At 39.2% G+C, this 64,422-nt stretch overlaps 1 protein-coding gene and 2 long non-coding RNA genes across 3 annotated transcripts; 1 reads left to right on the top strand and 2 right to left on the bottom strand.

Annotated features, from left to right (window-relative positions):
- The first annotated feature begins 14,871 nt into the window (after positions 1-14,871).
- LOC311077247 (stonustoxin subunit alpha-like) lies at positions 14,872-35,976 on the top strand. Its single transcript, XM_084139079.1, has 3 exons — positions 14,872-15,059; positions 26,565-26,611; positions 35,049-35,976. Exons 1-3 carry the CDS (start codon positions 14,899-14,901, stop codon positions 35,627-35,629), a joined length of 789 nt encoding a protein of 262 aa, XP_083995205.1. The 5' UTR covers positions 14,872-14,898; the 3' UTR covers positions 35,630-35,976.
- Positions 35,193-44,030, bottom strand: LOC311077248. The gene is made up of 3 exons (XR_014604832.1): positions 43,652-44,030; positions 37,873-37,932; positions 35,193-36,796 (listed from the first exon to the last, which is right to left on the bottom strand). It is a non-coding gene; the product is annotated as an uncharacterized lncRNA (long non-coding RNA).
- Positions 44,031-62,022: 17,992 nt separating this feature from the next.
- LOC311077249 lies at positions 62,023-63,398 on the bottom strand. The gene is made up of 3 exons (XR_014604833.1): positions 63,351-63,398; positions 62,271-62,292; positions 62,023-62,141 (listed from the first exon to the last, which is right to left on the bottom strand). It is a non-coding gene; the product is annotated as an uncharacterized lncRNA (long non-coding RNA).
- Between the last annotated feature and the right edge of the window lie 1,024 nt (positions 63,399-64,422).

The following is a 64,422-nucleotide window of genomic DNA, read 5'->3' as shown; positions in this document are numbered from 1 at the left end:
CGTGGTGGCGTGTTGGAGCCGGAGTGAACGAGACCATGGCTGATCGCGACCTCGGCGCTCGGGACCGATGCTGAGTAACGCACGGAGTAGACGAGGTCGGAGTCAGCGGGTTAGTAACGTTAATCACTGATTTGTGTGCATCGGCGCGTGATGTTTCAAGAGCTAACCGCCGGTCTATCAGCTCGGCCTGTCTCACTAAAAGGTTGTGGATATGTTTCTCAACAGCTTCCAGCTCAGACTGCAATGCGTGCAGCTCAAATGTGTCCTCACCTGCACCAAGAGGTAGACTACTTACATCTGATATATTCGCCATGTTTGTTTGTAAGTGAGTGTGGAGAAGACGCGTTCAGCCGTGATCCACGGACGTAACCTATAAGAGTATCCGGCGTTGGATCACTAATAGGCTAGAGACGCGTCTGCTCAACAGTCCGCGTTGTAACTATGAGGTTTGAGCAGTAGTGCTTCTCAGTGAGGAAAAGTAGAAAATGTTCGTTGTAAGTGAGTTTAAAGGGAAAAATCAAGAATTATAAATCAAATCGATAGAGCTCCAAAGACAACAACGCGTTCAGACGCGACGCATGCGCATTCGAACAGGTATCTGCGGTATCTGCCGATGCCGATACAATAACATATTTTTCTCCCTCTTAATTAAGCTGTTAATAACACATTTGACAGGAGTATGCACTGTGCTTAACCTAGCCATCTAAAAAGCATCATGCTCAAACAGTGCAATTAATGTTCTACTTTCCTAAAGGAAGAAATACGTAGCCCACAACATCACTTAAATAGAACTTGTAGCAGCATTTTTAATTATTCAGCACCATTCAATGGATGAAATTTAAAGTGGTTAAACTTTAAGGAGGTTCAGGTGATAAATTTGACATGCCCCGTTCCTATCCATTCGAAGTACTTCATCAGGGTTTCCGCGGGGCATTAAAAAGCATTAAAAGTCCTTAAATGGATTTTGCGATATTTAAGCATTAAATTGTAATCCTACAGGCATTAAATGTTGTTATGGTTTTGAAGAAAATGTTATATTATCAATTTATTTGAATATAGTCTTCATAATTAATAATTTGTATTTGCTGTCGCAAAATATGTTAGTGTGATTAAAAACACGTGGAAACAGTTTGGTGATTGCCTCCAGCCGGAGCAAAGTTGCGGAGGTGGAGCGAGTAATTTTGGACAGCAGGATCAACAGGAATAAAACTAGACCAGAAAACTGGGAAAGTGCATGGAAGACAAACAATTTAGAACATGGTTGGTGGTCAAATTAAAGAATGATTTTGCAGCGTTTGTAAAAAGGTATTAAATTGGGTAGCTACAATGGGAATCAACGCCGTAAAATCTCATGCAGTCTGACAGCCACAGATCGACGGTAAAAGGCAGACAGCAGTTATCTATGTGTAGTAACTTTCTCTCATCAGCTTGACATCCGCTGTTGAAGCTCACTTTGCGTTTTTTAACGCGTTAACGCATGAGATTATTTTTGTCCAGTTTAACGCTGTTTTTAAACGCGCTGTCTGTGAATGTCCTGTCTATGTGACACACACATACACACACACACACAGAGAGAAAGACGCGCGCCAGATCGTGCGCACCAGAAAACGGTCCTCTTTCGCGGTTGAACGAACAATAAAACACAATTTTGCCAAAATGTCTGTTTTGTGAGTATCCTCATAAAATAAGAGCAGTCTTAAATTAGTGAAATTAAGTCTTTAATGAACGCAAAGAGTTGTGAGAAAATTAGGCGCGTGTTAGATCCGTGTTTCTGTCAGCAGCTGCTCTTAAAGGGACAGCAGCCAATAAAGCTTACTGTCAGTAAAGTTAATCACAGAACAAAGGCACCAGAGAAAATTACTCACTGCTATTGACTAAAGAACTCTTGTAGCTTTAATAAGCATTAGTCTATATTTAATCTATAATTTATGCTGTGCAGACTGTCAATCAATTTTTGTATGTTAGACAGGAAGGCCAAAGGTAAATATGACATTTATTATAGGTTTATGTGAGGATTGTTTGTTAAGTTCACTTAAATTAAAAGTTGTCATCTTTTTTTTTTAAGCCTAATGTTAAAAAATTGATATAGCTTTCAATTACACTGTAATGTTGGATGGCTATAATTAATGTTTAAAATTAGGGGGGAGAAATCATTTTTTATCCAGATATCAATAGCTGTATTAGTATCAGTAAAACTGGTCTTTATGTTGTCTCTACATTCATTTGTAGATTAACTGTGAAATGATTACATTATAAAATATATAAACTAATATAAACCTAAACAAATGTAAGTGTTTTTAATTGTGGAAAAAATGTGTGATTAATCAAGTTAATATATATATATATATATATATATATATATATATATATATATATATATATATATATATATATAGTCATGGGTTGTGTATGGCATTAAAAATGAAAAAAATGGCATTAAAAAGGCATTGAAAAGGCATTAAATTTAAATTGAAGATCCCTGCAGAAACCCTGTTCATAATTGAGATCCCCGACTCGCTGTGTGACCTCAAAAGGCCCTTGCCACTAATTTGGAACTCGACGTAGGAAGCAATACAAGGACTTTATCTCCTGGTGAAAATTCTCTGTTTTGTTCCCCTAATTCTCCATCGAGAGAAGGTCCTCGGAGGTCAGGACATACTGAATTTTGTTACGACTCTCCGAAGGTCCTTCCTCCCAAGTTTCCTTTAGAACGTCCAACACCCCGCGGGGTTGACGTCCGTAAAGAAGCTCGAAGGGGGAAAATCCCGTGGAGGCTTACGGGACCTCGCGCACAGCAAACAACAGGGGTTCCAACCACTTATCCCAATTTTTGGCGTCTTCAAGAACGAATTTACGAATCATAGTCTTTAATGTCCGATTAAATCGTTCCACCAGACCGTCCATTTGTGGGTGATAGACGCTGGTGCGAATCGATTTAATGCCCTACAACTCGTAAAGTTCGCGTAATGTACGTGACATAAACGCCGTCCCCTGATCAGTGAGAATCTCTTTCAGGATCCCCACTTGGGAGATTAAACGAAACAGGGCGTCCTCTACACTCTTAGTGGAGATGCTGCGGAGCGCCACTGCCTCGGGATATCATGTTGCATAGTCCACTATCACTAATGCAAAGCGATGTCCATGTTCCGACCGTTTTACGAGTCAATCATGAGTCAATCAAACAACTGTGGTGAATAGGATCAGTCAACAAACACGGTGAGTAATATCTTCTCCTGTTATTGTCACTTGCACTTCATGTTAAATGTATAGTATAGCCTTCTCTGTCAGCACTGAGGGCCTCACATGTGATAAATGCAGGGAGATAGTCAGGCTGACGGAAAAGATTTCAGAACTAGAGACACGCATCCAAACTTTAATCGAGGATAGTAAGAGTGCTAGAGCTTTAGATACTGCTTTGGATGCGACTAGCTTAGTGAACTCTTTACATTGTTCGGTTCCGGCCACAGAACCTGTGCAGCAGGGCAACTGGGTGACAGTGAGACGCTGTAGTCGCGGGACAAAACACCGCTCCTCCATTCCAATTACATCATTAACCCTCTGAGGTCTGAGCTGTTTTCTGGGCCCTGGAGGTGTTCTGACATGCTCTGACATTTCTGGTTATTTCTGTTACTTGTGACATTTTCATGGCTAAAGTCTAATTACACTGTATTCAGCACAAACTCTGCTACAATAATATATCAACAGCATGTATGTAAAAGTTTGTAGTTTTGAGATAATGACATTTATGCGTGGTTTTTGAAAATACAAAAAAAAATTCTCACTGAAATAAGGCCATGAAACCCATACTGATTATTTCTTCACAAGACTTTTGAAAATTGTATGACGTAGCCTAGAATATTTGCTGCAAAACTATGTGAAAATCACCCTGACTGCTCATTCATAAGACAATATATTGATTTAAAATTTTTACGACGTGTTTTGTGTGAAAAAGCCTTATGCGAGAGCTCATTAATATGTAAGCTTTTCTCACCTGAGAAAGACAAAGAACCTCCCCTAACGGCCCTATTAGGAGCTATCAGGCCCCTATCATTCTGAGCAACCTTGCACAATACTGTAAATGAGGAGATTTAAAAAAGAATGGCTTTTAAATTGTTTGGATTTATTTACAACACAACATAATCCAAAGATACACAACAAATGCCAAAAAAGCACTTCAAAGACAGAGACCTTTGTGCCATTCCTAAAAACACTGTACATACCTTTCATTTCCAAGATTTTCACTTTACCATTTTCACGTACTGAGACTCATGTGAATGTTGAAGTCCTCAGTGGCATCTGCGACCTGAAAAAAAAAAGTGAACATACTGATATCAAGAGAAAGGCCTGCACGATTTTGTTGGTTAAAATTGCTTTTTAAAATTCCTTTTTAAAATTCACAGAATACACACACACACACACACACGTTTCCAACGATATATAATATAATGAACACCAGGTTTGTTGTGCCTTGTAGGCATAAGGTATATGCGCAGTGCGGATAAAATAATAATAACAATAAATAACCTATAGCAGCCTATAAATCTTCCAAAAGATTTCAGTAACAACTAAGCTAGAGAAAAATATATTGATTATCATGTTACTTCAAATGTTTCCATCCGTTATGATGATATGAAATGAGATAATAATAAAAACATGAAGCCGTTTGGTGCGTTTTGCTTTCATCCAAAATATGATACATTCAAACGCGATCGCTTGCAAAATATGATACATTCAAACGCGATCACGCTCAAATATAAAACATTATGGTTACCATAAACATATCTATGTTTGAGCAGATATCCACAAACACAGTAAACACGGGTCTAAATATTATAATATTCCCCATATATCTAGCAACAGTTCAACTGCAACGTGACATTTATGCAACAATAACAAACTAGGCTATGTAAGAATTTCTTACCTTATCTTTCTTGTCTTCAAATCGCGTTCTTCTTCTTCTGAGGTAGCCTAAATCCAATGTAAGCTCAGGCACGTCTTTCAAACTCGACGAAAAGTGAAGTGAAGTGTTTTGTTGTTGAGGTAACGAGCGCGTTCGCGTTCCATGTGGAGATTTGCATGTGAATGTCTTTTGCACGAGTAGGCGTGGCCAAATTAACTGTAATGAGCAAGCGTTTGAGAAGCTGAACATCTTGTTGGTTTTATACAAATTACGTAAACAGAGAATATTTGTTTTCGTTTTGAATCCGATTATTTAAAAGTACACACTTAAATGTTTATAAAGGTATATGGCTCATAAATGTGTGACAAGTATTCGCTGAGTTTTGTTTCAGTTTATAGACGTGCTCAAGAAAAAAAAGTTCACCGCGACAGAGAGGCAGAACGCACACCCTGTTTATTTTCTTTATTTTACAAAAGCACATTGTTTTGATTTGATTGTAAGTGGACACATACAAAAGGAGAAATATCACAGATTCTTTTTTTATATTTCTTTTTTCTGTATGACCATAAATGATGGAGTAATTTAAGTTTATAGTGCTACAATGTGGAGAAAATCCGGCAAAACGCGCCTGCGCGTTTTGTCGACCTCAGAGGGTTAAACAGGTTCTCCCCACTCAGTGAAACACCCACTGAGAATCCTGTTGAAGGTGCCCTAGTTATTGGCGATTCTATTACACAGAATGTGAAAATAGAGACACCAGCCACCATAGTCACATGTTTGCCAGCCACGCAAATTTAAAAGTGCTGGCTAATGCTAATCGTAAGATTATAATTCACGACGGCACTAATGGTGTTCGACTTCGCCAGTCGGAGATCCCTAAAATGAATATTTAAAGAGGTGTGTGAACTCGCAAGTACGATGTTAGACACTATAATTTGCTCTGGCCCCCTTCCTGTTCGCAGAAGTGATGAGATACTTAGTAGACTGTCCTCACTCAATGGCTGGTTGTCTAAGTGGTGTCCGCAGAATAATATAGAATATATAGACAATTGGAAAAGTTTTTGGGGCAGCCTGACCTGTTGAAAAGAGATGGTATTCATCCCTCCTGGGATGGTGTTGCTCTTCTCTCTAGTAATATGGCACATAGTCTTAGAGTTGATCCTTGACTATCTGATTCTAGGGCCCAGGTCAGAAAGCAGACAGACTGGCTAAACCGACCGTCTTCTAGCTGTTTCACGTCACAGAAGTCAGGTAAATCCCATCACATAGAGCCTCTTTCACCTAGATATCATCATAGAGACTGTGTCTGTTCCCCGAACTAGGAAATACAAAAAACTCCCAAACCCATTTAAGGGTCAAAATTTGATTGATTTTCAACAAATAAAAAACAGCTATAATACAGATGAACAAATGATAAAGCTTGGGTTGCTGAATATTCGATCCCTTACTTCAAAAGCACTTATTGTTAATGATATGATTACTGACTATAATCTAGATGTGCTGTGTTTGACAGAAACCTGGCTAAAACCAGACGATTACATTACTTTACTTTAAATGAGTCCACCCCGCAAGATTACTGTTATAAACATGAACCTCGTCTGAAAGGCAAAGGGTTGCTGTAATCTATAGTAATATCTTCAGATTACTGAGAAGTCTAGTTTAAAATATAATTATTTTGAAGTGTTGATGCTTAATGTAATACTATCTAGTGTAAATGATAAATCCCGCTTGACATTTGTGCTGGCTACTGTATACAGGCCACCAGGGCACCATACAGATTTTATTTTTTTTTCATACATTTTTTCGGAGTTAGTATTGGCTGCAGATAACATCCTAATTGTTGGTGATTTTAATATACATGTTAGATAATGAAAAAGACGCATTGGGATTGGCATTTAAAGATATTCCGAACTCTATAGGAGTTAGACTACACGTGTCAGGACCTACTCATTGTCGTAATCATACTCTAGATCTAATATTATCACATGGAATCAATGTTGATTCCAAATGTCAGAGCATGTCAGAACACCTCCAGGGCACAGAAAACACCTCAGACCCAAGAGGGTTAATACAGTGGCTAAATTAACAAGAAAAAAAGCTTCTACTTCAGACACACTCTGTCAGTTTAAATCTAGACTAAACACACATCTCTTTAACCTGGCATACACATAGAACATTATACATTAATGTTATTCAAATCAGTTAAATGGTTATTAGGCTGCATAGTTTAGGTCAGCCGGAACCGGGAACACTTCCTATAACACCCCATGTACTCGTTACATCATAAGAAGAATGCACCTACGCTAATGTTAGTTTATTCTGAGGTTTACTGTAATCAGCTGGATCCAGGCCATATCCAGATCAGATGGAGGACCTGTGCCTGGACACGACGGCAACGTAGTCCTGAAGTGCTAGCCATCAGCACTGATCCTCAACAAACTCGTCTCCATACCCAATCTGACTTCTGACCTGTAATGCTGCCTGAATCATAATCATACACTGTTTGTTCGTTGGCCAGAGGAGAACTGGCCCCCGACTGAGCCTGGGTTCTCCCAAGGATTTTTTCCTCTATTCTGTCACCTGGATGGAGTTTTGGTTCGTTTAGGTTCCTTGGTACCTTCGCCTTTGTCGCCATTTGCTTTTGGCTTGCTTAGTTGGGGACATTAAATTTAATATTTAACAATATTATTGATCTGCCTCCATTATCCCATTATATGTGAACTGAGCTGGATGATGACATCACAGTTTTCTCCGGAGCGACTATATATACAGGGCTCTCAAGTTTTAAAGACAGACAAGAGTGACATCCCCCCCGCCCCCGTCAGGGGGTCAAAGGGGGGGCGGGTTGGACGGGTCGTGGGAATGGGGGTGTTTCATTAATAATATTATTATTAGTGTTTTTGTTGTTATCAACCCCCTGGGGTAGGCTATCGCACCGGCGCGATAGGCTCGTTTTTTTCCGTATGAGTGCAAAAAATAAATAAATAAAAAATATTAATTTTTATCTTATGCTTGTGTTATACATCAATCGATCCTGTTTAGTGTGTATTTTTTTTGTGTATGCTCATAATAAAAACAAAGTGTTGTGCTTTTCGCCAAATAAAGAAAAATAAACATGATGCGAGTTCTGCCTACTCTCCGTCAGTGAAGTCAATTCTGAAACGCATCCGTACTGTAACTCTGCGAATACTCAGTCAAACAGGCATACAGACACACAGGCATGAAGCTTGAATTCTCTTCTTTTAAATGAAGTAATTTTTATAAAAAACAAATATTCACAGTTTATATAATATGTATGTAAAGAGAGAGATGTCAGTCGTTCTCATCTCAGCTAATTAAGTTTTAATGTGACTCCGCCTACGGAGACCGCGCTATTCAAACGCAAATGTGAGGCGATCCATACAAACCTGTGAAACGCCCACACGCTGGATAAGGCCGGTGAAACACTGGATGCGTGGCGTAAGCGTCTCAGCTGCGTGGCGTGTCCGTTTTTATTTCGGCTCCCATGTTAACAGTTTAGAGTTTGTACACTGCCTGTGTGAGACGCGCGTCTCAGGCGCGGCACGAGCCGCGTGGAAAACGCGTGCATTCTAGAAATAGAACCGACGCCTATTTTTCACGCGACACGCAAGCGTCTTGGAAGCGTTTCCATGCAAAATTTAATAGGAAAATCTGTTTATTTGTCATTTTGACACGAATACATATTAATAAATGTCCTTTTGATGTTTAAAAGTGTCTAGGTTTTGACATAAATGCAAATATAAATGTAATTTACAAAATATGATCGATTTTCAAATACTGCTGTATTGAATGAACAGCTTTTAGCAAACTCTATTGCTATACTGAGATGAGGAATATATACTGTATGTGTTTTGTCAAAAATAAAGTCATCAACTAACTAATGAATGCTTTACTTTGAAATACGTATGATAAAATGTATACTTTAGTTTTGAAAGACGTTGACTAGTTTTGAAAAGATTATAAAGTATGTATGTGCATGCATATATATATATGTGTGTGTATATATGAAGAGTTCAGATGCAAAAGCCTCTAAATGCCATCTGAAATTTTCTTCTAGAATGATCATTTTTATGAAGCTTGTATATTTAAGTTAGCTATAGGTGACACACCTGAATGAATGGCTCATTAAGTATGCAGGGACATTGTCTCACCAGGTGTGAACTACTAAATATGCATGATGCTGTTGGAGCGTTTACGCCCCATCCGCATATTGGCTTTCCAAACTAAAAGTGTTTCACAAAACTAAAATCAATGTATCGTTTTATGTGAATGATTAGGCAGGATGATTTTCACATCATTTTGAAGAAACTCTAGGCGATGACATCCATTAGTCAAAAGTCTTATTGCCACATATTTAGTATGTGTTTTGTGGCCTTATTTCAGAAACTTTAATTTTTAGTTTTTTCGATAACCTTGCATAAACATTATTCTCTCAAAAATGAAAACATGTACATACATGTGGCTCACATATTATGGAAGTCCTGTTTGTGCTATATAGAGTGAATTTACACCTTTGCCATTAATATGTTTATAAGCAACTGAAAAAAGCACAAATGTCAGGGCATGTCAGAACATCTCAAGGACCCCAAAAACACCCCAGACCCCAGAGGGTTAATAATTGCTCATATACCAAATACAAAGTATTTATTCAATTTCCGCATGTGTGTGTGTATGTCAGAGAGAGAGAGAGAGAGAGAGAGAGAGAAATTATGACTGGTGTTGTTTATTGTAATTGTTTGTTGCCTTTTTGGAATTGTTGCCTTCCACCTGCACCGTCTCCTCCTCTAATGGGCCTACCCCTTTTCGCCACCTCCTCTGGGCCAGCATCCTCTAGCCTGGCCTTTTTAGGGGACTCTCCTCTCAGGGCGAATGAGAGGATGCTTAATTGCTTTTTACCTGACATCTTTGAAAGAGAAAGACAGATGCAATGATTAATGCATCCATGGCCAGGATATAATTATAAAATAAGACATGATTTTAAAAGTGACCTATAACATCGACTATGCAATACACTTTAATTTATTTAGTGCTAATAAAATTATTAAGCCTATTTGGAGAGAGAGATGTTTATAATGTGACAATATGTTTGTCATATTGTGATAACGAAAATATGACTAGGCCTAGACTACTTGTTCTGAGCAGGTGTTGTCAGTGAACAGGCTGTAAAACTGTAGGCTAAGTTACAGACACTCATGAAAAACTGATGCTAATTATCTGGGAAACATTCTCTAATAGCAGTCAAGTTGTCACTGTTTGTGTCAAACAAGTTGTGAATTTGTTGTAACATTAAAACAGGATATCATGATTTACTCTGTGCTCAAAGTGATACTCAGAGCTCGGAGTGATTTCCTCTGTGGGTGAACGAAACTTTCTGGCAGAATCACGTGAACAATTCCAGGATATATTTTTTTTCATTGGTTGTTGCGTTAAATCTTACCCAGATACAATAGTGCTATTTTCTGATTGGCTATTGTATAGCCCCTTTCTTTTTTTTGATTGGCTGATAAGTTGCAGACTCAACTAAGAACTCCAGGGGAGACGTGCTTGATTCCTGCCGGTTCCACAGTGAGAGCGGCGCGGCCAGAGACATGTTGGGCGCTGCGGCATATTAAATATATTATAAATAGTTTTTCCGCGTGAGAAATACAATATGTGGCGGGAGTGCGTGACAAAAGACCGAAATGAGTGACTGTCATACTCAATGTGTGACACTTGAGAGCCCTGTATATAAATTAGCTAAATTAAAAATTAAAAATTACAACAAAAATGAACCATCACTGAACTTACTTAAGCTGGACTGTGACACTATTTTCTCCTGGAAACAAACTTTGTTGCATTATTTTCCTGTTATCTCTGTAAAGCTGCTTTGAAACAATCTGTATCGCAAAAAGCGCTATATAAATAAAGGTGACATGAGTTGACTTCTCTATAATCACCATTGATTACACTGGAAACATTATCCAGATGCCTATTCAGTTTCTGACATACTTCACACGTTTGAGTCTTCTGACAACAGGACAAATGGAAGAGTAAAGGAGTGTTCACTTTGTTTGCGTCTTTGTACAGATTTCACAAGGATCCCAGCGTTTTTAATCGCTTCTTGGATTGCCTTGGAGGATTATGTTTGTTCAGTGTGTTTGACTGTAGAAAAAAAAACAATGGGACAAAGAGCATTTTCTTTTACTGTCCCAAGGTTAGGGAATGAAGGGCCTATTACAATTAGTAAGCCCCTACTCATCCTTCCCTTCATTTTATTTATTTTTTTAAATTGAGTGTTCTTGACTTTTGTTGCAGTTCAACCACTAACACACACAAAAAAAATTATTTAATGGATTCGAGTAGTTTTGTGGTTGAAATTGAAAAAAGTAAGAATCCTTCCCTCACGGGTCAAATTGACCCCCATAGGAATGAATGGAATGTGATGAATGCTTCAGTACACATAGAAAAACCTAAAAATGCTCACAATTCAAACTAAAAATGCTAAAACTTTACTAAAAAAATATATTTTATAATGTTTATATGTGTTTTTGAATGCATGCTGAATAAAAACTGACTTTAGGACCCAGGGGAAACAGCTCATTTGCTCATAAAATGTTATAAATATAATAATAATAATAAATATAAATATCATGTTATATTATTATTTTTCCACAAGAGGTCGGCAAAGACATTAAATGTAAGATATTTTGAGCTGAATTAATAGGGTTATGCATGAAATTGTGAGTTATTTTAAATTTAAGTTGAAAGAATGTGAGTTATGTTCTTAAATAACTGTTTATTTATTATTTATCAAATCTAGTAATTTACAGGTAAATAAGTTAAAAAAATAGCAAAAAATCTCCAAAAAAATTGCATAAAAAAAGTATAATTTTAGGGCTTCAGGTCATTTTGACCCGTGAGGGAAGGATTTTATTTACAAAGCGCGAGGGAAGGATGAGGGTTAAGAAATTAGTTTATTTTATGTAGTGCTTTAAATTATACTTCTTATAAGATTTTCTGTATTTATTGTATTGTATGTACTTTGGGTGCTAGACAAATAACATTTATTATTGTTATTATTATTTTTATTACTGTTCTGTGTCCTTGCTTGTGTAACCGGGTAGCACTATTTAGTGTGCCGTAGCTACTCCTTTTCTGTGTGTATCATCTGTATGTCAGGATACACACTATGGACCAGAACTCTAGGTTCGCTACAGAGGCCAAAAATGAGCTAAAACACATTAACACAAAAAAACAGACAGAACAGGAAAATTACTTTTACCAATATGGTTTCCTTTTACTTTGCAGGAAAATTGAAAATGAATGTAAAATGAAATGAAATACCAATATACAATAAAATTGTATAAAACCATGGAATTGTCTCTTTCTCTTTAAGAAATTTAGGTTTTGAGCTCCTTTGTGGTTACTTGATCTAATTATATCTATTTGTATTACATTTATTTATTTTGGTATTTAAATTGTGTTTTTGTATATCAATTTGTTTTTAATAGACTTAAATTCAATTTTAGTTTTATGTCATTTCTTGTGTTATAATTTATTATAGGTTTTGGAGCTTTGTTTCTTATTCATTTGGTTGAATTAGAACCTTTAACCCAGAAAAGAAAATACAATTCAAATAACAGATTACTTACAGAAAAATAACAATTTAATTGAAAATAATAGAAAAACTTAACAGTAATTCACTGTAGATAAACAGTTCTCAGTCCATGGAACAATTGTGTGTTTGTGTGAATGGGGAAAGAGGATCTAAGGGAGTGGGAGGAAGTGGGACCCTGGAGGAGATCAGACAAATATGGGGGGGCAAGGTTGTGGATGGCCTTGAATGTTAACAGAAGGACTTTAAATTGGATATGGAACTGGACCTGGAGCCAGTGAAGCTGTTGGAGAACAGGAGTGATGTGGTGAATGGAGGGGGTTCGAGTTATGATGCAGGCAGCTGAATTCTGGACAAGTTGAAGTTTATGAAGGGATTCGTGAGGGAGGCCGAAAAGGAGAGAGTTGCAGTAGTCCAAACGGGAAGTGACGAGACTGTGGACAAGGACAGCTGCAGTGTGGGGGGTAAGGGAAGGGCGGAGGCGATTAATGTTTTGTAGGTGGAAGTAGGCAGACCGGATAATGTTATTGATGTGGGATTGAAAAGATAATGTGCTGTCAAGGATGACACCAGACTCTTAACCTGGGGAGGGTGAAATGGAGGAGTTATCAATAGTGAGAGAAAATCTGTCGGTTTTGGATAAAGTGGATTTAGTTCCAGTGAGGATAACCTCAGTTTTATTACTGTTTAATTTGAGGAAATTTTGGGTGAACCAGGTTTTTATTTCTGAGTTGCAATCAGTAAGGGAGGTGGGCGGGAGAGTGGACGAGGGTTTGGTCGAGAGGCAGAGCTGGGTGTCATCAGCATAACAGTGGAAGTGAATGTTATATTTGCGAAAGTTATTGCCAAGGGGAAGGAGATAAATGATGAAAAGTCCAGGACAGAGCCCTGGGGCACACCTGAAGTGATGGTGGAGGGACTGGATTTAAAAGACTTAAATTGAATGAACTGAGTGTGGCCAGAGAGATAAGATGTGAACCAGTCTAACAGAGTGTGGGTGATGCTGATGGAAGATAACTTGTTGAGGAGGACGGTGTTATTCCAGAATCTCAAAAAAATAACTGACCAAATTCCGGGGGATTTTAATGCACAATTAATCAGTCACATCGGATTCTACAGGGCTCACAATTGGCTATCATCCGCTTCAAAATCAATCAATCATCACACTTTTGATCCACTTTGATTTCACTCGCGATCTGTGAAACTCGTGCTCTCTTTGCAATTATGTGTTCCGTGACATCATACACAGCGCCCATCTTATGACAAACGTCATGCTTTAATTATTATAGTTAATTTAATTATTTTAATGTTCATGGCACTGCAGAACGACTTTGGCAACACATCATGTTACTCATTTTTTAGCATTTTGAGTGAGAATATAAATATTACAAATTATATTTATTTTTCTGATCAGCTCAATTTTGACCTGGGTTACACTTACATCTTTGCTGACAATCTCTCTGTGCCTTGCATTGAGCTCTCTTCTGTTTTTCATTTTCGTCCTCTTTTTTTTTTGTCTCAATATGTCTGGCACAGTCCTGTTTCCTTTTCTGCAAACACTCTGCTCTGTGTTCAGGTTCTGCATCCCTACACTGTCTGTAAAGTCACTGCTTATCAGCTGCTCTCAGTTTGGCCACACTTGACTAATATGGAATTAGATTTGTGCCAAATGTTTTGAATGTAACATTTCAATAAACTAATAAAAAATTTAACTAAACATTAATGAAAAAACTCTTTGAAACTGGAAAAAGTAAATCACTGTGCCATTCTGGTACAAATCCCTTGTGTGGACAGGGCAAGCAGCAAATTATTCTCAGATTGACAGCTTCTTGACCTGGAAGTGAAGATTTCACTGTTGTTTACAAGTGCAAGTGTGAGAATCTGCAAGCTATTTTATTTTAGTAACAAAGTTAGAAATTTTGCTTTTAAATGTTATTTTTATATTCTTTCTTTCACTACTTTGTAAAAAAAGATTTCAGGAGCAGTATTTGTGCCACTATTGTCTGTGTGAGATCAAATGCCTTATTTACTTTTCATTTAAAAGCAAGATAAAATGTCCCATGTTTTGGGGAAATATTTGTTTCTTCCTGATAATGCTAATTGAGCACAAAATTGTCTTTTATGAAATGATGATCTTTTATGAATAAGATCAATTAAAAATTGCACTTCAAGTGTCAACCCCTGGGGTCTATTGACAATGTAGAAATACTTTGTTCCTGTTCTTAAATATATTTCTACTTTAGTGGAGCATAAATGTGCCTGTTGACTTCACTTTTGTGACTGAACTACAGAAAATAACAGCTACCCCCCAAATGATTGTGTGTTAGTGACATTTGACTGTCAAACTAGTGTGATGTTGTGTGTTTGTAGGTTGTCTGGCTGTATGGTGACAGAGGAAGGCTGTGGTTATGTGTCTTCAGCCCTGAGTTCAAACCCATCACACCTGAGAGAGCTGGATCTGAGCTACAATCACCCAGGGGATTCAGGAGTGAAGCTGCTCTATGATACACTCAACCATCCAAACATCAGACTGGACAAACTCAAGTATGTTAAACAGGAAAACTGTGAATAAGCTCTACTATGTTGTAGCACACTTCCACAACTTACTGAAATCTTATTAGTAGTTATGAAATATAATAATAATAATAATAATAATAATAAATAGACTGTCAGTCCAAATCTGATTATTTTTTATTTTTTTTACATATACGATTGAAATCCAATCAGACTTGAAATGCTATTTTGGAAATTCGTTTTGAACTTCATTCATATGTGTTTTTGAAATACAATTCAAATCACATTTCTGGAAATCTGCTTCAGTCTGACTGCTCTGTTTGGATATCGCGTGGTTTATGTGACTTTCTCACGCCATGTAAACGTCAGAAGTTGTTTTAAAAAACAATCTGAAAGTCACTGCAGAACACAAGGTTGTGTTGTTGCAAAGTGCCGGACAAGCAGAAAATTACAATAATAACGGAGACATGTTTTATAACCGGTGGGGACGACGGCTTGGAATAAAGCCACGCATACCAGCCTACGTTTCTGCCGCTGCCTCAGAAGATGCAGTACTCCAGCGTGGCGGCTACATATTGTCATGTTGTAAATAAGACAACATCTGTATTGCAAACCCCTCCATGTTGCGGTTGTTGTTGTTTTTGGTGTATACCTACCAACGCAACGTCATTGCCATAGAAACCAATGCAGATATTCCGGAAAATGAAAGAGTGCCACGGGACACTCAAATCAGATCTGAACAGTTGCGATACGCAATATGGGCTGTCAATAATTTTAGATCAGATTCCAATCGGATACACACATATTCAGATTTGGACTGACAGTGTGAACGTAGCAATAGTCATGCTGAATCAACGTCAGACTCACCATTCTAATCTAACTGGAAATCTATCCAGTTGGTTTTCTTACCTTATGCTGAAACAATGTTGATGTCTCTCTAGTAAACAACTTCTCAAAATCAATACGGTTTCAGTGGAGAATGCATATAATTGTTTTGCTTACCTTACATTGAAATGATATTGATTTCAGTTGGGTTAAATGACAATACACAATCAACACATTTTCAACTTGTTTAATTATTACATGTATAGGCTGATTTATTTTGGTATTTGAGATTTTAAAAACATCACATTCAGTTGTCATTATTTTATTTATACAATTAAACAGTTATAAAAACACATATACACCTTTAAAGAAACTTTCTGAAGTATATACATCTTAAGAGTAAACATCCAAATACAGAAAAGACATTCACACTCATGCATTCACAAATAGATGTACAAAAATAAATTATAGGTTAATGTAACTAGTGTCCAAGTTACAATCAGTGCTTGAAGTGGAAGTTTTCTTCCTCGGTTGCAAGGGTGTAGTTTTGGTTTGAACATTGTGTGGTTGAAGTGTGTTCTGTTTAACAGGGTCCCAAGGCATGCTACCTTGTGAGTTTGATTTATTAGTTTGTTTTTGTAAAATGGTCAAATGCAAAGTTGATTGCAGTGTTAATTTTGGCAGCCATTTTTGATTTAGTCTTAGTTTTCATCTTAAGACGAAAATGCTTATTGGTCTTAGTCACATTTTAGTCATTTTGTCTTTCATAGTTTTAGTCTAGTTTTAGTTAACAAAAAGTCATTGCATTTTTTGTCAACTTTTAGTCATTACTTTTATTCAAACTGCAGTTACCGACATTCATTTTGGTAGCTATTTATATGTAGTCTTTACACAAAAAATGTAAAGACTGTAATGGCCAATTCAATTAAGCTTATGAGAAATTAAAATTAAGGTAACAGGCTGTACTGACATTGCACTCTTTAACAGTAGCTCTTATGCAATTCTAGATATCCATTTTCCTTAGTTCAGTGGTTCTCCAATTTCCACTTCCACTTAGACTGCAGTCACACCTTTTCCATTAAGGGACAATATTTGCCTCCTTTTAATTGATTTTTCCAGTAATTTTTTTGCCTTTATAAATACCTTTTTATAAAATAAATAATGCTTTAAATAAAACAATGTTCAATAAATATGCAATGATGGTAAAAACGAAGTGATACTTTTAATATTAAATTAAAATTGCCAGTAGGTGGTGGTAAGTCACTGTCTTTATGAGTGAGTCATCGAGTCATTCATTCATTCTTTAACGAAGCAAGTTGCTGCATTTATGAACGGGTCATTGAATCTCACGATTTGTTCAAAGCCACAGATTTGTTCACGAATCACCGGTGTGTGCTGCAGTTCTGCTATGGCTTTCGTTACAAAATAGAGCAATAAGCCTACTGACAATACTGTTTTAAATGTAGTACATCACTTAATGTTACCCTTCTGTTTGTTGAACTGTTGTATAAAATCAATGTCACATTTGAAATCGTGTGTATATCAGGAAACATCGCATTCTTGCTTGTATAATATGATCGACATTAAAAACACTGCTGGATATCAGCCTGCATTTTGATCGCAGATTTAGTCGCACAAAACAGTGCAAGCGGCTCGTGAGTCGTGACAGAAACAGACTGACTGAATGACACTTTAATTTAAGTAGAAAGTCTCAAATGAAGATCGCTGAACTCCAGCTTAACTTGTCTGTGTTTTCAGATCATCCGCGCTTCTTCAGCAAAAAACGTGTTCTTTTAACAGAAAAGCTCTGACTGGGGTTTAATTATTAAAATCTGGCAACCGTATGCCTGAACGCTCGTAAAAACAGTCAATGTGTTGTCGTCTCCTTTATTTGACAAAAACAAGTGGTTTTGGTCAAGTTGTAATTTAAAAAAAAAAAACATTTTGGTCTCGTCTTTTTTCATCAACAATATTGCATGTGTTGATATAGTCACAGTTATCGTTTAATGACGTGGGTGTCGTCTCTCATCGTCTTATCTTAGTCAGGGAAAAAAAGGTTGTCAACGAACATTTTTCGTCATAGTTTTCGTTAACAAAATTAACACTGGTTGATTGATAACATAACTGCAATGAAGTAATAGTCTATAGTAATAGTAAATAGTAAAGTAATAGTCTATTAACAATCACTTGTTTTAAAAGTGCCATGGTAAGTCAGACTGTCTTTACAATCTGTCATGTGTTTGGGCTCACAGCATGCTGAAGCAGGTTTTGTGGATAGTTCGTGTTCTCATTGCGGGAACTTGACTGTCTCGGTGTTGAGATCTATACTCGCCTTCGTCCGCAAAGGTGGAGTCCCCATTTCTACACCCCACCCTCGGGTGCCGTGTGTTTTGGGTGATCGTAGGATAGTGATGGAGGTTCTGCCCGGTAACCATTCCCCTTGGACTCCTCACGATTCCATCACACCGATACCAATGGATTCCTTTGTTGAGCGCACTGGCCTGTCTGTAATGGGCGGGCCAGAGGTTCCATGGGAGGTTCCCCAGGAGGATAGGATGCCGATTGCAACATTGGAGAGGGAGCTGGGCTCTGGAGATGATGACTCAGCTGCATTGTCCCCTTCGGGGAGTACAACGTTGCCTGAGCCGGATCCGCAGCCGGTTCTTGTATCATCAGACTCGGCTAGACGATTCAGTTCGTCCGGCACCCGCCCATGTGCAGCGCTGTTTGTTACACATCTGTGTTCCGAATTGTGCTGCCGTGTGTGCAGTCATCGCTTCCTACTGGCGAAGGTTGCGATCAAGCCATTCCTCTAGCCGATATGAAAATAAGCTTCTAAGTGAGGCCTGTTCTTCATTGTACTCAAACTATTGTGAGTTAGACCATTAGGGATCTGTGTGCTTGATTCAGGCCCTCTTTCTAAGCCTCCATTCAAATTACTACGCAGTACATATTACTAATGCACATCCCTATGAATGGTCTGCAGCGTGGGGGATGTAGCGAGTACATCAGGATTTATGGGAAGTGTTCCCGGTTCCGGCTGACCTGATCTATGCAGCCTGACATTGAATTATAGAAGTCTATAATGTGTATGCTAGGTCAAAGACATGTGTTTTTAGTCTAGCTTTGAACTGACAGAGTGTGTCTGCTTCCCGGACAATGTTAGGAAGACTGTTCCAAAGTTTTGGTGCTAAATAGGAAAAGGATCTACCGCCAGCAGTCGATTTTCATATTCTAGGAATTATCAACTGGCCGGAATTTTGAGATCACAATAGACGTGAAGGACTATAATGCGTTAAGAGCTCGCTCAAGTACTGCGGAGCTAAACCATTTAGTGCTTTCTAAGTAATCAGCAATATTTTAAAATGTATACGATGTTTAATAGGGAGCCAATGCAGTGTTGACAGAACAGGGCTAATATGGTCATACTTCCTGGTTCTGGTAAGAACTCGAGCTGCTGCATTTTGGACCAGCTGTAGTTTGTTTATTAAGCGTGCAGGGCAACCACCCAGTAGAGCATTACAATAATCTAGCCTTGAGGTCATGAACGCATGAATTGTTCCGCATTTGTCAATGAGAGCATATGACGTAATTTAGATATATTTTTAAGATGGAAAAAATGCGGTTTTACAGACACTAGACACGTGACTTTCAAATGAAAGCTTGGTATCAAAGAGCACACCCAGGTTCCTAACCGACGACGAAGACTTAACAGAGCAGCCATCAAGTGTTAGACAGTATTCTAGATTATTACGTGAGGATGTTTTTTGTCCAATAATTAGAATCTCTGGTTTTTCAGAATTTAGTAGTAGGAAATTACTAGTCATCCAATTTTTTATATCAGCTATGCATTCCGTTAATTTTGTGAATTGGTAGTTTTCGTTAGGTTGTGAAGAAATATAGAGCTGAGTATCATCATCATAACAGTGAAAGCTAATTCCATGCTTCCTAATGATATCTCCCAAGGGTAGCATGTACAGAGTGAACAGCAGCGGTCCTAGTACTGAGCCTTGTGGTACGCCATACTGAACTTGTGATTGATAAGACATCTCTTCATTTACTGCTACAAACTGATAACGGTCAGATAAGTATGATTTAAACCATGCTAGTGCAATTCCACTAATGCCAACATAATTTTCAAGTCTATTTAAAAGAATGTTGTGTGTCAAATGCAGCACTAAGATCGAGCAACACTAATAGAGAGATACAACCACGATCGGATGATAAGAGCAAATCATTTGTGTCTCTAACGAGAGCTGTCTCAGTACTATGGTATGGTCTAAATCCGGACTGAAAATCCTCACAGATATCATTTCTTTCTAAAAAGGAACATAGTTGTGAAGATACTGCCTTTTCTAGTATCTTTGACAGAAAGGGTAGATTCGAGATCGGCCTGTAATTGACTAATTCTGTAGGATCAAGTTGCGTTTTTTTAACAAGCGGTTTAATCATAGCCAGCTTAAAGGTTTTTGGTATGTATTCTAGAGACAAAGATGAATTAATGATAGTAAGAAGAGGATCTATGACCTCTGGGAGCATCTCTTTCAATAACTTAGTCGGTATAGGGTCTAACATACATGTTGTCGGTTTAGATGATTTAATGAGTTTAGCGAATTCTTCCTCTCCTATAGCAATAAATTAATTGAATTTTTCCTTAGGGAGACTACAATGCACTCCCTGATGCGATACTGTAGTAGACATTTGCATAGTTATAATTTTGTCCCTGATATTATCAATCTTATAAGTGAAGAAGTTCATAAAGTCATTACTAGAGATGCACCGAGTACAATTTTCTTGGCCGATTCCGATTTCCGATTTTTCATTGAGTTTGACCTGCCGATACCGATTTTAGCCGATTCCGATTTCATTTTTTTCTAACCACTTTACAGCACACACAAATATTTATTTTCTATCTTTTCTTTAATAGAACATTTTGCATAGAACATAGACAATTTTTTGAACAGATAATCGCTATGAAATGGAACTATATAAATTACTCCTAGTGTGGGAAATTAAAAGTTAATTAAAATTAAACTAAAAGAAAGCTTATACTGTACATTCTGACTAGTTTACTCATTTTTTTCAATTTTTTATAAAACACCATATAGTACTTTTACCCAAACTGAATAATAAAAACAAGTTTGAATGGGAAAATTTTCTATAAATATTATTTTCTGACATAACCTACTCCAGTTCTTGTTAAAACACACTAGACAACATGCAAATTTTGTGCATTTTGGGCACTTTTTGTGTTAAATAATACTTATTTTGTCCATCTTTCACTTGTGCTTTCACTTTAATTGAGCGTGAGCAGCAGCAAAAATAGACTCGGCGCTGAAACCTCACGCGACGCTCCTGCTTGCTCACGTGCTGCTCCTGCTCGCGGTGTGAATGCACTCATTGATTAACATGCACGCCGAAAAAAATACGCGCCGCTCACGCTTGCGGTGTGAAACGGCCGTAATTCACAAGGTTTCCTATTGCGTTCCGTTTGCATGTGTGATGCTGATGTTGCGCGATGTTAATCATGCCGCTCCCGGGTGCATTTGACCGGCATAAAATCGGCATATGTCAGACTAACCGGCCGGTCGCCGGTCATGGCCGATCACGTGAAAATCGGCCAATTCCGTCACCAGCCGATCAATTGGTGCATCTCTAGTCATTACTGATGTGCTGCCTCGAAACTTCTGGGCTTGAAGCTTTCTAGGGTTTTGTTTATTTTCTTCTAATAGGGTTGAAAAATAAGCAGATCTAGCAACTTTTAAGGCCTCTCTGTATGCAATCGAACTCTCTTTCCATGAAATGCGAAATACCTCTAGTTTTGTTTTCTTCCAGTTGCGCTCCATTTTTATGGCTGCTCTCTTAAGGGCCCGAATGTGCTCGTTGTACCACGGCGTTGGACTATTTTCTTTAATCTTCTTTAAGCGCAACGGAGCAACTGTGTCTAAAGTGCTGGAAAAGAGAGAGTTTCTGTTGCAATATCGAGTTCTTTAAAGTTAAAATATCTGGGATGCTGAGATGATGAAACTGATCAGGAAGATTATTAATAAAGCAATCTTTAGTGGCAGAAGTGATAGGTCTAACATATTCGTAACACGGAGTCGGCTTTGCAGCCTTGGCTAAATTAAGTTTACACAAGACTAGATAATGATCTGAGATATCTTCGCTCTGCTGCAGAATTTCAACGGCATCAACATTTATTCCGTGTGATAATATTAGATCTAGAGTATGATTACGACAATGAGTAGGTCCTGACACGTGTTGTCTAACTCCAATAGAGTTCAGAATGTCTTTAAATGCCCATCCCAATGCATCTTTTTCGTTATCTACATATATATTAAAATCACCAACAATTAGTACTTTATCTGCAGCCAATACTAACTCTGATAGAAAGTCAGCAAATTCTTTGATAAAGTCTGTATGGTGCCCTGGTGGCCTGTATACAGTAGCCAGCACAAATCTCAAGCGTGATTTGTCATTTACACTATATATTTTTACATTAAGCACCAACACTTCAAAATAAGTATATTTAAAACTAGATTTCTTAGTGATTTTGAAAATATTACTATAAATTACAGCGACACCTCCCCCTTTGCCTTTCAGATGAGGTTCATGTTTATCATTTGCTCATCTGTATTATAGCTGTTTTTTATTTGTTGAACTTCAATTAAATTTTTAACCTTAGATGGGTTGAAACGTTTTTTTTGTATTTCCAAATTCGGTGAACAGACACAGTCTCTATATGATGATATCTTGGTGAAAGAGGCTCTATGTGATGGGATTTATCTGACCTTGGTGACGTGAGACAGCTAGCAGACGGTCGGTTTAGCCAGTCTGTCTGCTTCCTGACCTGAGCCCCAGATTGTCATGTTTTATCTCTAAGACTATGTGCCATATTACTAGAGAGAAGAGCAGCACCATCCCAGGAGGGATGAATACCATCTCTTTTCAACAGGTCAGGTCTGCCCCAAAAACTTTTCCAATTGTCTATGAATTCTATATTATTAAGCGGACACCACCTCGACAGCCAGCCACTGAGTGAGGACAATCTACTGACTATCTCATCACTCCTGCGAACAGGAAGGGGGCCAGAGCAAATTACAGTGCCTGACATCGTACTTGCAAGTTCACACACCTCTTTAATATTAATTTTGGTGATCTCCGACTGACGGAGTCGAACATCATTAGTGCCGACGTGAATAATAATCTTAGAGAATTTACGATTAGCATTAGCCAGCACTTTTAAATTTGCTTTGATGTCAGGCACTCTAGCTCCTGGCAAACATGTGACTATGGTGGCTGGTGTCTCTATTTTCACGTTCCGTGTAATAGAATCGCCAATAACTAGGGCACAATCAACAGGATTCTCAGTGGGTGTTTCACTGAGCGGGGAGAACCTGTTTAATGTTGTTATCGGAACGGAAGAGCGGCGTTTTGTCCCGCGACTACAGCGTCTCACTGTCACCCAGTTGCCCTGCTGCACAGGCTCTACTTCAGCCAGAACCGAACAATGTACAGAGTTCACTAAGATAGTCGCATCCAAAGCAGTATCTAAAGCCCTTGCATGCTTACTATCCTCGATTAAAGTTTGAATGCGTGTCTCTAGTTCTGAAATCTTCCCCGTCAGCCTGACTATCTCCCTGCATTTACAACCCCATTTCCAGAAAAGTTGGGACATTTTGTAAAATGCAATAAAATTCACAATCTGGGATTTGTTAATTCTCTTGAACCCTTTTTTAACTGACAAATGTACAAAGAAAATTTTTCCAATGTTTTCACTGAACAACATAAATTGTATTTTGTAAATATAAACAAATTTTGATATTGATGGCTACAACACTACAAAAAAGTTGGGACAGAGGCAAAACAAAGTGAAAAGATTATCCAAGTTAGATTATCCAACTCTTTTGAAACAGTCCACAATGAGCAGGTGAATTGGTAATAGTTGAGGGTATCGTGTTTGGGTGAAAAAGAGCTTCTCAGTCTTTGTAAGCAAAGATGGATCATGGCTCACAACTGCCAAATATCATGAGAGAATTGTCAAACAATTCGAAAATCACATTGCAAAGAATTTATGTCTTTCACCGTCTTCCATACATAATATTGTGAAATGATTAAGGGAATCCAGAGAAATCTGTGTAGTGCAAATCTGTCTGTGTAGGGCAAGGGAGGAGACCTCTGTTGAATGTGCATGACCTTCGAGCCCTCAGATGGCATTGCATGAGAAACCATCATGCTACTCTGTTAAATACAGCCCCATGGGCTAAAGAGTACTTTGGAAAACCGTTTTCACTTAACACAGTGACGCTACATCAAGAAATACCACTTGAATCTCTGTTACGCAAGAAGAAAGCTATACTTCTTGTTCTATGCGGAGATGCTGAGTTCTCTGGACCCGAGCTCATCTCAGATGCTGTAAAACACATTGGAAATGTGTGCTGTGGTCAGATGAGTCCATGTTTCAGTTTGTTTTTGGGAAAAACAGACATCAAGTTCTCAGTCCCAAAGACAAAAGTGACCATCCAGATTTTTGTCAGTGACAGGTACAAAAGCAAACTGTCCTGGTATTGGGGGGCATCAGTGCAAATGGCATGAGTGACTTGCATTAGTGTGTAGTTATCACTGACATGGAGGCATATATTTGGATTGTACAGAGACATAAACTGCCATCAAGATCCCATCTTTCCTGGGAAGCAAGGCAACGCCAGGCCTCATTCTGCACATGCTAAAACTGTTTTTGAGACACTCTGCACCATAGCAGAGATGTGTCTGATGCCTCCAGTCCATACCTGCCTCTTATTGAAAATGTATGACCCATCATGAAAAGGAGAATCGGACAGTGATGACCACAGACTGTTGAGCAGCTATCTTGTATCAGACAAGATTGGGCAAATATTCCACTTGCAACACTTCAACAATTAGTATCCTCAATTCCCAAATTATTAAAACGTGTAATTAAAAGGAAAGGTGATGTGACACAGAAATAAACATGCCTCTGTCCCAACTTTTTTTGGAGTCTGTAGCAGCCATCAAAATCCATACTTGTTTATATTTAGAAAATAAAATTATGTTGGTCAGTGAAAACATTTATTTTCTTTATACATTTGTCAGTTAAATAAAGGTTCAAGAGAATTAACAAAGCACAGATTCTTGATTTTATTGCATTTTATAAAATGTCCCAACTTTTCTGGAAATGGGGTTGTACAATAGTGTTCTCATTATAATGTCATGTATATGACAGTCCCAGTCAAAGTTATTAATTTGCATTGCCGTTTAAGCTGCGCACGCTAAAGCTAAAGATGATCACCAGTACAATGAAGCATTTTACTGCATCGTTCATCAACTCACCAAACGCATCCTATATGAGATTAATCAGATAAATATACACAAAATAAACATAATATTACAACTTAAAATGGCACAAAATGCTGCGAATGCTCAAGCGAACTTGACTGTGCTTGTCATGAAGGCTTGACTCCGCGCTCTTTGGGCCACAATGCGCTCCTCGCGCTGAAACACTGCCAAACAAGAATCCACAACATTCTTTTACAGTCGTGTTTTCATTTATAATGTTATGAAGCTTATATGACAAATTTGTGCTGCACATGTTGCACTGAACTGTATCTTCCGTTTCGAAGTGATTCCAATCATATCAAGCAATAAAAATCCATCATGTTGAACAGCGTGCATCCCTACTGTCTAGAACACACAGAGACAAGCGGAGTGATACAAACGGTGAACAGACCCAGTGCTGATACTGGTGAAATATCACACTCCTGGAAGACTCTCAGCCAGTCAGATCCCAGGACCACAACTAACTGTTGGATATAGTTATATAGTGTTTGTCCTGTTAAAGTTATAAACCTATGAAGCAGGAACGTATTAAATCCTTAAAATATAAAACAATACAACTCTAAAGTGACATTGCTAATTCCAGTAGGCTACTCACTGGGCTACTGAGGCGCCTCCGCTATCGTTCACCAGCATCCTCACCATTAGGCCACGACTGGGGCTGGAAATGAATGAGGTACCCTTGAGCAAGACACCGAACCCCCAATCACTCCCTGGGCGCCACAGTGAATGGATGCCCACTGCTCCGGGTGTGTGTGTGTTCACGGTTTGCAGTGTGTGTGTGTGTGTGTTCACTGCTCACTACTCCTAATGTGTGTGTGCACTAACTTGAACTGGTTAAATGCAGAAGACAAATTCCAAGTATGGGTTACCATGGTCATCCCTTGAGGAAACATCATAAAGGCAGGAGTATTGTTGCCTTAGCTCCACGAAACTTTCCTCCATTGCAACAATACTATCGTCTCTCTTTCGTTATAGCATGTTTGAAAGCTGTGTACTGAAGAGCTTCTTGTGCTTCAATTGGTCAGTGTCACAGACGTGATGGAACTCCTTGTGGAAGGGCGAAAAAATTAAACATGCTAGTCTTTGTCAAGATGTTGTAAAGCATTGCAGAGTGTAGTGAGTGAATGTTAGTGTGAGTGTAGTGAGCGAATGTGTGGGTTTGTGTTAGTGTGTGAGTGTGAGTGTGTAGTGAGTATATGTGAGAGTTAGTGTGTGTGTGTGTGTGAGTGAGTGTAATGAGTGAATGTGTGTTTTTGTGTTAGTGTGTGAGTGTGTAGTGAGTATATGTGAGTGTGTGTGTGTTTGTTTACTGATTAATTAATGTGTATTTACTGACATTGTGTATGTTTTTTATAGTGTGGATCATGGAGGAGAGTTCAGGATTACAGCAGGACTGCACAAATGTACGTCTACACACACACATACATACACATACAATATATACAATATGGATATACAGAAGTCACAGTTTGGTATGATTTCATTGCAATAGGAAAAACAGTCACACTTTAGTTTAGGGTCCAATTCTCATTATTAACAACGACTTTTGCCTCAAACTCCTAATTACTGCTTATTAGTTAGTAAAGTTAAGTTTATGTATTGGGTAGGATTAAGGGATTAGAATATGATCATGCAGAATAAGGCATTAATATGTGCTTTATAAGTCTTAATAAACAGCCAATATCCTGGTGATAATCATGCTAATAAGCAAAAAGTTGGAGTAGTACTAGGGGTGTGACGAGATCTCATGCCACGAGATCCTGCAAGACTAAAATGTGACGAGATTTCTCGTCGAGTGAAAAGCTGTCTTGTGATATCGCCATGATGGAGCGTGAGGTTGAAATTAGCATAGAATATGCCACCGCTACATTTACATTACGCTAACCCTTTTTTATAAAAATAAAAACCATTTTTAACATCTGCTCTGCTCATCCTGCACGAGTTGCAGTCGTACACAGTGCAGCAGGAATCACGGTTCACTGATCGTGTGAAGATGACGGATGATTCAATGCGCAACAGAGCCTGAACGTCTGATAAATGTCTTATCTTGTAGAATGCGCGCTCAGCACTGCCGCTACGGAGTACGTGCAATCGCGAATCCCAAAATGAAAACACGATCTCCCTGATTCAAACAAATTAGGCTCCATACAATAGCCTGTCTCGCAATATCAAACCTATCTCTGGACTGTGTAGTCGTGACTCTGGTCTCTGTTTGCACTTTGAATATTGAGAGAGTACTGTAACGTCTGAAGAACAACAGACAAGGGAGGCTCCGTTTCTGAACTTTTAATCGGAATGCAAGAACAACCGTAGGCCCTACACAAACACACCAGCCTAACTCACTCGCTCGCTTGCTTCTCTCGACCCAACCTTTTTCCGAACTCACCACCTTAACCCTACAACTGCCGGTACAAAATAATACAGCAATTTTACAACAATTATAAAGAGTCTGTGCACTATAGTACTTTGATTATGGTTGCACTTGCACTCATTGTTTGGACTTAATAAGGATTGGACTTTATTTTTGTTATTTATACTGTTTTTATTTCTGTTCAATTTATGGAAAGGAGTTAAATTATGAGGTCACACACAGCCTCAATCAGAAGTTCTGGAAGCTCATAATTCATGTACAGTAAGGTCTGAAGAGACTCATGTGAAATCATACAGGAGAAAAGCCAGTCAGTCGAGTTTGTGGCAAAACCTTTTACAGTGCTTGTATATTGTTGTCTTTCAATGCATTTAGTAATTCATACTCACCAGAGGTGGAAGTAACGAATTACAACTACTCATGTTACTTTAATTAAGTAACTTTTTTGAGTATATTTTTAAATCTGTAATTTTACTTGTACTCAAGTACACATTAAGTTAAGTAATCTACTTCGCTACTTGTAAAATCACATTTCGTTACTGAGTACAATTTGAATTTATATTCAAATCTTTGACCGGCATTTCGGTAGCCAATAAAAATATCCGATCGTAAACGGACCAATAAAAACCCTGATATTTGGACTGAAAAAATTCACCGCAGACGCAGGTTTTGAAGAGCTGATCATAAGTGAAGGAGGCAAGGAGCTCAGAGGAATTAATGGACTGAAAGTTTGGAGAAACAACAAACTACATAGTAGTGTTGTTAAAATATCTATAGTTTGATGCATATCGATACTGAAATATCTGACAATACTCAATATCTGTTCCAATACTTATTATCTGCAGTATATACACCAATACCAGCTGCGCATTCTCATTCTCTCATCTCTCCGACAGCGAGTTTGACACACCCGCCTCCTCTCAGCGCGGGATTGCATGTTTTGCATAAAATTTTATTCATATGGCATATTTTAATGGCAAATGTCGGCAGCGCAATATTGTAACGCGAGGGCACATTCATGTAATCACAGAAAACTGGACGCGAGCTCTCAAATATAAGAATGAACTGGACTCAGATATTGAGTGTGCCCTCTCGGACTGTGTCATGTGCAATCGCGAATCTCTCCGAGTGGTTCTCACTGCAGTCAAATGACGTCCAGCTCCAATCTCTCCGTGCTCTTGAATTAAACGTTGTCAAAAGTTATCGATGAAAATGCTACAGGAAATCATATTGGCTGTAAGTGAAATGCACCAGGAAGACTTTCAACAATCAAAGGTGGATCTTTAATTATTTTACAATGTAAATGTATGTTAGAAATGTTTCGGAATGGGGCATTTGTATGATTTGTACATATAAATAAGCTAGTCTGTCTAACTGCATTACTACATTGTACAGACATTACAGATCAAACCACACTGATGTTCGATTTATCTAAATAAACAACATATTATATGGCTCTTAAAGGGATAGTTCACCCAAAAATGAAAATGAGCCAATGATTTACCCTCAAGTCATCCTAGGTGTATATGACATTCTTCTTTCAGACGAATACAATCGGACTTATGTAAAAAAAAAAGTCCTGGCTTTCCCAAGCTTTATAATGAGAGTGAATGGGTGTCTGTCTTTGGAAGTCCATCAAAGCGCATCTATTCATGATTAAAGTGCTCGACACTTTTTTCGCGCTTGTGTAAGAAAAATATCCATATTTAAAACTTTATCGACTAAAATAACTAGCTTCCGGCAGACGGCATTTATATAGCGCTAGCTTAACTAGTGTTGACCTGATTGCCGTCGGTTTGGATTGATATTAAGGTCTGTTTACTCTTTCTTATGGTAGAAAAGAAGTTCCTGAACTGAATGATATAAGAATCAGCAGGTGTTGTTGCGCCAAAATGAACCCAGATATGATTGAAATCAATGTTTAGGAAGCCCACGTCCAGGGTTTTTTTGTGTGCAAAAGTATAACGTAGTGTCAAGTTAATTTCAGTATTTATCATGTTATAAATGAAAATTTTATGACTATGAATACTTTGACGCTCTTAAACTCATAATTCGATTCTGCGACTTTAGCCGGGGTTTCACAGGTGGGGTCACAATTACTCACCCTCATGTCGTTCCAAACCCGCAAAACCCGTTCATATTTGGAACAAATAAAGATATTTTTGATGAAATCTGAGAGCGTTCTGACCCCACATAGACTCCAATGTCATAACCACTTTCAGGGCCCAGAAAGATAGTACAGACATCATGTGTGCTCACCGACGCATGGGTTCTGAGCCGGCGTTCTGACGGAGAACCCGGAAGCGCTGCACTGTGTTTACTGCGTGAACAGCATCGGAGAAGTGAAGGGAACAGAAGAAATTGTTGAAAAAAGTTATTTTAGTTTTTTTGCGCACTAAAATTTTCTCGTTGCTTCATAACATTAAGGTTGAAACACTGTTGTAACATTGACTATTTTAATGATGTCTTTACTACCTTTCTGGGCCTTGAAACTGCTAATAACACTGCAGACTATGTGGGGTCAGAAAGCTCTCGGATTTCATCAAAAAATATCTTCGTTTGTGTTCAAAAGATGAACGGGTTTGGAACGACATGAGGGTGAGTAATTAATGACAGAATTTAAATTTTTGGGTGAACTTACCCTTCAACACAATGCATATAAAAATTCAATGTTGTCATATTTCGAAAACCTCAACTGTATTGAGGTCATTTGTTTTATTTGTTCTTATTTTATTACTGACTGTTTACTTGTCCTTTTTGCAAATTCAATTCAGTCTGAAGTCAAGGTTCCTTATGCTGTGTGTGAGCTATTGCAGAGTTACCCTATTGTAAAGACAAATACACAGAGAGAGCAAATGTATAAGTTAGATTATTGTAATGATTATTGATCAATGTTTAAATATGTAAACAAAAGCCTAAATTAAAATCTGTTCATCGTATAAAGTGGACGTTTCTCTTCAGAAGACTTGAATTAAACTTTTCCATTCTAATAGATTACTGTTACAATGAGTTTTGTGCTTTTTGAAGCTTGAAAATAATGATTGCCTTGACAAAATGGATGGACAAAAATTTAGATATTAAAATATTTAGTTTATGGTGGTTTTCCCGATGGTATTGAAAATGATACTGAATATTACATTTTTTCAAGGTGTCATAGTGAAGTTAGAAATTCCAGTATCATGGCCACTAATTAATGTCTTTCGTCAATAAGGTAAAAATGTGTTAAAGTAGCTATTTTCTACATAGATCTATGATTTGATTGAATATTTATTGGTAATACATTAACTATCGCAAGCTAAAAAGTAACTAGTACTCTGAGTAGTTTTTGAGAAGAGTAATGTGTACTTTTACTTAAGTACTTTTTTGACACCAGTACTTTTACTTGTAATTGAGTATTATTTCAGAAATGTAACAGTACTTGTACTTGAGTAAAAATTTTCAGTACTCTTTCCAACACTGGAAACTAGACCGATTAGTATTTTACCTGTAGTTTCCAAAATGGCTGAGAAATGGGTAGCAAACCAGCTGATTACTTACCTGAATGAGGGACATACCCCTTTACATTCTATGCAATTTGAATTCCGTTCTAATCATTCAACTGAAACTGCTAACTGTTATCTTCTTGAGAACATGTAATTTAAACTAGATGGTGGTGGTGTAATAGGAGCAGTTTTTTTGGATTTAAAGAAGGCTTTCGATACTGTGAACCATGAGGTACTCCTTTCAAAGTTCACACTTTTTAACTTTTCTGTTGAAGCTATTAAATGGATGAACTCATACTTATCAAATAGGAGGCAAAGTGTCCGTGTTGGTAATAGTCAATCAACATATCTAAACTGTAATATTGGAGTTCCTCAAGGATACATTTTTGGCCCTATCCTGTTCAGTTTATATATTAATGACCTGCCTTTAGTCGGTCCATCTTTTAATATTCAAATATATGCTGATGACACAGTTCTTTATGTGCATGCTAAAAACAAACAACAAGCAGCAAATTATTTTACTAAGGCATTGGTCCATGTTTCTGATTGGTTAAGTAATTCATATTTACATTTGAATATAGCAAAACTGTTTGTTTGTTCTTTTAACAAAGATGTACAGTGATTCCTCATCCTGATGTATTTGTTAAAGGAGAAAAGCTTAATTTCGTTCCTGATTTTAAATACTTGGGAGCAATTGTAGATTCTCAGCTGTCTTTTCAAAAGCATGCTAAAAGGGTAGACAATATTATTCAATTTAATTTGGCCAACTTTAGGCATATAAGACCATATTTAACAACAGATACAGCAACTTTTTTTTTTTTTTTCAATTTTCTCATATTACATATTGCTTTACTAGTTGGTCTCAAGCAAGCACAACAATTTTATAATCAATTGAATCTCTTTACAAACAGACATTTAAAACATTTGATAGGAGGACTAATAGTTTTCATCATTGCAACATAGTGCAAACATATAATTGATTGAGTTTCGATAATATTAAACATTTTGTTGATGCTTGCTTGATTTTTATTTTATTTTAAATGGTTATGCACCTCCTCCATTAAGTCAGTATATAATGCAAAAGGATAGTAATGGCAGAGCAACCAGAGCAATTACTAGAGGAGACTGTGTTGTACAGTTTAGGCGTACAACTTTTGGACGATCAGTGTTTTCAGTTAGAGCCGTTCATTATTGGAATACTCTACAACAAACACAACCCTAAGTGTTTATTTGAAACAGTGGCTAAATTAACAAGAAATAAAGCTTCAATTTCTGATGTTTCCAAGCAGCACAGCTGTAATGACTTTATGAACTTCTTTACTTGCAAGACTGATAATATTAGAGAGAAAATTATAACTATGCAACCCTCTACTACAGTATCGCATCAGGCAGTGCATTGTAGTCTCCCTGAGGAAAAATTAGATTCATTCATTGCTATAGAAGAGGAAGAATTTACTAAACTCGTTAAATCATCGACAACTTGTATGTTAGACCCTATACCGACTAAGCTACTGAAAGAGATGCTCCCAGAAGTCATAGATCCTCTTCTTAATATCATTAATTCATCTTTGTCTCTAGAATACACACCAAAAACCTTTAAGCTGGCTATGATTAAACCGCTTGTTAAAAAAACGCAACTTGATCCTACAGAATTAGTCAATTACAGGCCGATCTCGAATCTACCTTTTCTGTCAAAGATATTAGAAAAGGCAGTATCTTCACAACTGTGTTCCTTTCTTGAAAGAAATGATATCTGCGAGGATTTTCAGTCAGCATTTAGAACGTACCATATTACTGAGACAGCTCTCGTTAGAGTCACAAATGATTTGCTCTTATCATCCGATCATGGTTGTATCTCTATATTAGTGTTACTCGATCTTAGTGCTGCATTTGACACCATTGATCACAACATTCTTTTAAATAGACTCGAACATTATGTTGGCATTAGTGGAATTGCACTAGCATGGTTTAAATCATACTTATTTATTTATTTAATAGAGATAGTGCTCGTTTATCAACAGTCAAACACTGTAAATATTAGCCCCTTGCCAGATTTTAAAAAGGCAACTTAAAATTTAAACCCGTGATTGGTAGGTTATCACATACACATCCAAATTATCCATAAATAAGAAATGTGTATCATAATAAATTAATAAATAATAAAAAATAGAAACAATATCAAATGACGTACAGTAACACTGTTAGGGATAATAATGGCAGTATAATAAAAATAATAATAATTTACACATGATAACAAGTTTGATTTGCTTTTAGCCATTTCTTTAATTATTTAAATTTAAATGTTGAATAGTTTGTACTACCCCTTAACTCAAGGAAGCATCTCTTTCAGTAGCTTAGTCGGTATAGGGTCTAACATACATGTTGTAGATTTAGATGATTTAATGAGTTTAGTAAATTCTTCCTCTCCTATAGCAACGGAGGAATCAAAATTTTCTTCAAGGAGACTACAGTGCACTGCCTGATAGTGTCGTAGTAGACGATTCGTCTGTAGTAGATGGTTGCATAGTTATAATTTTCTCTAATATTACCAGTCTTGCAAGTGAAGAAGTTCATAAAGTCATTACTGCTGTGCTGCTTGGAAACATCAGAAATTGAAGCTTTATTTCTAGTTAGTTTAGCCACCATTGCAAATAAATACCTAGGCTTATGTTTATTTTCTTCTAAGAGAGTCGGAAAATAAGCATATCCTGACAGACACACAGACACACACTCACACACACTCTTCATAACTGAACATTAAACACTAACAGGTCTGTCCCTCAAAACGCATGAAATACCACTTAATTTCAACATTTACTCTCCGGCGTATTAAAGATCATCACTTTAGAATCCTGTCTTATCTGTTTGATAACATGGCATAACCAGGTTTCAGTTAGAAGCTCGTTTAGGACAAAAGCTATTACATATTGACATTCCTTGCCACTGTTGCCTTTGGCTTGCTCAGTTGGGGATATTTGGGGATATTTAATTTAATTAATCATTCAACAATACTATTGATCAGCATTACCAAACGTGGATGTTTTCCACTAGAAACAAACATTGATGTATTATTTTAATTTAATACTGTGAAGCTGCTTTGATACAATCTGTATTGTGAAAAGCGCTATATAAATAAACTTGACTTGACTTGACATTTCTTAAGTGCATAATTTTATCTTAACTACGGATATGAAAAGGGTATTACAGAAGCTTGCTAACTGGACAAACATAATCCTTAAAACTGTCTTAACTTTAGGACAACCCCAATGGTGTCCTAACTGCAAAATGATTTGAAAGCCAGCTGTAAAAATAATAGCCCTGTCTGAGAATGACGTCACATTTATTAATGATACAAGATGAAGAACAGCGATGTTTGATGGCGGAAAGACTTTCTGAACACCCAAATGATGTGCTGCACTTTGACGACAAAACACTGATAAATAATTACAGAGTCCCATGAAATAAAGTGATAGGCTTTGCCTTTTCTATCAAGCTTATCAAAACTTCTCTTGTTCTCTCAGCACACCTGTTTTGTTTCTCCAGTTTAATCTCTAGTGCTGGTTGCTTGGTAACAGACCTGAGAGATGATTACCGAACTCGATGGAGCGGTTTAAGATTTCCTTACGACAGATGAGATTTTGTAAGATAAGAATCCTAAATTAATTTGTCAGATCTTAACTTAAGACTTTCTAAGACTACGAGTTTCTGTAATACGCCCCCAGATCCAGACGATTGCAAAGCATGCTGGGAACTAAAAATCCACTGCCCAGTTTCAGTTAATTCAACACAAATGGATTAAGTAAACTTCAGTTTTACATATTTAATTGGATTTTACACAATAAAATTAGGACAAAATGTTCAGTAATTATGTGGTTTTAACTCATTTTAATTAAATACATTTAACAAGCAGCATAAATCATTTTTACAGTGTACATTAAAAGATGAGACAGATTCATAATTCCTGATTGTGATGTGTTTTTTCTCCATCAGATTCCCGTCAGCTCACTCTGGATCTGAACACAGTGAATAAACACCTCCATCTTTTTGAAGAGAACAGAGTGATTACTCACGCTTACACAGTCCAGTCGTATCCTGATCATCCAGACAGATTTTATTCTTATCCTCAGGTGTTGTGTAGAGAGAGTGTGAGTGAACAGCGCTCTTACTGGGAGATTGAGTGGCGTGGTGCTGTGTCGATATCAGTGTCATATTATAAGAGCATCCGCAGGATGGGATTTCGTTATATGGGTGAGTTTGGATGTAATGATCAGTCCTGGAGTTTGTCCTGCTCTCATTCCAGAAGCTCATTCATGCACAATAACAAACAGACTGATCTCCCTGTGTCTCTCAGCTGTAGAATAATAAACCCTACAGTGCACATCAAGACTAGACTTGCAGTGATTGCGAATCACTATAGAGTAGGAGTGTATGTGGATCACAGTGCAGGAACTCTGTCCTTCTACGACGTCTTTGACTCAATGAGCCTCATCCACACAGTCCAGACCACTTTCACTCAGCCGCTCTATCCGGGGTTTAGGGTTCATCGTGACGCATCATTGAAACTGTGTTGATGAATGAGAATAGACTGTAGAGAGATTCTACCCATAATGCTTTGAGCTGCATGATAAATCAGTAACAGTGAGATGTACAGAGTCTCTTATTTTCCCTTTATTACATTAATAACAGCTGAACTTCTGTCACTGAAATATCATGTCAGAATTAATGTGTGTGATAAATCCTCATATAGACAGTATGATCAGTGTGTGTGACGGTGTGTGTCTGCTTTTCTCAAGCTTTACTTGTGCTAATGCAAATCAGTTTTTATTGAATTGTCACATCAATCTCTATTATTAAGATATTATTCAGCTGAAAAGTACTTTTCACAAACATGATTCATTAAAAACTGGGCTGGATTTCCATATAACGTTGTCTCTTAGCATGTTACGAAGTCTATAAAGATATACATATTCTAGGCGTGTTCCCAGAAATAACCCTTAGGAGGTTGCTTAAGATACACCTTCTTACGTGCTACGTTACCCAGTGCTGTCCGTCGCGCTGCTGCTGAATTGGTTGATATCAATGGCTGGAGATTCGATAATTCACTCGTGCCGGGGTTGCTTCACTGCGTTATGTGAGAAAGCCGTGTTCTTTACAAAAGAAGCACTTCAGAAATAGTTGAAATTGCATTTATGAGGACTCATGGGATCTTTGCAAACTAGCAAAACTAAACCCAACCCTGGAATTTTATTTAATTTCGAAATGAGTGCGTGAACCCACGACCTCCTGCCCAAACATAGCCTATCATGCCCTACGCCAACTGGCAGTGTGCCTTCACTGGTCTTTGAAAGGGTCATTTATATGGTCTTAATATATTTGTCTTAGTGTCTTCATTTACTGCACAACCAGCCGCGTTACACTATGGGTGTAAATCACTAATTTCTCTTATTATATGACCTACTCAATAAAAGTGCCAATCAACAGCTATTATGGTGGAGAAAAAAGACAGAAAGAGGAGAGCCGCCAGCAACTGAATTTCGTTCCGTCGAGTTTGTCTCGACAAAGGTAGACCAACAAGATCTAAAAAAGCTGCTGAATTTGCTGTCGTGTCAGACAATTTATTTTTATTTTTTTAGTTGCAGCTTCTGACAGTAGCCGGGACTAAAGTTTTCATGGATGAAATAGTGCACATACACTAAAGACGGCGCCATCTTTGATTTAACATCATTCCCTTAAATAGACTTAGGGATGGGAATTGATAAGAATTTAACGATTCCGATTCCATTATCGATATTGCTTATCGATCCGATTCCTTATCGATTCTCTTATCGATTCTTATTGGGTGAGGGAATAAGTACAAATTTGTTTGTATTAACTCGCTTTAATATCTGATCAGAAGACACAGCACAGAGTATACACAAATTATATGTAGCAACCTCAGAACAAACCTAAAAGTAGGTGAGCTACTTCTCAAAGTAAAGTCCAGGGACCTATAGCCTAGGGCAGTGTTTCTCAACCAGTATGCCATGGCACACTAGTGTGTGCCTTGAAAGATTATCAAGAAGAGTGCCTTAGGATTAGGAAATTGACAATTTTCAGATTCATTGGTCCGGACAAAAAAATAAATAAAACTGCCATTTATGTGCCATAAAAACTAAAAACACAGACTGAAAACAGTTTAGGAAGAGCTTGTGTCTTTTGGAATATTAACAGTGCTCATTTGGATTAGGCTATTGAGTTACTAAAACAATCTTTGTCAAATAATACACAGGTTTTCTTCACATTTTGAACGTTTTTGTTTCCATTTGTTTAATTTCAAGATCTGATGTGACTTATCCATTGTTGTTTTTACAGCTACAAAGCTGGGAGCACTAAATGATATTCAGTCACATTATACACGCTTTTAACATTAAATAAAGCACAAAAATAGTACCTGATATTATCATTGCCACACTTTGAGATTGTTGTTCCAGCGCGACGTCGCAGTAAAATAGGATTCGTTTCAAATAGAATCGTCGCGTGTCGCGGCTGGTTAAACTTTGATTAACATGGAAAATTATACTTTTTATCGCGTGTCGCGTCGCATGTAGTTAGGACGCGGTCAGAGCCCTTCTGCCTCGATGCCATGTTTGCTCATAGTGTTTGCTACGTTCTGAACCAAAACAACGCAGCACGTGTGTGACGTCGTGTCACATTTGAACGGGCGGAACCGATAAGCGGAATCGTTAAGCAGGCATACTAACGGTTCCAAGGAATCGATTCACTGGGCACCGGTTCTGAAGAAGAACCGGTTCTCGGTTCCCATCCCTAAATAGACTCCTAAGCCTTACTGGCTGGTTTGCCAGCTGATGTACCTTTGGATATTATAATTAAAAAGCTAACAACCGGGACTTCCGGGTTGGACATCGTCAAGATGGCAGCATAGAGCTGGTGCTCCCGAATAGAATAGTCTAGAAAACTCCCTATACTCTTTAAATCACGATTTAAGTAATATATATCGTAAGAATACAAAGGGAGTAAGATGGAAACTAGGTGTAAAACGAAGAAAGTATCAAAATCTACAGAGATACACGACGACAACCCCGCGCCCTCACCTCCCAGCGCACAGATAAGCAGCCACGAGGAAGACCCAGTGATACCCGCCGGAGAGACCGTCGACCTGAGCCTCATTCTTAGGGAGTTAAGAGATTTTCGTCGAGATAATAAAACCCAACTTGAGGACATTAAAGCAGAAATTTCGAATACCAATGCTAGACTAGAAGAGGCGGAAGGCCGAATTGCGACGGCTGAAGAAAGGATTCAAAATGCGGAAGAGGTACTCACTGCCATGCTGAAGATGCACAGCAAAATGGAAGAGAAACTTGTGGACATAGAGGGTCGTTCAAGACGTAATAACGTTAGAATATATGGCGTGCCGGAAGGTGCCGAAAAGGATTCTCCGACAATGGCTGTGTTTCTGGAAAAACTCCTGAGAGAAAACTTAAATCTACCGGAGGACGCACCGCTTCAGATTGAACGAGCCCACAGATCGCTCGGAAAGCAGCCGCCAGCAGACGCACAACCGCGATCAATTGTGGTTAAATTCCTAAGTTTTACAACGAAAGAACAGATCATTCGTCAGGCATGGCAAATGAGAGGATTTTCCTGGCAGGGAAAGCAGATTAACCTTGACAACGATTACGCTCCTCAAGTACTTCAGATGCGAAGAGAGTACGCAGAGATACGCAAAGTCCTGAAGGACAGTGGAGTGAAATTTAGAACTCTGTTTCCCGCTCGTTTGATGGTGATGTACGAGGATGGAACAAAGACATATAACACAGTAGAGGAAGCAACGCAAGATATGGCAAAGCGAGGACTTCCAGTGCAGCCTATCAGTCACCCGGGCACCCTGATGGAACAGATCCAACGGATGACTTGGCAGAGAGGCGGCCGAAGCAAGGGTATCCGCGATCTTCAACAGAGGAGAGGCCCAACATTCAGGGAGAAGTTGCAGACTTTCCGAAGAAAAGACGCGAGTTCCTAATCTCGATAATCTCTGCCCGGTCATGATTCCCGGCTTTGTAGCTTATCAAGAGGAAAGAGAGACGGGGAGCCGTCAATTTGAGATATATATATATATATATTTTTTTTTTTACACCCTAGTTAATTCAGCGCAGTTTTGAATAATCGGGACATGCAGTATAGCTCAAATGACTTTAATCGAATCTGCTATCCACAAGGGCCCCTTCTACAAGTCTTTGAAGAGGGGCTTTCCCTTGCAGCCTACTAGTGATGGCTCGTCAGAAGTCGAGGTAACGACTTCAATTATGGAAGTTCACTTTGTATCTTATCTATGGTTAATTAAGAATTTAGACTTTGGTTTTGTTAATTTGTTTCAGTTTACGTTAGTTCTATCAAAGGGGATGCTGTATGTTAAGACACTTTTGCCACTACTATTCCATGAAAATTGTTTCATTTAATGTCAACGGCGTACTTAATCCAGTTAAGAGAGGAAAGATCTTCTCCAAACTAAAGAAGGCAAGAGCGGAGGTAGTATTTTTACAGGAAACTCATTTAAATGATGTTGAACATCTTAAGTTAATCAAAATGGGCTTTAAAGAGGTATATTTTGCATCCTATAAATCAGTACGAAAAAGAGGAGTGGCCATACTCATATCTAAAAAACTGAACTATGAACATATTTCAGAAATGAGAGATAAGGAAGGAAGATTTGTACTGATAACAGGTAAAATAGAGGGAAGGTTAGTAAGTTTTTTGAATGTCTATGCCCCTCCAAGTTCAGAGTGGAATTTCTATCATGAAGTGTTTGATTTAATAGTTACTAAAGTCCAAGGAATTTTAATATGTGGAGGTGACTTTAACTTTCGCCTTAACCCGGGTCTGGATTGCTCCAGAAATACTATGGAATTAAAACCACTGATTAAAAAGGTGAATGGCATGTTAAAAGAGATAGGTATAATAGATGTGTGGAGAGAACTGAATCCAAAAACTCGTGACTATTCTCACTATTCTCATCCTCATATGACATATTCTAGAATAGATTACTTCTTTACTTTTAAAAAGGATCTTCATTTGGTCCACCACTGCGAATTAGGTACGATGGATATTTCTGATCATAGTCCCATTTACATGTCGATGTGTTTAGAAAGGAAACCTAGATCCACAGTCTGGAGAATGAATTCTGATATTTTAAACAACTCCCAAACCAAATTAAATTTAGAAAACGAGATTAGATCATACTTGGAAATAAACGATAATGGGGAGGTGTCACCATCAATGCTTTGGGATGCACTAAAGGCAGTAATGAGGGGAAAAATAATAGCCATCACATCTCATTTAAAGAAACTTAGAAGGCAGAAAATGCAGGAACTTGAAATTAAATTGAAAAGATTGCAGATTGAACATAGGGCTACAATGAATCATAAGGTGAAGCAAGATATTAAGAAAATAGTTAAAGAAATAGATGATATATATTCTAAAGGATTACAGAATAAACTTATATTCTTAAAGCAAAGATACTATGAAACTGGGGGGAAGTCATTAAAATTGTTATCTTACAGACTAAGAAAGCAACAAGCAGACAGAACAATCAATAAAATAAAGAATACTCAAACAGGGGAAATATATTGTAAATTGGAGCAAATACAGCAGACTTTTGAAACTTTTTATAAAGCTCTCTACTCGCAGCCTAAAATTAATAATGATTTGCAGATAGATGCATTTTTAGCTTCAATAGATTTGCCTAAAGTGTCAGAAGAGCAAAATAGACTTTTGTTAGGAGAAATTACTATGGAAGAGCTAAAAGTAGCCGTGACTAGACTAAAGACAGGCAAATCCCCAGGGGCGGATGGCTATACTGCTGAATGGTATAAAACCATGTTTGATCAACTGGCCCTGTCTCTACTAAAGGCATTCAATTGGGTAGTACAAAAAAGGGAAATTTTACCCTCATGGAGAGAAGCAATCATTTCTGTCATTTCTAAAGAGGGAAAAGATAAATCGGAGTGTGGAAATTATCGGCCTATTAGTGTTTTAAATGTTGATTATAAATTATTTACCTCTATTTTAGCACGAAGACTAGAAAACATTCTCCCAGATCTCATTAATCTGGATCAAACAGGCTTCATCTGTAAAAGGCAAGCATATGATAACATTAGAAGGACCCTGCATGTTCTTAGTCACGTTTCAAATCACAAAGTGGAAGCTGCTCTAGTGAGTTTAGATGCGGAGAAAGCCTTCGACTCTGTAAGATGGAACTTTTTATATAAAGTATTAACAAAATTTAGATTTCACAATAACTTTACTGAAATAATTAAGACATTGTATGATAAACCTTGTGCAAGGATTAAAATTAATGGGGATTTATCTGATCCATTTCAATTAGAGCGAGGCACAAGACAGGGATGCCCCATCTCTCCACTTCTATTTGCCCTATTTATTGAACCATTGAGCCAATGGATTAGGCAGAACCATTCAATTAAAGGGGTAGAAATTGAGTCGGAGGAGCATAAATTAGCTCTCTTCGCGGACGATATATTGTTATATATGAGCCAACCCACAAAGTCCCTCCCTACACTATTTAACTTTCTCAAGGGGTATGAGGCTATATCGGGTTATAAACTCAATGTTTCCAAAACCCAGGTACTAACACTAAATTATGATCCACCTAGACAAATTAAAGAGACATATAATTTAAAATGGGATACTAAATCAATTAATTACTTAGGAGTAAACATATCGGGAGACTATTCAGATTTATTCGATTTAAACTATGGTCCTTTGATTAAGAAAATAAAATCTGATCTAATACGTTGGAATCTTATCCCCATATTCAGCCTAAGTTCTAGAGTTGACTCAGTGCGAATGATTATTCTACCAAAATTATTGTATCTCTATCAGTCACTTCCGGTGGAAATTCCGAACCAACAATTTCTTGAATGGAATAAATTAATATCTAGGTTTTTATGGCAGGGTAAAAAACCCAGAATAAGATTTAAAACGCTACAGTTAAGCAAAGAAAACGGTGGGTTAAATCTTCCATGCCTACAATACTATTATTATGCGGCCCAATTAAGGCCATTAGTTTGTTGGAGTAGTCCAGTATATTTAGCTAAATGGATTGAAATAGAGCGAGGGATGATGGAAGAGTCCCCGTTATCTGCCCTAATCGCAGACAACAAGCTAAGAACTAGAATTAATAAGAAAACAAACCCATTGATCAATGTATCATTTAAAATTTGGCATCGGACAATGAAAATAGGGGGTTTGAATGAAGCATCAAGAATATTGAGATGGTGTGCCTTTGATACTGATTTCATCCCAAACAGAATAGATAATCGATTTCGTATTTGGGCTAAATTAGGAATCTCAAGTTATTACACTCTTTTCGACAAGGGTAAAATCCAAAGCTTTGATTCACTAAAGGAAAAATTTGGGCTTAACCAAAGTGACTTTTATAGATATCTTCAAGTGAGGGATTATTTAGAAAGTAAAATTAAACCAGGAGTACTGTCAAGGGCTGAGTCAGGAATAATAAAGGTTTTCCTAGCAGTATCCAAGGCTCAGCCATGCAATAGGATCATTTCAAAGTTGTATAAGGGTTTTTTCCAAAATTTACCTGAAAATACTCTGTATATAAGGGACAAGTGGATAAGGGAAGGAGACTTAAATATTTCAAATGAAGACTGGGGGAGAATTTGTAGAGCACAGTGGCAATCCACAAGTTCAGCCACATGGAGAGAATTCTGTTGGAAAAACGTTATCAGGTTTTTTACTACACCATCACAGAAAAAACATCAAGGGAAGGGCACGAGTTGCTGGAGATCATGTGGGGAAATGGAAGCGAACCATTATCACATTTTTTGGGGTTGTCAGAAATTGAATCAGTACTGGCATGAGATTATAGGAGCTCTGACGGCTGTCTTTGGGGTAGAGATTGAGTTTACCTGTGAATTTTTATACTTGGGTAATATCCCCTCAGAGAGGTGGGACAGAAATGATAAGAAGTTATTGTTAATTCTCTTAGCAGCTAGTAAAAAAGTAATTACCAGAAAATGGTTAAAACCAGAGTCACCCACGGTGAAGGAGTGGATTGATATAATACATAATATATATGTGATGGAAAAATTATCTTTCTCCTTAAGAGCATTAAGGGAAGACTTCCTCCAAATATGGAGTAAATGGATTGATTACATTAAACCAGTACGCCCAGACCTCTTTTGAAAGGTTAATTTTTTTATTTATTTTTTTAACTATTGGAATACGGCAATTTTTGGAATCTTCTGTAAGTAATAGCTCCCCATGTTCTATTGTATATAGTTACTGTTAAGAGGAGGAAACAAAGCATTGGTGACACTTGTAAAAACTTCTTTCCAGGCCTGAGAGAATACACTCTGTATTGATAATTGGTTTTTATGTGTATATGAGTATGTATGTACAGTATATGTTTATTTTTCATTATTATTAATACTGTTTTGATATATATGTATTTGCATAAACTTTCAAGTGTCTTTGATTTAGGAATATATTGAAGGCCTGCTTTCTATATTTCTCCTTGAAAAATGAAAAATAAAAAATTACAAAAAATAAAAAAAAGCTAACAACCATCAGTGTAATGAAAATGTTTTTCTTTGCATGAAAACACGTCAATTGAACACTGGATGTATTACAACTTCAGAATTATATTCTTATAGATATAAATAAGCTTTTTGCACAGTGGTGGTCAGTTATAAGGTATAAGACCGGTCCAGACCAACCTTACGAAGGTATGACTTACAGAAGGTAAGGTATAGGCCTACTTAACTAAGAACGTTTTCAGAAAACACATTAACATTAAGGTACAGCTTAAGGTATAACCTAAGAACGACGTAGCATTAAGAAGGTTTTGGAAACCCAGCCCATGTCATTGTCATAATTCATGTGATTTTTCTCTATTGTTTGTGCACAAAATAATAAAACACAATGACAAATGAACTTGAGATCAGATTTTAATTGATGATGAATATTTGAAATGTCTGAATGCTTTATGAATCATCAGCTGCATGTATATAATCCATTCCTCACAAGAGCCTTCAGGAGAGTTTCTGACATTATCAAATATGACATTAATCATATCATTTCACAACAACTGTAGTCAAAAATATTTACAGTAATATGAAGGGTGAAAGTACTGAATATGAAATAATTCAATAAAAAATGAATTCAATAAAACAAGTAAATGTACCAGTTTATTCAAAAATAATTAAATAATTATTCAATGATAAATTCAATTAATTAAGAATTAAAGGTGCATTGCGCAACTTTTCATGTTAAAAATACCCGTTTTCTAACCCATACATGCTTAAACAATTGCCTGATGGGCTGAATGAGCCCTTCTCTGATCACTGCGATTGCCTCTATAATCCTGTACAGTAAAATAAATAAGAGGGATTCGGGTCGGAATCTGAGACTGGGCGTGACGTCATGCGCGTTCACGGCACGCTCATATGTCTGGCAGGTTTGTGTATGCGCCGACGCCGCCATTCTCCGTAGAAAATGGATTCTAAGAGACCGGCTTGTAGTTCAAAAAAAAAAGAGAAAAAAAAGAGAACTTTTGTCTAGTGCAACCAAAAGGTCCAAATTGGAGTCAGACAGGCGTCGGGGTAAGACGAGAGTAAACATAGGGAAGGTTTTCAACAAATGGAGAGATCTCCAGTCTGCTCTAGGGCTCAAACGGGATCCTCAGTTGGCTTTTTTCTTGATAAAAAGGTAAGATATATCCCATTCTCTAATGTCTGATACGGCCAATAATGACAATAAATGACGATCCATAAAATGTGTAATGCTTTAGCGTAAGCTAGATACATGTACAATCGGAATAGGTTTTACTAACTTACCATTGTCAGTGATCAGGTTCAGAATGATTGTGATATAAAATGCTGATATATAAGTTAGATACTACTTAGACACAAATTTTGAGCAAATTACTGCTTAATTACGATGTATTGCTATTGGAATATGCTACTTAGCTGATCAATAAAACAGGCTAAACCCCCGCAAATCTTCGGCGGATTAGCCTGTTTGGCTTTTATGGTAACGTCATAGTGCCACTTGATTGTTTATTACCTTGAGACATTTGGGTGTACTTTGTTGACCGACTGTGTATGGTATGGTATCATGATTACTATTTTGAGCTTTTACAAAGTAATAACTTATATTGTTCATGAACGTGTTTCCATAATAATAGTCATAAGTGGATACAGTAAACACATAACACAGTTCAACATGGAGATAGATGGGAATAAAAAACGAAGTTTTCTACTACCCCCATTTTTTTCCCTCACACATAAGTGTGTTATTTACTCAATTGCCTTTCCTTTCACATATTTTAAATTACTTGCAGATTTAAAACTTTATTACCTCTGAAGACATTATGATTGTAAACAAAAGATTTGTGCGGCTGATGCTCCTTGGGTTATGACCAGCTCGTGCAAGCGTGCGTGTGCGTGTGGTCCGTGAGCGTGCACACCTCTGGTTGCAGTTTCGCTTGCCGCCAGAGGGGGCGTAGTTCTGCGAAAACTCAGACTCTTGCGCAATGCACCTTTAAATAAATCAATAATTAAATTGATCTATTTATTTGGCAAAATTCAACGAAAACACAACATTTATTGTTTAATATATTTCACAATGTCCTCTCTCACACACTGCCCCTGTGTTTAAATATCTCTTTTTTTATAAAATAAAATGTACTTTTTCACAAACGCGAATCAACAGACAGTGAGCGGTGCTTGGCGCTAATTGGTTTAAAGTTGAAAAGAGGGCAGAAATGTGGTTGGTAACATTAGTCACGTAACGCCAAGTTCACAGTTTTCCTGTGAATGTACCATGCACCTGCAAGAATGGCGAATAAGACAATATCTGATCTCCTGCAAGGATGTGCTGATCGTTTTGACAGTCAGCAGACCCCTAAAAATTAAGGAAAGAAATCACGCAACTACATCTACTACAGACTACAGGATGCAGCGAGTACATCTTGAAGAAGAAAAAATGATGGAAAAGCACTAGTCAAAGTCAAAGTATACATCATATAATACACTTTATATACTTAATGTCTTATATATTCATTTTGTTCATTTGCTTAAATTGTCATGTCGATCCCCCACACACGTTTCATACTATGGAAGACCAAAGTACTCAAAATGAAATTATTAAATGAATAATAAATTCAATAAAACAACAATTAAATGTATTATTTATTTTGTAAAATTACATGAAAACACAACCTTTATTAAAGGTTATTTTATAAAATATTTCACAATATCCTCTTTCACACACTATGGCTGCGTCTGAAACTGCATACTTCCCTAGGCTACTATATGGTAGGGGAAAAGCAGTAGGCGAGCGAATAAGTATGTCCGAATCCTTAGTATTCATAAAAGAGTAGGCGAGAATTACCTGAGTGACATAGCCTACGTATACTTATTCGTTAGAATATGCCTACTTGCCTACTATATATAGTAGGTGAAAACAGTACGTGAAAGTAGTATGTTCGAAACATCAGTATAAAAGAGTTGGCAAGAAGTTCCCGAATGTCCTACTGCTTCTGCCCAGATTCTGAAGAGCTCGTGGATCGATACTTTTCTATCCCAGGAGGCCACGCGAAAGGATACGTCACAATCAAACATCGCGGAGATCAGCGACGCGGGTGCTTTCAAATGTGAGTAAACACGGTCAGGGTTGCCACTTGTTTCCAGACGAAAACCTCGTCAAAAAACGCGAGAATGCACAAAAAAACACTGATCACTGATACAACCTTTAACATTTCAATTATTTCAAATAACAACATGAAACATGCAAATTCATTAAGGCTGGGAGAAAAAATCGATTCACCTAGGTATCGCGATTAAAAAAAAAAAAAAAATTATTACAGAATATTACCGATATTATTTCAAATGAAATTGCTTTATTTTTGCCCTTGCTTATAGATGAGGTTGACATAAGTTAGCCACTTTCGTTTCAACAGAAGATGAAATGTGTCGTTACAGAGCTGCACGATACATCTATAAAAGACTCGATTAACACCCACGCGATCTTCTTCCATTTCGTCTGTCTATTAAACCTTTGACAAAATCATATCGCAACATTCAAACCTGTGTTGGCGCTGCTGCTCACCCAGAGAGAGTTGTCATGAGACCGCAGTGTCAGTCAGCTAGCTAAGTTTGAAAACCCCGCGATCTAGTGTGTTGTTTGAGGGGCGGGCGGTGCGTCAGCCAGAGCTGTAGTGTGTGTGTGTGTGTGTGTGTGTGTGAGTGAGTGATGATACTGCTGCCTGCTGAAAAGAAGGATCTGAAGTGCCAGTGTTTCGGCAACAAAAACCCGGCGAACTGATCCGAAACCAGCCCAATTTATTTTTATTTTATTTTTCATTTTTGCCCGGTAACCCGCCCAATCTGGCAACCCTGAACACGGTTTCTTGTGTTAAAGTGCCGGGCCCCTATTCAGCGGAGGCTGATGAAAAATATTTTAGGTGGGGCTGTTTGTGCGGAAATTTTTTTATTTCATAGATGTGATTTCCTGCAGAAATTTTTTTATTTCATAGATGTGATTTCCTGCATTCTGGTGCATTTTAGGTACAGTATTTATTGGTACAATATTAATTGAACTGCCATGTAGAAATCAACAGTTTCACAGGTAATGATAATGAACAAGTTGCATGTTTATTATGCTCTGTGTCCAGATAGAAAAAGTGCAAACACATAACGATAAATTATAATAGGGAATACAACAATCTAGTTCTTTAATCAATCCCCAGCTGTAGACTACATATCTTTAACGTTCACTGTAGACAAATTGGATAATGGATAACAGTCTGTGTTGATACTAGAGAAAGAGAGAAGGCTCTCAAAGAAAGGGTGGGACAATGAATGAAATGAAAATGAAAGAAAACCTGATGAAAGAAAACCTCTCCTTGGCATGGCTCATAATGGTATCACATACCTATGAAATGATACATAATTGTAGAAAAGTAAGCACAGAAAACATTAAGTTTTCACATTTCAGTTCAACAGAACAATAAAATCAGCATATTCATAGCAGTTACAATTTTGTTATGAACATGTAAGTTTTATTAATTATAATTATAATTATAATACACACACTAGCTGTCATTCTCTTACTCACTCACTCTCTCTAATAAGCTTTATTGGCTCTCTGTGTCACTCTCACACATACACACCATATACACAATAATTAATAAAAGCACAAATGTGAAAACAAATCATATAATTTCTGCATTCTCCAGTAGATAGATATGTCTAATAATGACAATTCAGAATACAAAAATGTGCAAACGAACACGAATACATATAGGCTAATAGAATACAGAAATAGAATTTCTGTTACTGCTTACCTCTATTGCCAGATGCTGTTGCGTTTCTTCTCCCATTGCCCTCCGTTTCTTCCGGGGTGGTTCCTGTACAGGTCCCCTATACTCCTCATCCTCAACTAGAGAAGGAACAGAGTCCCTGATCCAAAACAAGTTTCACAAGTCAAATTACTGTATCAGAAACCAACTTGCTGGAGATATAAAAATAATTGTAATAAAACTGTATTAAAATATGTGCTATTGTTGTGTTGGGCCTAGTCAATGTTATCTAGATTCATCACAAATAAATTCACTAGTCTAACATGGTGGTGAAATTGTGATATTTATGATAGGTTCTATTGTGCTCAGCCATGTGGTTTTATGTTTTTATTGTTTAGGCTACATAAGCATGTTTTCAGCTAATATGCAAAATCATAGCCTACCTGATAGCCTGTATGCTGTGAGTGAACCTCTGGGTGATCCCAGCGATGAAGACAGAGTCTATGTTCCTCTTCTGCAGATGGTTAAACAGCATGTCTACATGTGGCATGATTTTGTGGAATAACGCCAGGATGAAACAGAAAACCTCATCCTCCAACATTCTCATACAACCCCCGGCCTCTCTCTTCGATATGGCATCAAAGTCTCCTCTGTCTCGAATGGTTTGGAAGCACTTAACCAGTTCATCTTTGTGCTCGTAAACTGTGTTAACAGCTCGACTGTGGAAGTTCCATCGCGTTGTTGAAGCACCTGGAAGTCGGTGTGCCACCACTTCATCCAGCACTGCCGTTCGTTTGAATGACTTGGAAAAAAATGTAGAAAACCCCCCTACGTCTGAAAAAAACTGGCCGATCTTTGGGATGTGGGATGTTGCCTGCTGCATAATGAGGTTCAACTGATGCGCATAACAGTGAATGTAGTATGCACTCCCGTAACGTCTTGCACTTTACGCTGCACTCCACCTGTAGCACCCCTCATCACTGCGGCTCCATCATAGGCCTGGGCAATTCATTCTCCCTCTTGTCCCGCAGGAAGGATGGTGCTCAGCCTTTCCAATAATGCAGTGGCAATCGTATCAGCGGTCGCATTTGGAAGCGCGATAAACTCAAAAAAGCGTTCTTGAATGTTGTTGTGGCCGTCTATGTACCGTAGCACAAGCACAAGCTGACAATGAGTGCAGATGTCGGTTGTCTCGTCTGCCTGAATGGCAATATAGTCCGAGTGTTTCACCTCTTCCAGAATGCGGTCTCTGAGAACTGACAACATGCAGTCTAACAGTTAATTTTGCACGGTCTTCGAAGTGCCTTTAAAAACAGTAGCATTCTCCAGGTGCACCTCCAACTCACGGTCGATTGAGGCCATGAGATCAATTAGACCCAGGAAAATGCCAGGGTTTTCTGATGCGTCACTCTCATCGTGACCACGCAAAGCAAGTTCAAAGGCACCACAAAATTTCACGGCATCAATGATCTTTGACAAAATATGGCGATTCCAGTCCACCTCCTCGTTGTGCCTTCTTATGGCGATGCGTTGTCCCTCATCTAGCTGTGTGGCTATGCTAATTCGGCCTAGCATGGCTAGCTTCACAGAGTTGTCCATATGCACTCTTGCCCGTTCATGTTTCTTAATGCGTTCTGACATATGTTTCAGGTCTGTCACCCCTGTCTGTGTCCACGAGCTATCACAAGCACTTGTTTTAAACAGTAAGCAAGGGAAGCAAAAGATTGCATTGGCGTAACCACAGCTAGTAAGCCAAACCTTTCGATCGAACCAACCTCGGGAAAAGGTTCTCTTGTAGGTTTTCTCCTTTTCTCGCGCCTGTTGGGTTATATTCACTTCTGGCTTGTCTGGTCCGAGTTCTTTTACAATTAGTTTTTCCGCTAATGTTCTTCTTTCGAAGGGATACAGGTGTAGAGATTTAACTGCATTTGGGGCTAGCTCAACTCCCACAATTACATGAGTGCTACTCGACGACATCGTCGGCGCCTCCATACTGCACTCGCACTCCTCTGAGGTAAATGTCCCGTGGTGCAGCAGGTGCACTGCTCTAATCTTGGTACTACAGGCGATATTTTCCCCCAAACCATAAAATTCGACGAGGATGATTGGCAAAATATAAACTTTTTTGCGTAGCAACCGGGGAACCATTGGCTTAAATTCCAGCACTGTAGGGCTGAGCGAACTGGAGCCCAGGGAAGACAGCCTATTGGCTACTACTACACCAACATGAAGTGAATGCAAATATCATTCTGGAGAGTTCTAAACACATTCTAAAGTAAAACCATTAATAGCATGTCATTAACACAGATTATTTTTCAAAATGAGAGATTATTAAAAACTTCTTATTATTAAATAAAAAATTAAATAAAAATAAAAAACTGGCAGGGAGGTCAGCGCCCAAGCGCCCTCTATGGGCGAGCCGCTGCTGCCCCATTATGGATTTTTGAAAATGACCTTTCATGTAGTGTGTAACACAGCTCTAAGTGAATGAAAACATCCTGCAAAGTTTTAAATCTGAAAGTGCACCGTATATAAAGTTATTGTCTTTCAAAAGTAAGAGTCAACTCTGAGTCAATTAAATGAATCGTTTTTCAAACGAGTCATAAGCCGTTTCGTTGTGACGTCAATATTGCCCGTCCACTTATTGCACGCGCAGACACCAGGGAAAACTCGAACCTCAAACCCAGCAGCTGATCCTGTGGACTCTGGAGAGCATCATGTCCAGGAGACGCTGTGCTCTATAATGTGAAGGTAAAGACAGTGTTTCACTGCCCAAGGACGAGCATGTGAAGAATCAGAGGTTAAAGTTCATCTTTACCGACACCAATGACGATAACTATAAAGATAGATTCGGAGGGGGCAGGGAAGATGGCGGACTGAGTGGACGGCTTTTTAAGAGCTTGTAAGTTCCTCAAAAGGGTTAAATACGGAATAGTCCCCCTCAGAGAAGTGACAGGATATTTGTCGGAATGCCAAATAAAAGAAAAGAAAAAGTTTCAAGTAACAAAGGTAAAGAAATGACGGCAAAAACCAACGCTAGCCAAAAGGCTAATGTACCCGAAACGCTGTTACAACATGACTACTCGTGGGAAGAAGACATGGAAATAAAGAACGCCGGGAATGATAAAAGACACTTTGGCGAGATGGATGACTCTCAGGATAACTTATTAAAGGACACTTCCCCGGCTCGAAAATGGGTAAGGCCAAATGAAGAACTTTTAGGGCCGGCAATTCTGGAGGCAATAAACACTCTAGCCTCCAGATTTGACAAACAGGAAAAGCAACTGGAAGTTATTAATGTTCAGATTAGAGAGAACAGTGTAACGATTGGTAACTTGGCTAAAGCACTGGAGTTTAATGCAGCAGAACTGAAATAATGCAAGAGTAAAGTGTCGACCTTGGAAAAGTAAGTGGTAGCGTTGCAAAAAGAAAGCGCGGACCTCAAGGAAAGAATGGGGGAATATGAAAGGTACAGCAGAAGGTGGAACCTGAGGATAAAAGGCATTAAAGAAACGATGAATGAAAATACAAGAGAGGAGGTGATCACTCTACTTAAGAAGGTGGCTCCGCACTGGGCACAGAAGATGGAGGAGATAGTAGACACGACTCATAGGATCGGGAGAAAGGAGGAGAAAAGAACACGCCAGGTCATCGTCCAGTTTGTGAAACGTCAACACCGAGATGGAATATGGAGAATGACGAAGGAGTCGGAAACGTGCAGGGAGCTGGGCATTCGCTTCACTGAAGATTTAACAAGGGAAGACAAGCAGGCGAGAGAAGCTCTCTGGCCTCAGATACAAGAGGCGAGGAAGGCTGGGAAGAAGGCTTATTTTAGAGGTCCCTATGGATTCATCAATGGGCAGAAGATCTAGTGTGATCACGGACATTGAAAAATGACAGAGGGGGAAAGACAAAGACTTTTTCTTTTCTTAAAAGGAACCGCTGAGTGGAGCTTGCACTTAAAGAGGTTGGTTCTATCCTAGTTCATCACAAAAAGCTGTGGGTTAACAGTTAAAGTTATTATCTTAGACTTTATTTGTATTTTTTGTGTATTTTTTTTATTATAAATATATATATATATATATATATATATATATATATATATATATTTTTTTTTTTTTTTTTAAATCTTTAGCGTATATGTTCTTGTTGAAATCAGAACTTTCTTTTCTATCTTTAAATGCAAGAGGTCTAAAGGACAATGTAAAGCGCAAGGAAATTTTTATGTTTTGTAAAGCAACTTGCATAATGTTGCAAGAGACTCTACCTACTACCTTTTGGAGGAACCAGTGGGGTGACGAGATCTTTTTTTTCCCACGGCAGTAATAGATCGGGGGGCGTGGCAATATGTCTACGGGATTCCCGGGGGAGGTAGTAACTTTCAAATGTGATAAGGATGGTCATTGGATTGCTATGGTAGTGAATTTAGAAGGGTCATTTGCAATTTTGATTAATATCTATGGATATAAGAGTAATGTTCAAAACAGAATATTGGAGAAAATTAAAAGGGATGGGGAGATTAATACATATTGTAGGAAATGGGAATATTTTAAATATAAGGTTAGATGTCTGTCCCTTAAATAGAGTAAAACCAGGAGTCAACAGTTAAGAGAAAGGGAATTTAAACTGGTTCAGGAAATTAATGATATTTGTAAAAAAACCTGATTTGTTAGAGGAAGATAAGGCTACGTTATTAAGTTTACAAGCCAGTTTAGATAATTTATTCATCCATAGAGCGGAAGGTGCTTATGTCAGATCCAGAGCAAAATGGATAGAACAGGGGGAAAGGAATACCTCATCTTTTTTTAGACTTGAAAGGAGGAGACAGGAGAGAAATAAAATAAATGTTTTGATGATGAATAATACAAAATGCTCTGACACAAATGTAATTTCTGAAAAAATATATAAATTCCTCTCTAAATTATATACTCTTCATCCTATTCAGATGAGCATTCTTTATTATTTCTTGAAAGTATTAAGCAATATATTCCTCAATTTGAAACAGATTATAAAGAAAGATGTGATTCTGTCATTAATATGAAGGAGTTGGATTTAGCTTTAAAGCAAATGTCAATAGGCAAGTCCCCGGGTCAAGATGGTTTAACCTCAAACTTTTATACATTTTTCTGGGAAGATATAAAATAATTATTATTTAATGCCCTAAAAGAATGTACTGAAAACAATAATTTGATGACGACCATGAAACAAGGTATTATTACTTTGTTACCCAAACCTGGAAAGGACAAGAGATATATTGATAGCCTGAGGCCAATAACTTTATTAAATGTGGATTATAAATTATTTACACAGAATTTTGCTAATTGGTTGAAAGAGGGCATGGGACAGATAATTAGTGAAACTCAGTCAGGATTTCTTAAAGATAGATCTATACACAACAACATTAGGCTGGTTCTTGATTTACTAGATTACAAGGACTTTATCGAGGACAATGGTTTCATATTGTTTTTAGATTTCTACAAAGCCTTTGATTCAGTTGAACATCCATTTATAATCAAAACTTTAGAGCATTTTGGGTTTGGGTCAGAATTTATTAAGGTGGTTCATATGATATATAAAGATATTAATAGTTCAGTTTCTCTTCCACAAGGAACGTCAAGAAGATTTGAGGTTAAACGAGGGATTCGGCAGGGCTGTCCATTCTCCCCTTTATTATTTATTCTAGTTGCAGAATTATTGGCGATTTTTATAAAAAAACAGTCCTGAAATTGAGCCTTTACATGTGTTAGGTAATTATCTATGTATAACTCAGCTGGCAGATGACACTACTATCTTCCTCAAAAGTTCAGAACAGATCCCCCTCGTTATTGAGAAGATTAAGGGATTCTCTACTAGCCTGACTACGTCAGACTTCCTACTTCCGCTCAATTTCATTTCGCTTCTGTATTCAGTCTGAGACAGCGTAATAGCTTTCCGTTTTCCTCCGGCCTGAAAACAGCCGGCCAATCAACGAACAGAGGGCGGGCTGAGAGCCGTGACGTAGACGCTGATTGTACCGTGTATGCGTAGATTTACTTCACATAATCTGCAAAATATTAAATGATATTTATCCCTGTAATGTGTGTCATGACCGGCTTTGCCGTTCTGCTGGGCAGCTTGTTGTTTGTCTGTGTTTTATGGTTGCCGTCTGTCTGTCTGTCTTAGTCCTACAGGTGGAGCTGTAGGCTGGCCGTGAAGGTTAATGGATGACCTGTTAAAAGAGGCCTTCCGGGGTCTCGCGTTCTCTCTCCTCTTCGGGCCATTGGTCCGTGCGGCTGGTGGCTGCCTCGCTTGTCGCACTTACCTCCTCTCACCACCCGTTTCATTCTACTGACGAACACTACACTTTTGGTTAATCATTACATTTACTGATACACTTCTATTTTTTGTTAAATAAACACTCTTTGTTAAATGTAGCGATCGGTGTGGTCTCCCCTTTCATGTTGCGATCACTGTATGAGCCAAGTGGTCGTAACATATGGGGGCTCGTCCGTTTAGTCTCTGAGTTTGATAAGTAACGTTAGGCTGCTTTAATTCCTAGTAGTAGGCTACTAGTGTGTGTAGTGCTGCGTTATGTGATTCAGCCGGTTTATGAATGAGTGAAGTAAGTTGAGTTTACTATCAGCTCGCGGATTGTTTTGGGAGAGCCACACTGATTTTGTGTGTGTGTGTGTAGGAGGGAGAGTTAAGATAAGGAGCGTTTTTGTTTCAGCCGTTCGGTGAGTAAGGTTCGGTAGCAGTTTGGGTGGCTGGACGGGAAATTTTGTGGAGTCATGTCTTGTCCCCGATTAGTGCGCCTCGGCGTTGTGGGTCTAGCTTACTGTCACTGAGGTCTGAACGAGGGCACCGCCGTGGAGCACCGGCTGGAGTGACTTTGTCGGGACAGTACGACTCCAGCGGTATGGGTGAGTAAATTATCCTTGTTCTTGGACTTTGGTGTGAAGATAGGTTAGAATAGTAGGGGGGTAAATGTTAGGGGGATGCTCCGGCATTAGTCTGTCTGGTTACCTGAACTGTATCGACTTTATAACCGGTTTGGCTGGATGTGTTGGGAAAAGAGAATAAGTTTTGGTTAATTTTTTTTGGATATTGGTACATTGGTTAATTTTGTTGTTGTGGATTGGGAAGTGTACTGATGGTCATGTTGGAGGAGTTTTTAGCAGCTCCGTCTGAGCGTTTGTTGGTGGGGTTAACTAGGGAACAATTGTTGAAGGTGGCCGAGTATTATGCGATCGAGTTGCCGGCCGTACTTGAATCTGCTAAGAAGAAGGAATTTGTGGGTTTTATTCGCGAGTTCTTAAAAGAGAAGCAGGTTTTGCCTGATGTAACCCCAATCAGTCCTAGTCCAGAAATACAAATTAACCCTTGTGTGGTGTTCATATTTTTGTTACTCAGCCAGTGTTCGTGGGTCTGGTGGACCCGCTGCATTTTGGGGTTTTTAATTCAACACAATCAAAAATGTTATGTTAAAATACTCAACAGATGTTTACTTCATCCCAATTACAAGCAATATAAACAGCATATATGGTTAATATTTTCTCTTTACCTTTGTTAGATCACATTTAAGAATTGCAACCTCGTGTGGGAATGGCAGGAGTACAAAAACAAAACTCACTTTTGCACTCTCTCACACTTACACACAATCTCTCTCTCACACGCACGCACGCACACACACACTCATACACACACATATACACACCCACAACACACACACACCCACAACACACACACACAGACACACACAAAACACCCCCCCCCCCCACACACACACACACACATACACATACACATGCACACACACACACTCACTTGGATATGTGGTGTACGGTCACTCTCCATAGGCATAATGGTTTTTCTAATGTGCAAACTGTATAATCTATCCCCCTACACTAACCCTACCCCTAAACCTATCAATCACAGAAAACTTTTGGCATTTTTTTAATTTCAAAAAACACCATTTAGTATGTTTTAGTATGAGGACACAGATGTCGTCATAAACCATGTTTACGTTGTAATACCCATGTCATTATACACATTTGTGTCCTCATAAACCATATACAAGAACATACACACACTAACAGCAGGCCCTGACAGGAGGAGGACAGAGTAAAGGTACACAGGACCTACAATTCCCACACTTTTATTAGCCCCGGGTCCAGTGGCCCCGAACATCCTGTGTGTAATATAAATGTGTAGGGGGGGTGTGCAGTGTGTTTTCATTGAAAATGTGTTCTGATATATATTCCTCACAGAAAATGAGCCAAGGCCAATGAGTCTCAGTTTGAAAAAATAATTAATTGTATCATTTTTCTTTTGATAAAAAATGAAAACGGGTCCCACAGACCCGAACACCATACAAGGGTTAACGAGATTGCTGATATTCCTGAGTCTAGCGTTAAGCCTAAGATGCAGCTTAAGTCCAGCGATTTAACCTTTGAACAACAAAAACAACTGTTGAGGATAGAGATGGATATAGAATTGGAGAAAAAGAAATTAGAGTTGGAGCAAAAGAGATTGGAATTTGAGCAATTTAAATTGGCGAAGGAACAAGAGATGCTGGAGAAGCGTTTAGAGCAGGAAAATTAGCAAAAACGTTTGGAAGTGCACGAAAAAGAGAAAGACCGTTTGTTAGAATTAGAAAAACTTAAAAGTGAAGAACAGGAACGAGATGTAGAAAGAACTAGACTGAGACTACTTTCTGAGGGGAGAATTGATCGAAATTCTACCGGTAAGTCAGATCTAGCTGGTATGATAAGGTTCCTGCCAAAATTTAACGAACGGGAACCGGATACATTTTTTTCTTTATTTGAAAACATAGCCACTGATCGTGGTTGGGATGATGAGGACAAAACAGTACTTTTGCAAACTGTATTAGTGGGTCGTGCGCAGGAGGTGTTTGTGGCTTTGGCACCTGCTGAGAGAAAGAAATATAACAGCGTAAAACAGGTAGTCTTAAAATGTTATGAACTCGTTCCAGAAGCTTATCGGCAACGTTTCAGAAATTGGCGAAAAGGTGAGAAACAAACCCATACCGAAGTGGCAAGAGATTTGAGTAGTTTTTTCAATCGTTGGCTTGCCGCTGAGGGGGTGGAAACATTTGATGCGCTGCGAGATTTGCTGATTTTGGAACAGTTTAAAAATATCTTGCCTGAGAGAATAGCTATTTATGTGAATGAGCATGAAGTTAAGACTGTGGCGGAGGCTGCTGTTCTCGCCGACGGTTTTGTGTTGACGCACAAAAGTAAAGTACGTGAGTATTTTCCACGTTATGAATATGACCATAGGGAATATCGATCAGGTCGGGTTAAATTTGATCATTTAATGAAGAATAAAACACGGGAGACTGAGGTTGTTGGTGAGAAGTGCAATTATTGTTTGGAAAGAGGACATTGGAAGCGAGAGTGTCCAGTGTTGGGTGCGCGAAATAAGGTTAGAACTGCAAATGGAAAAGCTGTTGGTTGCGTGTCTTCTGTTGTGCATTCAGATGGGCCTGTTGTGTTTCGTGTGGATCAGTTCTCTAGTTCGGAAGTTTTAAATGGCATTCAGCCTGACGCTGGTGAGGGGAAAAATCTTGGAGCTGTGTCTAGGGGTGAGCGTGAAACTTCTGGGGTGTCTGATGTGTGGAACTATGCGCCATTCATTAGTGACGGTTTTGTCTCGTGGGTAGGGGATGCGCACAGAGTCCCAGTGAAAATCTTGAGGGACACAGGAGCCTCAGAGAGCTTTATTTGTGCTTCGGTTTTGCCATTTTCTCCAGTATCAGATACTGGGAAGTTTGTTTTAATTCGTGGAAAAGGCCTTCAGTCTTTCCCGGTGCCTTTGCACAAAGTTCAGTTATTTTCGGGATTTGTAAATGGCGAGATTACAATTGCCGTGAGACCCTCTTTACCTGTAGATGGCATTGATATCATTTTGGGCAATAATTTGGGTGGGTGTTTAGTGTCCCCACCGCCTGTGGTTACTGTCGTGCCTTTGCCATTAGAGGAGCCAGATAAGTGTTTGCAAGATTTTCCAGAGGTTTTTACTGCCTGCGCTGTGACGCGTGCAATGGCTCGCGCGCAGATAGGTTCACCATCTGATGTGTCTAACATGTCTGTGTCTGGTTTGTTTATTCCAGAATTACCTGCGCCGTTGTCTTATGATGAGCTGGTGGAAGCTCAAGGAAAAGATCAGAGTCTGGAAAAAAATTTTGCTCTAGCTGCAGCTGACCCAGGTAAAGGTTATCTGGTGCAAAATGGTCTCTTGCTTCGAAAGTGGTCATCTTGTGTTGATCCTGATGTGGCAGATCAGGTGATGCAGGTCGTGGTACCTGACAAGTATCGCGATTTAGTTTTAAAAACAGCACATGGTATAGAGTCTGGACATTTTGGTGTTAAGAAGACCTATAATCATATACTACGACATTTTTATTGGCCACGGATCAAGCAGGACGTAATGAAGTTTGTGAGAACTTGTCATTTTTGTCAAGTGGCAGGGAAGCCAAATACTACAATCAAGCCTGCTCCCTTACAGCCCATTCAGTCCGTAGGCACGCCGTTTGAACACATCATTATTGATTGTGTAGGTCCTTTAACTCCATCAAAAACTGGATGTACATATCTGTTTACAGTAATGTGCCAGGCGACACGGTATCCGGCTGCATATGCGTTAAGGGAAATAACCACAAAGTCCATTATGAAATGTTTGTCACAGTTTATTTCTGTTTTTGGGATCCCAAAGATAATTCAAAGCGACGAGGTTCGAACTTCACCTCCAAGACGTTTGCGGCTGCTCTGAGATTGTTACGTGTGAAGCACAATTTGAGCAGTGCCTATCATGCTCAAAGCCAGGGGGCGCTGGAACGTTTTCATGCAACCTTGAAATCTCTGTTACGTGCATATTGCGTTGAAATGAAGAAGGATTGGGAAGAGGCTTTACCATGGCTTTTGTTGGCGGCCCGTGGGGTTGTTCAAGAAAGCACAGGGTTTTGTCCTAATGACTTAGTTTTTGGGCGCAAAGTACGAACATCTTTGTCTGTTTTGAGCACTGAATTAGACCAGTCAAAAACCCCTGCCAGTTTGGAGGAGTATGTTAATGGTTTCCGCCGTAAATTATTTTTGTCTTGGAAGTTGGCTAGTGAACATCTGAGTGCGGCTCAGGACAGAATGAAACAGCGGTATGATCGTAAGGCGGAGGCCAGGGTGTTTAATCCTGGTGATCAGGTGGTAGCGTTGCTGCCCATCCCAGGTTCGCCTTTGACAGCAAAGTACTCAGGCCCTTTTACGATCATGCGTAAAGTTTCTGAGACAAATTATTTGTTGTCTACTCCTGAATGCAGGAGATCAACGCAGCTTTGCCATATTAATTTGCTGAAGCCGTACTACTCCACATCTTCGGGGGTGGTGGGTGATCACGCGGACAGTCCTGTGGGATTGGCTGTTGTAGAGGGGCTGCCGAACGTCGCTCAGGTGGCAGCTGAGGATGGGGTGCAGTTTCCAGATGATGCAGTTTTACATGGGTGCTTGAATAACACGCAGAAGCTGGCTAAACTGGATAGTATGTTGGGGCATTTAAGTGGGGAACAGCGCGATGAGTTAAAGTTTTTAATTTCTGAATTTTCGTCTTTATTTTCTGACACTCCGACCTGTACAAGTTTAATCGAGCATGATATTGACACACAGGGTGCCCGTCCGGTTAAGCAGAGGTTTTATCGACTGCCTCTAGCTAGTCCCAAGCTTCAGAAAGCGTCCAAACGGTCAACGGGGCGATGGCTCGCGGACGTTGGTCCGCGGACGGTGCGCGCCGACCCCCCGAAATTTTTGGGGGGTCGGCCGACGCCACGAGCCGACCCCCTCGGGGGCCCGACGGGAGGCCCCCGAAGTCCGAGCCCCCCCAATGCAGTTCGGCCTTCATCCTCAGTGTGGTGCCACATGCCCCCGTCCCACTAACCCACTATTTTGTCCGATTGCCCACTAAAGTGACCAAGTGTCCAGTTGCCCCCCCCTTGACCTCTAAGCCACGCCCCCGTCCCACGAACCCACTATTTGTCCAATAACCCACTATATTGGGCGTTTGAACACATTGGCAAATGACCCGTTGACCCCCCCACCCCACTCCCAAGCCACGCCCCCGTCCCACAAACCCACTATTTGTCCAATAACCCACTATATTGGGCAAATGACCCGTTGACCCCCCCACCCCACTCCCAAGCCACGCCCCCGTCCCACGAACCCACTATTTGTCCAATAACCCACTATATTGGGCAAATGACCCGTTGACCCCACTATTTTTTTTAAATGTTTTTCCGCCATTCATTCAATAAGCTGCAATTGGACACAGTCCCACATGCAATCTGCTGTATGGGTTTTCAGACAGTATTGTTGCTGGACATTTGAATTACAGTTCCAGTCATGATAAAAACTATTTCACTGCACTCAGCGGGCCCCCCAGAGTCCGTGGCACCAAGTTTCATCCCAGAATTCCACTGTCCGCGAAACCACTGTTTTGCACAATGGAACAAATGCTACGTGGGATCTCCATATCTCAGTTCAGGAGGGGTGTGGAGAGCCAGGACTTTTTTTTGTGCAAAAACACAAAATGTCCCAGTTCCAACCTATTTAGTGGCCAAAATAGTGGTTTCGCGGACACTGCATTTTTATGGAGAGGTCAATAACCGAGATGCACCAAATTTCTGCTGTGACCTTCCGGGACCTTGTTCAGTGCAAAATACAAAATGTGTGTTTTTCACCCTTTTTCGGCCTTTCGACCCCTGAACGAGGTCGCAGGTCCACCAAACTTTTCAGCCCGCTCCAGGGGGCCGTGACGAGAAGGAAAACGGCGCCCCCTGCTCGATCGGCCCTTTCCAAGCGGTGCTAGGGTCCGACAGTGTGCTAGGTCCTAAACCTGAATGCATTTTTATGCAAAACTGAGCACTGAAATCGCTTGAAAGTCAGTGGGGTCGAGTGTACCAAAAGACCAAAAAAGACAAGAACACAATGGACTTGAAATTTTCAAAAACTTTATTTAGAAAAAAAGAGACATCATGGGGTAATCCAGGGCCTCCAGGGCCTCCACGGAGCCACGGCCTCCGCCCCGACCTCGTCTGATAAAAAAAAAAAAAACACAAAACGTTTTGCTGTTAAGAATTGATAATCAATTTTAGTCACTATCAGGATTGTGACGATAAACGGATTCATACCAATTCTCTCCCGATCCAGCTCGAGCGGTGCGGCGAGCACATGAGGCTGCAGAGCCCCCACCTGAGCCGGTGGGTCTTCCGCCTGATGCTCCGGGGACCTGGCCTCAGGTGGGGGCTCTGCCTGGGAGAAGTCGTCGACCATGGGGATGGCTGGGTCGCTGTCGCGAAGAAGCTGCAGCTTCCCCACGGTCACCGACCTCTCCAACGCCCGCACTGCCCTGGACCTCGAGCGGGTCTGAAAACGTAATTAAAAACACGACTGCACACGTTAAATCGACAATAAACAGACGGCTGTTTCACACACTGATTTAAAACAACGGGTCAATCACGATCGTGTCAGTTTTAACAGTGGACTTACCGTCAAGTCCCGGCCGGTGCCCATTCAGCAGGTGCTTCTCCGGGTACTTGACGACCTTTCCGCAGAGCGGGCAGGCCAAGTTGGCCAGCTTCACTCTGCGGCGGGCATATTTGGTTACGATCGCCCGTTGCTCGAGGTTCCGCATTATGTGGGCGTCCCTCAAGTGCTCTGTGATCTGGATCAGCCGGGCCGGGCACATCGGACACCTGATAGCTGTAAGAAAAGATGTGTCAAAAAAGTCCAAACACACAGTGTGTGACACAAAATGATGTGATGTGCAAATTTGTAACATTTTGTGATGGCATAAGGAACTACGATCAATATATATATCGATCAACTCACCCACTCTTATCCGTTTGTAAATCTTTAAAGAATAAAAAGATACGAGTCAGCTTCTGACATGTTTGAATTCATGTTAAATAAATAAAACAATTGCAATAAAACAATTCCTGTGCCCTTCTGGGACCTTGGCCTGAAATGACTACCCTGGATGGATACATTTAGGCCCGAAAATATACAGTTCATTATACAAAATCAGTGCACAGTCAGCAGAATGAATTTGGGATTTGGTTTTTCGCAAATATCTCGGAAATGACAAGGGGAAAAAATCTCAAACACTGGTCGTTCGTAGGTCTCGAGGGGGCCTATCCAACGAGCCCACCCGCGTCCCCGAGGGCGGTCGGGCCGGGGAGTTACACTCGGTCAAAGGCGCAGCTTCTTTGGCTCATATCTCGGGAACCCCTGGCTCAATCTTCCCCAAACTCTAATAGATCGTAGGGCTGGACGAGGCCTTTCGAATGAGCCCACCCACGATTCGCCCGGGTCCCCCAGTTATAACCGTTCAAAGTCGGGGGTCCCCGCCAGCGGCGAACCGACAGGGGGCGTCCCCGGGGCCCGCCACTCTACCCTTCGAGCAAGGTCCCCCCTGGGACCTCCTCACCCGAATCTGAGCTCTCTGGGCCTTCGCGTCGCCGAGATACGAGCGATTTTCTCCCGAGGTCGTGACGTCATCGGCGGCCGCCATTTTGAAACGCGCCCGATGGTTTTCGGCTCATATCTCCGCGAAACCAACACCAAAAATTCTGAACTTTTTATAGTTATTTTCAGCACGACGAGACGGTTCCAGAGAGCTCGGTGCACGCCAGATCCGGCGAGTTTTAGCCGAGATATTTGCGTTTTTCGCACTCGGGGGGCAGTATCTCGGGCCCCCGGGGGCCCCAGAGGCCGTAGGTGGGCTCTTTGGAAAGGTCTCGTCCCATTCTAAACTCTATCAGCAAAGTCATTGCACAATAACCCTTTTTTATGAGCAGTGTGTACTGTGAAATCACCGGACAGTACTTATACAGTTATAAAAACATCCTAACAATGCAATGACACAGTATACAAATTAAGATATTACAGAATAGGGTTATAGAATCTCACCATGTCAACGTAGGGCACTGAATGAACACTTTGGGTCCGCGGTGTTCTTAACACACCCTCTTTTGAACCAATCACAACCCTTGCTAGTTACCGTGCCAGCTCGGTCGGATCTATTAAAAAGTGACGCCCATAAACTTCTGGCCGCCCACTTTCAAAATAACTTGTGATTTTTTTATTTTTTTTTCAAAACATTGCAAAGTATTGCTTAGAAACTACTGTGTCTGTGAAACCACCATTTTCCCGTCAAACAGTGGTGTAACGGGCACCGAGTTTTAATGCAAAGCGAGCACTGAAATGACTCGAAAATGAGTGCGACGTGTTCAGTCGAGTGTGCTCAGTACTGTGGTGGTGGTTCAATGAACAAGGATCGACATCACACGTGACGGGAGAGCAAAAACACACAAACGTCCCAGATCCAACCTATCCAGTGGCTGCAAAACAGTGGTTTCGCGTACACTGCAATTTTTTTTATGCAAATCGAGCACTGGAATGACTCGAAAATGAGTGTGACGTGTTCAGTCGGGTGTGCTCAGTACAGTAGGGGTGGTTTAATCAAGGAGATAAAAAAAAATAATTCAGTCACCATCCACATTCTTCAGTCACCATCCACAACCTCTGGTCTCGTCGCGAACGAGGGATGGAAAAATGCTTAGAAAGCGGCTAGGGCCCTCAAACTCTGGGGCCCGACTCGAGGGCACGGGACGACGGAACTCGGCGAGTTTCGGGGTCCTGCGACCTTCCGTCTCCTTACGGACGTCAAAAGGTTCATTTGACCTTTTTGACCCCTGTCAGTGTATGACACTTTTGAACGGGGCCTCGTTCGTTGTAAGTAATGAAAACGTGTATTAAACCACCTCTGGTGTACTAAGCACGGCCAACTGTACACGATCCACTAATTTTCCGGTCATTTCGGTGGTTAGAAAAAAGAAAAAAAAGGTCCCGCAAGCTAAAAACAGTTAAATGAACACAAGTGAATACATTTCTGTTCCTTTGTCGTGTGTGTTGAAAATCAGACACCGAATATCAAAACTAGATGCTGCGAGCTTTCAAATGATATATAGTTTGTCAACGT

This window comes from Abramis brama, assembly GCF_963993115.1.
Source record: "Abramis brama genome assembly, contig: SCAFFOLD_105, whole genome shotgun sequence".
Taxonomy (NCBI): domain Eukaryota; kingdom Metazoa; phylum Chordata; class Actinopteri; order Cypriniformes; family Leuciscidae; genus Abramis; species Abramis brama.
The sequence above is the reverse complement of the archived record's forward strand: the minus strand, read 5'-3'. Positions and strand labels throughout refer to the sequence as shown.

Coding starts and splice junctions, on each gene's coding strand:
- LOC311077247 (XM_084139079.1), top strand. CDS start 14,899: ATGGTGACAGAGGAAGGCTGTGGTTATGTGTCTTCAGCCCTGAGTTCA. Junction 15,060..26,564: donor ATCAGACTGGACAAACTCAA/GTATGTTAAACA, acceptor TGTTTTTTATAG/TGTGGATCATGGAGGAGAGT. Junction 26,612..35,048: donor TACAGCAGGACTGCACAAAT/GTACGTCTACAC, acceptor TTTCTCCATCAG/ATTCCCGTCAGCTCACTCTG.